Source organism: Microcaecilia unicolor, chromosome 10 (genome assembly GCF_901765095.1).
Source record: "Microcaecilia unicolor chromosome 10, aMicUni1.1, whole genome shotgun sequence".
Lineage (NCBI taxonomy): Eukaryota > Metazoa > Chordata > Amphibia > Gymnophiona > Siphonopidae > Microcaecilia > Microcaecilia unicolor.
In genome coordinates this window covers 190240082-190312170 of record NC_044040.1, presented here as the reverse complement: position 1 = coordinate 190312170, position 72089 = coordinate 190240082, and the positions used below count along the sequence as shown (strand labels likewise).

General features: G+C 44.2%; 1 protein-coding gene across 1 annotated transcript; it reads right to left on the bottom strand.

Annotated features, from left to right (window-relative positions):
* Positions 1–24928: 24928 nt before the first annotated feature.
* On the bottom strand, positions 24929–70399 carry OTOL1 (otolin 1). The gene is made up of 5 exons (XM_030215671.1): positions 70033–70399; positions 52436–52801; positions 36323–36412; positions 31705–31776; positions 24929–25827 (listed from the first exon to the last, which is right to left on the bottom strand). The coding sequence occupies exons 1-5, from the start codon at positions 70397–70399 to the stop codon at positions 24929–24931; spliced, it is 1794 nt and encodes a 597-aa protein (XP_030071531.1).
* Positions 70400–72089: the final 1690 nt, after the last annotated feature.

Below are 72089 nucleotides of genomic sequence, written 5' to 3'. Positions count from 1 at the left end.
GGGAGCCAGTGAAGGGTCTTGAGGAGAGGGGTAGTATGAGTAAAGCGACCCTGGCGGAAGATGAGACGGGCAGCAGAGTTTTGAACCGACTTAGTAATTGAGGAAAAAGGAAATTTACGTTATTATTGGGCTCATTTTCGAATGAGAAGGACGCCATCTTTCGACATAAAATGGAAGATGGACGTCCTTCTCCCAGAGACGTCCAAATCGGTATAATCGAAACCCGATTTTGGAAGTCTCCAACTGCAGTCCGTCGCAAGGACGTCCAAAGTTCAAGGGGGCATGTCGGAGGCCTAGTGAAGGCGGGACTTGGGCGTGCCTGACACATGGACGTCTTTGACCCATAATTGAAAAAAAACAAGGATGTCCCTGATGAACACTTGGACGTTTTCACCTGGGCATGTTTTTTTAACGAATAATGCACAAAAAGGTACCGGAAATGACCAGATGACCACTGGCGAGAATCGGGGATGACATCTCATTACTTCCCCAGTAGTCACTAACCCCATCCCACACTCAAAAAACATCTTTAAAAATGTTGTGCCAGCCACTATGCCAGCCTCAGATGTCATACTCAGGTCCATGACAGCGCATGAAGGTCCCAGGAGCAGTTTTAGTGGGTCATGCAGTGCACTTCAGACAGGCGGACCCAGGCCCATACCCCCCTACCTTTTACATTTGTGGAGGAAATTTGAGCTCTCCAAAACTCACCACAAACTCACTGTACCCATATATAGGTGCCCCCCTTCACCCATAAGGGCTATGGTAGTGGTGTACAGTTGGGGGTAGTGGGTTTTGGGGGGGGGGGTTGGGGGGCTCAGCACACAAGGTAAGGGAGCTATGTTCCTGGGAGCATTTTATGAACTGCACTGCAGTGCCCCCTAGGGTGCCCGGTTGGTGTCCTGGCATGTCAGGGGGACCAGTGCACTACAAATGCTGGCTCCTCCCACGCCCACATGGCTTTCATTTGACATTTTTGACATGGACGTCTTTGGTTTCGAAAATCACCGAAAGTCAGAAACGTCCATGTCTAGGGACGTCTAAATTTAAGGATTTGGACATCTCTGACGGTATTTTCGACATGAAAGATGGACGTCCATCTTGTTTCGAAAATACGGGTTTCCCCACCCCTGGATTTCACAGTTTTGCAAGGACGTCCAAATCGCAACTTGGACGTTTCTTTCAAAAATGCCCCTCCACGTCTCTTTAAAATTCTGTGTTTATTTATATAATCAATTTAGGAATAGGTTAGCTGCAAGAACATTTTAGTATTTATTAAAGACAATTCCAGCATAGCTTAGATGCAAAAACTTTCTGTTCGTGCTTAATTCTCACTCTCATATCACAGCTCCCATCCAGTCCAGGTTCAATCTTTGATTATAGGCTGTTAAGCCAATTAAGAGGATAGGAAGGACATTTTTCACCTCGAGATGTTAATTGGGCATCTTCATCAGTGAGTTATTAGTCCTTAAGAACAGATTAGTTCTAGATCCTTGCAAGTTCATTTTGAAATAAAAATACTGTAATAAGCTTAAGGAACAACTTGAAATAACTAAGCAATACTAACACGCGGACAGATCTACCTTTTTTCTTACACAGTAATATGTTAAATTAGAACAACCCTCTTACTCTGTTCATAATTATACCTTTTGCAATATAATGCAAGCCACATTGAGCCTACAAATAGGTGGGAAAATGTGGGGTACAAATACAGCAAATAAATAAATAAATTCTGGCAGCTATCCAGTCTTTGTCAAAAAAAACAAAAATCCACAGGCGTGGAGTCATGAATAAAAGGTTTACTTCTCATCTTTGGTGTTCCTCCTCGGTCTGCTTTTGAAATGTCCGGATCTGTCTCCCAGTCCTGTTCTTCTTTCCAGCTATCCGGTCTTTTGCAGTGAGCATCACGTTTATGATTGTCTCCCAAAGAGATACAAAAAGCTCCTAGCTCTTAGGAATTGAGTCCAGTCTCCAGAGATTAGAATATCAGACTCGGAGGACCTAAGGCAGATTGAGAGGTAAATAGAAGAGATTTTCATTGACGTAGTAGAGAAGACCCATCTCTGGTCTGGTAGACTTTGTGCTGCCATAGAAGAGAATGATTAACATAGTAACAACATAGTAACATAGTAGATGATGGCAGAAAAAGACCTGCACGGTCCCTTTAGTCTGCCCAACAAGATAAACACAGCTCCCATCCAGTCCAGGTTCAATCTTTGATTATAGGCACCCATCTTCACACTTTTTACATTTGTTACATTTGTATCCCACATTTTCCCACCTATTTGCAGGCTCAATGTGGCTTACATAGTACTGTATCGGCGTTCGCCAATTCCGGTATGAACAAATGCAAGGCGATATTGTGGTAGAATAAGGTTCATGTGTGATAGACACATTGGGGGATCTTAGAGAGGAAGAGTTCAGTTATGTCCATTACAAACTTTGGTTTCGTTGTGTTGCAGGTATTCAGGCTTTTATGTTGGGTCGCTGGGGTATGCCTTTTTGAACACGGTTGTTTTTAGTATTGGACTCAGGATTAGGTATTTATGACCTGGATTGGCCACTGCTGGAAACAGGACGCTGGGCCTGATGGACCAATGTTATATACTACATTTGAAGATGAGCATGTGAAGGATTCTTTTATGCTGAATGTTTTTCCTTTGTGAATGACTGTGGGATCCTGTGAACTGTGTTGGCACAGTTTGAAGCTAGATACATTATAGATGCTAGTTGTAAACTGTGTCATCACAGTTCACAGGATTCTACAGGGAGTAAGTGGCCTTAGACCAAATTATTTATATGATCATTTTCTCTTTTACAATTCCTCCAAAGTTTGTAGGAATAAGAATTTAAATTTTTTTTACCTCTTGCCATCTGTAAAGGGTAAAAAAAAGATTGAGATTAGTGTATAGTTCAATTGCTTTTCAATTTTCTATGTTAGGGAAGGAAATTTTGAATATTTTGGCAATGTCCCCAGATTTTAAAACATTTAGGAAGAACATTAAAACATTTCTTTTTCAGAAATTTGTACTGCATATTAAATTGTCAGCTTTATGTAGAAAACCATTGTTTTGCAGAATTTTGTAATTCTGGGTTATATCCAGTCCCCTTTAAATTGCAATCTGCTTAGATCTGTAAGGTAATAGTGGACTATAAATTCTAATTATGATGATTATTATTATTATATGTACTGTAAAGAATGAAATGGTGTTTAGGATCATTTTTGAGTGAAAATGATAGCGATGTGCATAGAAAAATTTTTTTGATTATTGTTTTTTTTAATTCAGGGGCTTTTCATTAAATTTTGTATAATATTGTGACAAGGCAAGCCCCAGAGACTCCCCAGTGAAGCAGTTGAGCCCAGAACTACGGGTCCCAGAAGTCCTTGCAAGGATGAGTGAGGAGAGTAGTCCAAAAAAGATGGAATGGATTCCCAGTCCCAGCAGGGGGAGCAATGGCTTGAGGCAGGGTGAGCCTGTTACTCCCTTCCCCACTAGAGGGCGAGGGAAGGATAAAGCTCAGTTTCCCTGGCTTCACCATCAGTATATAATTCCCCCCAGCTGTGAGAAGGGAAGAGCAGATTTCCCGGAGGCTCTCAGTCACCAGGAGAGAGGGGAGACGAATGGAGAGATTCCATGGAGTATGTGGAGGAAGGAAGTAGCCTGACACTAGAGCTGCCTAAGGGAGAGGAGCCAGCTACCATGGAGTGGGAGAATTCAAAGGTTGCCCTGCCCAGCACTTGAAGGCAGTGGAGGAGGCCACACCGGGCGTGGTACTGAGAGGTGGGAGAAACTGCCAACCCTGCTCCTTGCAGGGTTCCCTCTGTGCTGTGAAAAGGAAGGTGATTTGTGGTATTGGTTTGATGTGCAAACCCTTCTGAAGGCGGGGGAAGGGAAAGCTAATGCCCTAATAGAGGTCTTGAGGAGCTGAGCGTTTGCTGAGGGATTTTGGGACCTGGACTGTACCTTTTTTTCTTTTGCAAATTATCTTATGAGGACTGTACCTTTTCCTTTTGAAGACTATATTGAGAGGGCTGTATCTTTTTGTTTTGAAGAATATCCAGCTTATAATCGAAAGTGATCGCCAGCCATCTTCCAACACAAATCGGGAGATGGCCAGCGATTTCTTAAAAGCGGCGAAATCGGTATAATCGAAAGCGGCATTTTTGACTGCATCGCCGCTTTCCCGTCACTTTGCCGGCAAAAGTTCAAGGGGGCGTGTCGGTAGATTAGCGAAGGCGGGACATGGGCGGGCATGGGCGTGGCTACCAGATGGCCGGCTTTCGCCGATAATGAAAAAAAAAAGCGGCGTTAAGCAGTATTTCGCCGGCTTTACTTGGTCCTTTTATTTTCACGACCAAGCCTCAAAAAGATTCCCCAACTGACCAGATGACCACTGGAGGGAATGGGGGATGACCTCCCCATACTCCCCCAGTGGTCACCAACCCCCTTCCATACTAAAAAAATAAAACTTTTTTGCCAGCCTGTATGCCAGCCTCAAATGCCGTACCCACCTCCATGACAGCAGAATGTGTTGTATCCTCCGACAGCCTTTCCCTGGTTGCGATGTGGCTCTTGGGTGAGTGTGACACCTTTTCTGTTAGGTGCCCTGCAGAGTCACATCAGCAAGGCATTGTGGTGGGTGTAGGGTACTGGGCTCTACTCCCATGGTGCTTTTCCCCCCTGCTAACTGGGTCAGAGTGTGCCCTGTTTTGGTTCCTGTTGTAGTCCATGCGGTAGTGGCCATTTTTGTAAGCCAGTTTTAGTTCCCTTTCCTGTGTTACCCACGTTAGAGGACGTAGTTCTTACCTTGAATGGTGCTGAAAGAGGGCATTGTACACCATTTTGCCAGCTCTGACCTACTACTAATCTTAGTACTAGGGGACTCTTTGCCAGTGGGGCACAACCTCTGATCTGCAGTTAACTGTGAGTAAACGTGGTTATTTCAAGAAAAGACTTTTTCAGAGAGATTAGTCTTCAGGTGTGAACTGGTGTGCCAAAGTTATACAGCAGCAATAAGTCCTAGAGGCTGTATGCAGGTCCCTGGAGCAATTTTAGTGGGTGCAGTACATTTGTGGGTAGTGGGGTTGGGGGGGGGTTGGGGGGCTCAGCTCCCAAAGTAAGGGAGCTATGCACGTGGGAGCTTTTCTGAAGTCCACTGCAGTGACCCCTAGGGTGGCTGGTTGGTGTCCTGGCATGTCAGGGGGACCAGTGCACTAAAAATGCTGGCTCCTCCCACGGCCAAATGCCTTGACTTTGGCCAGGGTTTGAGATGGCCGACATAACTTTCCATTATCACTGAAAAACAAACCCAGCCATCTCAAACCCGGCGAACTCCACCTAATTTGGCCAGGCTAAACCTTATTATAAAAAAAAAAGATGGTCGGCCATCTTTTTCGATAATACGGTTCGGCCAGCTGTAGCGCTGCCGCCAACATAGATCGCCGGTGATCTACTTGGCCGGTGACATTCGATTATGCCCCTCTATATTATGATTTTTGGTATGAAATTGCCTTGATAATAAAATACTTTGGCCCTGAGTCCCAGTGTCCACAGCATTCTGTCCTGGAACCCTGGGAGCCCCGCAGGCTTGCTGGCTCCACCCAAGAGGAGGAAGCGGACCCCCCCCCCCCCCCTTACAATATATATGATACAATACAAAAATGAAACAATGGAGAAGAATACAGCGGCTTAGAAAAAGACCCTCTCAGTGACGGATGTATTCAATAGTAAACAACATGCTGTAAGCAAGAACACAGTCAGTAGGGTAATACACTGAAGTCAAGAAGAGGTGCCCAGATTTTTTTTTTTTAATTGGGCAAAGCTCCACGTGTTTCAGCTGAAATCCGCTCAAACTTGACAGTTCCATCACACATTATAATCCAGGGAGGAAATGACTTTCCAGTTATGAAGGATTGATTTGACTGTAATGACTGGCAGAATCTTCAATTAAATAGATTCATGTAGATAGGCATGTAGTTAGGCCTACGTGACCCAAAATCACAATGCGGTAGGTTAGCTTATCTTTGATGTGCAAGAGAGAATTAATGGAGGTCCAGACCGATGACCAAAATTTAGCTAGTAGTGGACATTGAAATAAGAAGTGTGATAGTGTGCCTACTTCTTGATGGCAAGACCAGCATTTATCAGTTTTCTCATTGGTGAATTTGGAGAGTTTATAAGGTGTCCATGTGGCCCTGTGATTGAGGAAAAGTAGAGACTGCACAGTAGCCGCTGAGCGCAGTGTATTAAATATGTTCCCTTTGTGCATCAGATACATTAACAGATCATTCTCCCAGACTCCTTCAGTACATGTTGGTCATGAAAATTTGTGTTTTTGAAGAATCTTGTACCACTTTGAAGTAGCGCTTTTGGAGGTCGAAATTAATGAGAAAAAAATGACAATGCCGGGTTCCATCAGCTGGAACCATTTAAAATGCTGGTTCAAGGGAAAGTTGTATTGTTTTTGTAGATCGCAAAACAGTGTCCAAGAGTCTCTGGTTCTTAAACAATCTACCATCCAAATACCAGCATCTTGCCAGGACTTCCAATTAATAGGTTTGTCATGAATTCTAAAGTTTGGGTTATACCATATATTTATTTATTTATTTATTTATTTGTTGCATTTGTATCCCACATTTTCCCACCTATTTGCAGGCTCAATGTGGCTTACATAATACCGTGATGGCGTACACCAATTCAGGAATGAGATAAACAGAGTGATAATTACATTAAGGATAATAAGTGATAGAGTACATTGCATTAATTACATTAAGGACCATAGGTGATAGAGTACATTGGGTAGTCATGGAGGAAGGGTTAAGTATTGTCTAGTTCTTGTATGAGTTTCGTAATGTTGTGTGGTTCCGGTGTTTAGGTTGGGTCGTTATGGTATGCCTTTTCAAACAAGCTGGTTTTTAATAATTTCCAAAAGATTGTTAGGTCGTGCATTGTTTTCGTGACGTTTGGTAGTGCGTTCCATAGTTGTGTGCTTATGTAGGAGAAGCTGGATGCAAATGCTAATAATAATAATAATAATATGTTGGTTTATTTTTAGTCCTTTGCAACTTGGGTAGTGAAGATTAAGGAATGTGCGTGATGATATAGGAGCATGACCTGATCTATTTAAGCTTCATTGAAGATTCTGCTTCTTTCACGGCTGCCTCGGCACTAGTAGCTATTATATCTTTATTTTTGAGATCCGTAATTGAAAAAGAAGAGGAAGAAGACATAGGGGCCCTTTCACTAAGCCACGTAGGCGCCTACACGCGTTAATTTTGAGCTACCACCTGGCTACCGCATGGCCCGGGTGGTAATTTCATTTTTGACACGCGTCCGCTGCACGTGCTGGAAAATATTTTTTATTTTCTGGCGTAGGGCGCTAACCGAGCAGTAATTGGCACTGCACACTCACTAATGATTACCGACTGGTTAACACGTGAGACCTTACCGCTAAGTCAATGGGTGGCAGTAAGTTTCTCAGGCGCAAAATGGACGCGCACTAATATTCAAATGCCGCACGTCCATGTTCAGTTTTAAAAAAAAGGCCTTTTTTGCAGGTGCGCTGAAAAATGGACCTGCGCACGTCCAATACATGCGTCTACAGCAGTGCAGGCCATTTCTCAGCGCACCTTAGTAAAAGGACCCCCTAGAGGATAACCAGTCTACTTTATCATTGGTTTATTTTAAACTTTTTTCCAATTTTCATTTTATTTTTTATTTTCACACTTTTTTGCTAATAACAAATGTATAATGTGTTAGAACATTTTAAAGCGTAGAAATCAACTGTATGCATGCTAATTCTTGATTTAATGGACATAAATTGATTTTGTGCTTGCTCTTTTAAAGGATCCTAAACAATGAACCAGACTACATCTCCCGCCAAAATTCCCTGTGTTTATCCCGTATCCCATCTCCTTTCTCTCTCATTATTCTAATATACTTCACGTATATTTTCTCTAGCAACACTCTGTTACCCCTATTACTATGTAAGCCGCATTGAACCTGCTTTGAGTGGGAAAGCGAGGGGTACAAATGTAATAAATAAATAAATAAACAGACCAAATATGTGCCAATGAGGGCACAGCCATAGAAAAAGACATTCAGCACGAAACTCGAAGTGCGCATGGTGTGAGATTATAGATGCTCATTCCAACCAAATCAAAGACTTTTCATGTGTGATGAACACATCATATAATCTTTCCCAGCATGACATCTGGAGATTGGTTGCATCCCTTTGTTTCCATAATGTTTTATCTATATCATCCCTAGGTGCCAGAATCAACAGGGATTTTTATTCTTTTCTCTTTCATTGTAGCCCAGAATCATAGCTATGTACACTCTACTCTGACAGCCGGTGGACTAAATAAAAACAGGTTGTCTTGTTTCAACAATTTATGTTTTTTTACTGTCTATTTCATGGCTTTCAGTTGCCAAGCAGCAACTGAGCTTGGAAGAATAACGATCAACCAAAAAACAGTCCTTTAGAATCCCACAAGGTGTCAGAAATGTACGTAGAAAGTGTCATCATAGTTACTCCTGAATTAGGTTTCTAAAGGGGTTGAAACTAACGTTAGCTTTTGTGAGAAAGTGCCTAGGCAAACCTTAGTTCCCTTTAAGGCCCATCCTTCCCAGGCCACCTGAATAGGCCCAATACCTGAGAAAAGGGCATAGCCCAGAGAAGGGAGAATAAAAAAACCTTTTGAGCATGGAAGAGTCAGCGAAACCCTGGGGGGAGTTGAGGGAAGACTCCCATGCCCTACCAAAGGTGGCTGGAGGTAGCCTCCATTCTCCGTCATCAATTGTTGAGGGACGTCTCCAAACCTGGTGAGCCATGGCTGAGGGATTACGGAGAATGTTGAGTACAACAGCCTGCAAGGTAGGACAGGCCTTTATATACAAGGTATATATCTCTGGTCTTAAGGAAAGTGAAGGCTTAAATATCATGAAAACCTCCAGTCATATAATATAATTCTAAAGAACTTGTAGTATTCAAAATACACTCATAATCGTGATAATTCATATGAATATTTCTTCATCTTTTTTTTAGTATGGTGGAACATTATATAAAGGGCAGTAAGTCATGCCCAAGAAATGCAGCAATTTCACTTAGGGATCCTTTTACCAAGCTATGGTAAAAATGGCCCTACGGTAGCGGCGGGGTTCCTTTTTTCGGGGCCCTGAGGTCCTTTTTACCACAACAGGTAAAAAGGCCAAAAGATGGCATGGCCACGTAGTAAGATTTCACTTCCCACGTGGCCATGCGGAGGGGAGCTCTTAACGCCACCTATTGAGGTGGCATCAAGGGCTCCCTTGCTAACCCAGTGGTAACCGGGTAGCTGCCCGATTACCACCGGGTTAGTGCCGCACTGGAAAAGGTCTAGCTATTTCCTGATGCACGGCAAAATTGCAGATGTCAGGGCTGGAACTACCTCCAGTACCCGCGTTTGGCTGGCAGTAGTTCTAGATTAGCGAGCGGTAATCCCGTGTTGGGTTTACCACTGCTCTGTAAAAGGGCCCCTCGGTCCTGAACACAGCGCTCTCAAGTACTACTTTAATCTTGTTTGGTAAACATAGGTCACAATTTTTTTTAATTAAATGCATATTTAAAACAGTCTTCAGTCATTTATTCACCAATATTATTTTGTGCAAACGATCTTTCTCAAGAACGATGTATAAATAGGACTTACCTGGCAATCGCTGTTCCTTCAAAATAGGGTACAACGCATACAATTCCACAGAAAAGCTGACGTGATTGCGTTTCATATGAATTATCATCGTCATGAGTCTTTGAATAGCATGAGTTCTTTATTTACAAGGGGCAGAGACTGTTAGAACCCGATTTTGTGTTTGACTGTCCGGCCTATTGGAGACCAGGCCTTTGTGGTGGTTACATTGAAAGATTACTTACGTTAAACTGGTTTTCCTGCCTGAGAGAGAAGATAGACTGGTTGTATGTAGTGAACCCAACTGTATGAATAAAAGCATAATAAAGACCTTTCTTTTTGACTTAAACTATCTGCTGCCTGTATATTTAAGGCGCCTATGCTGTACCCACACTAGTACAGCTGTCATAGTAATAGTTCAGGGGCGTGGCCATGGGAGGAGCATGACAGGACTTCCATTTACAGACTCTAGTCCTAGGTGTATATGTCTAACAAACAGAAGATGGAAAAAAATGAAGCAGATCGCAAAAATAAAACAGTAATTTATTATTAAAACCTGAAGTTATATATACATAAATAGCCCGACACAGGCCGTGTTTCGCCCGACAGGGCTGCTTCAGGGGCTATACAACAATCCTTTACTCACAAGTTTAATTGATAATATTGGATATGTGCTGAGATGAACTGAAATTTCATACATAGGAGATCACTTTAGAAAAACAGCTCTATCAGAGATGCCAAAAGTGTATTGACACAACGTCAAACGATCAGTCTCTTATTTCTGAAATCATTTCCCACTGCCTAATTAGGGATATTCAGCAGCATTTAACTGGAGAAAGCCACTGAATATCCCCTCAGACTGCCCAACTAAAGAGTAAGCAAGTCAGGGGTGGCGCCGGGAGCAGCACTGGGGAGGAACCTGGGATTATTCAGTTCCAGCACCCGCATAGGTAAGCACCTTAATTTTGGACAGCTCAAAATCTATCGATGGCACTACTGCCCCCAACAACTACTGCTGGACCACCAGGTATACAGGTAGGCCTGGGGGGGGCCTACCTGGGGGGGTTGGGGGCCTTTGTTCTGTGGGCTTGGGGAAGGGGTGGGGAGGGAAGGAGCAGCCTTGTCAGGGGGATTGAGAGGGTGGGAGGGGGCTTGCGGAAATGTAAACAAAAAAAAGAATTTTTGAACAGTGTTTGCGAGTCCCACTTGGAGTGGTCTAATGGTTAGTGTAGCGGCTTGTGGACCTGGGGAACTGGGTTCAATTTCCACGCTGCCTGATGGTCAGCAGTGGGTTGAGATCCTGGAGAACCATGTTCAATTCCTTCTGCAGCTCCGTGTGACCCTGGGCAAGTCACCCTCCATTGTCCCAGGTAGTACAATGTACCACTTAGACCGTGAGCCCACCAGGGACAGATCCAGCACCCATAAAATGAAACTGTAAACCACTTAGATCTAAGTGATATATAAATACTGAAATAAATGAATACATAGTAACATAGTAACATAGTAGATGACGGCAGAAAAAGACCTGCACGGTCCATCTAGTCTGCCCACGATAAACTCATATGTGTATACCTTACCTTGATTTGTACCTGTCTTTTTCAGGGCACAGAACGTATAAGTCTGTCCAGCAGTATTTCCCGCCTCCCAACCACCAGTCCCGCCTCCCATCACCGGCTCTGGCACAGACCCCGTATAAGTCTGCCCTCCCCTATCCTAGCCTCTCAACCACCAACCCCTCTTCCCCCTGCCACCCAATTTCAGCTAAGCTTCTGTGGATAACTCTTATGCAGCCCCAGCTAAATATCGGCCAGACCTGCATAAGCTCCGGGTGAGCCAGGCCACTCAAAATTATCCCCAATGTACTTTAAAAAAACCACTGACTGCCACTGGCTGAATATTGGGGAGGGGGATATATGTTATGGTGTATGTATAGGATACCATGCTATATATACAGCTTGTTGAGAAGGTTCTACAATATATAATTGCAGTAAAATCACTTTACCATCCTTTTACAAAAGCAGTGACAGAATTTGAGAGAGCATAGGGTGAGTACAGTGGATTCTAAGATGCAAAGAAATAAAAAGCATAGATCATCTGAGGTCTATTGTGTCGTGTGCCAACAGGTAAAATGGCTTTCATGATCCTTTTCTAATTTCAACTTCTTTTTTTCTTGGTTTCTATAGATTGCAAAATTATCCACTACCACATTTCATCAGAAAGCAATGCAAATCTGTTATGTGACTAAACTGTGCTTTTTAGATTCCTGTGTGAAATTAAAATAGCTTGTATCTCACATGAGTCATACTCGATACATTGTAAAGCCCTTTTCCGCTCATGTAAATCGACTTTCATTTGGCTGCTGGTGACCTTTTCAAACTGCACAGCTACTTATTAGCAAGGACCAGTTGCACTGAGATGCTCTGAAACAGGCTGAAGAATAATATTATTTCACGTCATAGTAATTAAGGGTGCTAAGGAATTAATTTACAGTTCTAGTGAAGACTCCTGCTAAAAGCGCTGCAGGGTCTATGCAGGTCCCTGCAATCTGGCTCCACAGTGCCTTGGTCTGTACAGTCAGTAGTTACCTGGTGAGAATTTTTTGTGTACCATTTAATACTCTTTCTGAGCACAACTAATTCTGATTTTTTTTTTTTAAATCTACAGTGAAGGTCCAAACTCACTCTGTAATGTGTCAGTTCATAGCTACTTATAATACGTCAGAAATTAGTAGGGATAAGCAGAGAGAAAATTTTCAATTCATGTGGCTTCCCGTGGCATTTATGGGAATTTTCATTTTATTTGTTTTCATATAGCCATTTTGCAATTTGGGTTTTTTTTTTGTACTAAGCTGCTGTAAGCACTAACTCATGCTTACTACAGCTTAAAATGCCTTACTGTGGGGCACACACAGGCATCCTGTTGGGATCAGTGCACGCTTCCCATGCACTAAAAAAAACAGATGTTATTTTTTAGCACTGGGGGCAGGTTAGGGGGTGGTGATCAGGTGTGTTCTGCACTAATCAGTTACTGTGGCTACTTTGCTATGCACTAACCACATAGCACGCGGTTAGTGCATGAGCCCTTACCACCTACAAAATAGCTGGCAGTAGAGGCTCATGTGCTAATGGGAAAATTAGCAAGTCATTTATAGAAAAATTCAGCTATTTTTACCCACGTGGAAAGAATGGCCTTAGTGTGCAGGAATGAGCCATGTAAGCACAGGCTAAGGCCACTTTTTACTGCAATTTGGTAAAAGGGCCCCTTTGTCAGGCATGATAGTACTGCGTGTTCTTTAAAAATAGTATGCACTATTTCAAAAAGGGGACACACTCTTTTCCTGACAGGGCATCCAATATTATGCCTTGTACATGCACAATAGTTAGCTCCTTGTACCCTTTCCCAAATATTAGCATGTACCAGCCAGCCATAATTTGGGAGGATAAAAGAAACCAAGGCTGCGTGCATATGAGAAAGTCAATTTTATTTACTTACCAAATACAGGTACAATTATAGTTTCTCATGAGAGATCAGTACAGTTACATAAAAAGCTGTTCACTGTGACTGGTTCTCTGAAATACTGTTCTGATTCAGCAGCTTATATCGTTTGTTTCAGACAATGATTTACATGACTTTTTCTGCAAATCATCCTTCTCATCGATTATTATCTGGTTCTCACCATCTGCTTTCCTAAGCATGTTTAAACCACATTCACTCTTCTGTTTACACTAGTTTCTTTCCCAAGCCTGCTTGCCCATAAGGGTATCTTAATAGACCACAAATTCCAGAGATCATAAATTCCAGAGTCATGCAGACTCATCAATCTCTGATAGACTCCAGAGTCACACAGACTTATCAATCTCTGGCCTTTTGACCCATTCCATAGTGCATGACTGTGCTCATAATTCTGCACTGCATGTGTGCTGGTTCCACTACTGGAAAAGAATGTGCCAGCTTTCCAAAATATTGCACCAGCTTTCCACGTAGTGCACCCTATTTGCAAAGAGTGTGCACTATTATTGGCGACTGACAAAACACAAAGGGCCCGCTATTCAGACCGAAGAAAGGAGCCCGGCTAACTCCCACAGTCGGCAGCCAGCCCAGATATTCAATGCCGGGCCGTTCCTGGTGGCTGGCATTGAATATCCAGGTGGTTTTTGGCTGGTTTAAATTTAACCAGCCGAGCTGATATTCAGCGCTGGCCAGTTAAGTTTAAACCGATCAAAGATATTCCTGCTATTTCAGTGGCCTAATTTGGCCGCCAAACTTAGGGTCCCTTTTACTAAGACATGGTAGACTGTACGCGCATGTAGCGTGCGCCAATATGAGACTACTGCCAGGCCAGTGTGCCCTCCTTGTGGTAATTTCAGATTTTGGCGCGTGCCCATAACGCCTGGGTGGATTATTTATTTATTTCCTCCTAACCGCGCCGGTTCCAGCGGTAATCGGAACTCGGCGTGCGCCAACCGGTCACCACACATGTAGCGCATGAGTCTTTACCACTAGATCAGTGGGTGGTGTTAAGGGCTCAGGCCAGTTTTGGGCAGGCCCTTTTCCTGTCCCGTTAAAAAAAACAAACAAACATTTTTTGTAGATGTGGTAAAAACTGGCCCGGCGCACACCCTATACACGTGCCTACAGTACTGCAGGCCTCCTTTTACCGTGTCTTAGTAAAAGGACCCCTTAGCTGGCAATGCACTGGGTATTAATGCATAGCCGGTTATATTGTACGATATAACTGTTATCCACTAAGCGCTAACCAGCAATATTCAGCAGGAGATAACCAACGATCTCCTGCTCAATATTGCCATATAGCTGGTTAAGTGCTATTTAACCGACTGGTTAAGTGGTTTTAAATATCAGAAGAGGGGATGTGTATGGGGGGGTTGTTTGTTTGTTTTGCTTGTTTTTGTTTGGTAACAACATACAATGATATTTCTTATGTCATTGCAAAGTACAGGCCATCCCCAGCGAGTGTAATAACGCTACTGCCATTTGAGGTGCCTTAGTAATGAAATAATTGTCTTTCAATGATTGGCTATAAAAATGGACCTTTGATTCCCATGTGAGAGGTCACATACAGTAGAACTTGACAGCAGTGTCATGGTTCGCTATAACTAATGACATGAAGTGATGAGATGAAGCATCACTCTGGCCTTCGCTCTAAGGTGAATACTGTTGAAAATTGTAATTTAGTCGTGCCAAACATCATTAGAGGAAGTCACAGTAAAATATGCTTTTCAGTAACCTCATTATTCTTTTTTGTCTACCTCCTTTTCAGCAGGATTTCCATCTCCAGAATAAACAAGGTATTCCACAAAGGCAGAGCTGCAGAATCATTTGTCATCACACCAAAGGCTGTCTTGAGCGGTCAGGTAATTAACATCTGTGGGTGGGCATCGATAAAGCCAACAGGAGAACAATTAATGGCACTCATTGCAAATAGCATTTAATGAGCTTTCCGCAGAAGCCTTGTAATTCACTTTTTGTTGGAAGGCGATATGCAGCGTTCCACCTCTGACAGTCTAAAATCTTAGTCAGGGGGATGAAAAGAAAACCGCATTCATTAGCTTTTAGATATTTGGTACATTTTCAATTAAAAATTCTTCTTTTTCTGATACAATTTCAAAAATATAGTATTCTGTTGAAACTGGCAGAAAATAATCTTGATGTTCTGATGGTGTCGGTACTGAAAATGTTTCTAGTGTCATGGAAACCCTAGAGAGATCATTTGTGAAGCAACAAGGTAGTGTAAACAGCAAATGCACATTTAGATCACAATAGTGATTTTTGAAAGCCACTATTCTAACGTGTGAACTCCCCAAGATATAGTGATTTAAAGAACATGTGGTGGGGCCATAGCTTGAGCATGATATGGACTTGCCTAGAAAATAGATATGTACTTCCCATTTTCCAATCTACATTAAAAAAAAATATCCACATCAACTTTTCACCTGCCAAAATGTCAGGTTCCACTTTACACCTTTGGTCTACATCAAGGGGCAAGTGTAGAATTCAACAGCACATCTTCCCTCAGGTTACTTCCTGTTCCGGGGCAGAGAGAGCAGGGAACCAACGGAGCCAACGCAGCTCCCAGCGACGCAGGGCCGGTCCTAGGGTTTCTGACCCCCTCCTGCAGCCTATTAGTCGGCACCCCTACCCATCCAGGGGCGGGATCACTATGGCTTCGCCCCTACAGTAGTCACACCCCTTTTAGTAGCCATGGCATCATTGAAAATATTACACCTGTCTTCCCTTCCCTCCCCGCCATCTATGTCCAACAATTCTCTCCCTGCCCTCCCCTCCATCCACCCATATCCAGCAACTCCCCTGCCCTCCATCCATCCATCCATCCATATCCAGCAATTCTCCTCTTTCTCCCCTGCCCTCCCCTCCATGTCCAGCAATTTCTCCTCTCTCCCTGAGCCCTGCCCTCCCATCCATGTCCATCTTTGTCCATCGATGCTCCTCTCTCCCCTTCCCTCCCCTCCATCTATGTCCAAGAATTCTCTCCCTGCCCTCCCCTCCATCCACCCATATCCAGCAACTCCCCTGCCCTCCATCCATTTATCCATCCATATCCAGCAATTCTCCTCTCCCTGGATGCCCCCTCCATCCATCCATCCATCCATATCCAGCAATTCTCCTCTTTCTCCCCTGCCCTCCCCTCCATGTCCAGCAATTTCTCCTCTCTCCCTGGGCCCTGCCCTCCCATCCATGTCCATCTTTGTCCATCGATGCTCCTCTCTCCCCTTCCCTCCCCTCCATCCATCCATATCCAGCAATTCTCCTCCCTCCCCTCCCCGCCATGTCCAGCAATTTCTCCTGTCTCCCTGGGCCCTGCCCTCCCATCCATGTCCATCGATCAATGCTCCTCTCTCCCCTGCCCTCCTACTCCCATGTCCACCTGCCCGCCCTCTTCTCAGGTTTAAATCTTGTGTTTAAATTCACCTCCGACGTCGCAGCAGCTGCGCAGCGTCAGTGAAAGTGCTGCTGCCGACGTCTCCCAGCCTTCCCTTTGCTCGTTCGTTCCCTCAGTGTCCCGCCTTCTTCTGACTTCATTTCCTTGCGAGGGCGGGACACTGAGAAGGGAATGAATGAGCGAAGGGAAAGCTAGAGACGTTAGGCAGCAGCGCTTTCACTGATGCTGTGCAGCTGCTGTGATGTCAGAGGTAAATTTAAATACAAGATTTAAATGCCCTAGGGCGGCGCGGGTACCGGAGCAGGAAACCGAAGGCAAGGCTGCTGTCGGGGTCCGGGAGCTAAGGTAAGCGGCGAGGGTCAACATGGCACAGCGGCGTCCTCCAGAGGTCGCGCCCTCCTGCCATGCTTACCTCACTTACTGGGTTGGACTGGCCCTGCAGCGACGTGCACTCGGGGCGGAGCTGCCCTCCCACCCGTCCCCTTTTGTACGCCAGTGGTAAGAATGCGCTCCGGGGGGTGCGCGCGCAGAGGGGGGTGTGCACACCGAGGGGGGTGCGCCGTGCTGCACCCGGGGAGGGGATGCGCACTAGCGACCTGCCCCGGGTGTCAGCCGCCCTCGCTACAGCACTGCTGACCACCATGAGCTGAATATTGACCAGATGTTTTAATGTCCCATCATCTCCTCCTACCCCCCCCCCCCCCTCGAATATTGCTTAAGGTATCTGCACTGAATGACAGCACACATACCTTTAACGATGCTGAAAATAGCATCTCTGTGGGCAAGGCTGCAGCAGGTACAGAAATAGGGATTCATTGTGAAATCTCAGTGCATACTTTACACCTGCTAGAACTTGAGTTTTGAAAGGGAAATGCCAAGCTTTGAAAAATTAGTTTCTAGGCCTGCACGGTCCCCACGGAGTTTCATTACTGCCCTCCCTATGATTAATCAAATTACACTAATCCACAGAGATCCATTACAGCCCCTGTATTAGCTTCATACAAATGAAGTACTTTAAAAATGGAAACATAACAAGTGCAAGATGAATTTGCAACTGTGTAGTAAACAATGAAAAATCCTATGCTATCACAAGACAATGGTGCAATGAGGGATCTTGCATATTCTCAATCTATACAGGTCATAATAATTATAACCCAGTTTGCCATTTACACTGTTGGTATTGGTCTTTGTGGTATAGATTGAGAATATCAACAATACTCACACAGGAATCTAACAATCAAGATTTCCTCAATATTAAATCTAAACAATCTTCAGGAAAGTTCTTGCATTAATCATACCATTATATTATCATACAAATGTGTTTATTTATTTCAAAAATCATTTTGCATCCAAAGTAAGGTGTTGGAAGTGGTGCTTTTATTTATGTATTTAGATTTTGCTCACACCTTTTTCAGTAGTAGCTCAAGGTGAGTTACATTCAGGTACACTGGATATTTCTCTGTCCCAGGAGGGCTCACAATCTAAGCTTGTACCTGAGGCATGGAGGGTTAAGTGACTTGCCCAAGATCACAAGGAGCAGCAGTGGGATTTGAACCGGCCACCTCTGGTGCTCTAACCACTAGGCCACTCCACCACTCCTTTGTAAGATGCGTACCCTTATAGAACAGCTCTTAGCTCAGATTTTTTTTCAGCACCCATTTCTGAGCGCTGTTTATAGAATTCCCCTTTGTACCACTTGCAGGCACCCTTACAAAATAGTGGTTAAGTGTTTTGCTGTCATTTACACTTGTAAGTGTACACTTACCCACGAAAGTGCCAGTATTTCTGTACATTTCTATGCTCAAGCAGGGGCGTAGCTACGGGTGGGCCTGGGTGGGCCCAGGCCCACCCAATTTCAGCTCTGGCCCACCCACCCACTTTTCCTTCAGGCCCGCCAGCCCCAGCTCCAGGGGCAGTGACGTAAGAGGAGCCTGCAGAGCCAGCAGCCAATGCTTCGAGGCTGCTTGCGGTGCCACGTTTTTTTTAAAACATTTTTTCTCGGCGGGTTAGCGTTGGCGCTCAGCTCAGTCAGCTGAGCGCTTCTTTTTTTTGTAGCACCGGCCCTGCTGCTCATCAGGAAAAGCAGCAGTGGCCGGCAATGAGAGCTGGGGCTGGTGGGCCTGAATCGGGAGAGGGAAAATGGATGGCAGGATGGGGAGAAAGAGGGAAAATGGAAGGATGGGGAGAGAAAGAGGGAAAACAGATGGGAGGATGGCAGAAAAAGAGGGAAAACAGATGGGAGGATGGCAGAGAAAGAGGGAAAACAGATGGGAGGATGGGGAGAGAAAGAGGGAAAACAGATGGAAGGATGGCAGAGAAAGAGGGAAAACAGATGGATGGGGAGAGAGACACTGGATGGAAGGATGAGGAGAGAAAGAGGGGAGATGGATGAAAGGATGCAGAGAAAAAGGAGAGAGACTGGAAGGATGTGGAGAGAGAAGGGACACTGAACAAAAAAGGGTAGAGAGATAGACACTGGTTAGAAGGAGCGAGAGAGACATTAGATGGAAGGATCAGGAGAGAGGGTAGATGGGTGGAAGGATGGGGAGAGAAAGAGGGAAGACTTGCTGGATGGAAGGGTAGGGAGAAAGTGGTGACACGATGGAAGGATGCAGAAAGAAAGAGGGGAGACTATTGGAAGGATGGGGAGAGAAAGGGGAGACACTGGAAGGATGGGGAGAGAAAGAGGAGAGCTGCTGCATGGAAAGGGGGAGTAGTGAAAGATTGGAGAATAAGAGGAAGGGGCATGGGGAGAACAAGGGTGAGAAAAAGATGAAAAGCCATAAGTAGATGAAGGAAATTAAAGAATGGATAGTAAGAATGAATTAAATCTGGACACAGAGAGAGGCAGAAAAATATTGAAGAAAGCAAAGAAAAAGGAGAGAAAAATGACAAATGGCCAGGAAACCCTGGCAGAAGAGTTAAGCGAAAATGAAGGAAAGCAGAATCTAGAGACTGGGAGCAACACAATGAGAAAAAGTAAATGGCCATACAACAAAGGTAAAGAAAATAATTTTATTTTTAATTTAGGATAAAGTAATATGGTGTTAATAAAGTTTCAGAGACCAATACTTCCTTCCTTAGGTCAGGAGAGGATACCGTAACAGCATTATACTGACCTGAGGCAGGAGGTTTTGGCCTCTGAAAGCTCAATGAAAAGGATTAGGCTATTAAATACATTGTCTGAAATCGGATGCACTGAAAAGCAGCACTTTACCCTGTGTGACAAATGCATCTGAGTGTGACTAAATTTTGCTGGGGGGGGGGGGGTAGAGAGAGAATTTTGTGCCCACCCACTTTGGGTTCAGGCCCACCCAAAATTGGCAGTCTGGCTACGCCACTGTGCTCAAGTGGCATGTAAACATGGGTGCCCTTTAATAGAATTGTTCTTAATGTGAGAGACATAAGAAAGCTATGTGAAAATACTTTACAGGAGCAGCTTGACCTAGGAAGTTTTGGCTGCCATTTTGAAGTCAGGGGTCACCAGACCTGAAGCAACTGGGGAATGCTTTGGTCTCCACCCTCCCCCACCCCCAGTACTCTGCATGGAGACCCCTAGTAGGTGCTAGGGGACGGCAGTTCTTCAAGAAAGGGAACAAGGGGTGGGGGATCATTTTTACAGCTCTAGCCCCTTTAAGTTGCTCCCCAGGAGCATCAAGCTGTGTGTTAATGCCCCAGTGTTTCCAAGAAGGAAAGATCACGCCACCTCAGAGGTGGAGTTATCTTTCCATGAATAATTCAACTTGTGAAATTTCATGCACATTGTATTATTCATTGTGCATAACAATGAGATGCTTTGCATGCAGGTGCATGATTTGCGTCTCATTATTAATATACTTGTGGTAAAAAAAAAAAAAAGCATGCATTAATTTTATTTATTTATTTATTTATTGCATTTGTATCCCACATTTTCCCACCTCTTTGCAGGCTCAATGTGGCTTACAATACATGAATGGTGGAAATATATTAGAAATTAAACATTTAGTGTTACAGAAGGATCTTGGTCAACATGATAATGACAAAACATGATAGTAGTGTTACAAGCAGATATTGTAAGACAGTCCTGAATATCTGTGGAGGAGTTGTGTGTATTCACATTGGTTGATCTTTGTGGTATGCCTTGTTAAAGAGATGGGTCTTCAGTAGTTTGCGGAAGCTCGTTAGTTCGTGGATCGTTTTTAAGTTGGCGTGGCAATGCGTTCCATAACTGTGTGCTCAAGTAGGTAAAGTTTGATGGGAAAATAATGCATGCTTTTATTTATTTATTAGGATTTATTTTGACAATGCATGTTATTTGGCAAAAATAATGTATGTTATTTCCACAATGCACCTTAATAACTTTCCCCTTTTAGCCAAGAAACAGCTTTGCAAGTTGCCCTCCATGTTATTAAGAAGTGCTGCATTTTCAAAATTCTTATATTCAAACCAGAGAATGGCAGACCTTTCAAATACCCTTGAGGATATTGACTGTTTCAGGACTTGTCCACTTCTTGGGGAAGGAAATGGAACTGCCTAATTTTTTCAGACACCTAACTGCAAGGTGGAGGGTGTACGCACAGGCAGAGTACAGGTGGGCCATGGGCGTGTCTCCCAGTTATGCACATAGTTTATAGGTGTCAATCAAGAGAGGGTAAAAAAAAGACAATGCAAGAAAAGAAGCACACGTCGACCTCCAGAAACAAGACAATGTGTTGAAAAGACCTGACACAGGCCGTGTTTCGGCAACCAAGCACCTGCATCAGGGGTCACTGAAATTGAAGACTTAAATAATAAAAGAAATCTTCTATGTGTTCCACTGAGTGACCCACAATAAACGTAGTCCCGCTTCTAGTCGGGAAAATAAAAAATATACAGTAAATGCTGTCCCACTTCCAGTCGGGAAGATAAAAAGTACGTATAGTCCTTCATATCACTGATGCCGCTGTCAGCAAAAAAACCACCAAAACAATTAAAACCGGTTATGTGCATAGTTTATAGACTACCATAAATTATGCATTTGACACTCCTAGGTATACCAACTTACTCCTGCCATTGACATGGCATACAAGGATGTGCCTATATATGGGTGTGAAAATGCCAATCAGTGAAAATCCTCGGCGTTACAATGGACCGCAACTTAACACTAGAGAATCAAGTGACATCCACAACAAAGAAAATGTTTTACTCAATGTGGAAACTCAAACGCGTGACACAATTCTTCCCGAGGGAAACATTTTGCAACCTGATACAATCAATGGTACTAGGCCATGTAGACTACTGCAATGGAATTTATGCGGGATGCAAAGAACAAACCTTAAAGAAACTTCAGACCGCTCAAAACACGACAGCAAGGCTCATTTTCGGAAAAATGCGATTTGAAAGCGCAAGACTCCTCCGCAAAAAACTACATTGGCTCCCAATCAAAGAACGCATTACTTTCAAAATCTGCACTGTGGTTCACAAAATTATCTACGGTGAAGCCCTGGGATACATGACAGACTTGATCGACCTACCAACTAGAAACATATCCGAATCAACATGAACGTACCTAAACCTGCACTACCCAAGCTGCAAAGGACTCAAATACAAATCAACTTACGCATCCAGTCTCTCCTACATAAGCACACAACTGTGGAACGCATTATCAAAAGCCTTGAAAACTACATACAACCACCTACACTTCCGGAGAACACTAAAAACTTATCTGTTTAAAAAGGCATACTCTACCAACCCAACTTAAATACCTGATCTCTGCAACACAACAAAACTAAAATACGGAATGGACATAACACAATTTTTCTGTTGTACAATGCCCTTATGTGGCTGTATCACATGAACTTTATCTTATTTATTTATTTTTAATTTAGGTACACTTGTACCCCGTGCTTTCCCACTCATGGCAGGCTCAATGTGGCTTACATATACAGGTACTTATATTTGTACCTGGGGCAATGGAGGGTTAAGTGACTTGCCCAGAGTCACAAGGAGCTGTGCCTGAAGTAGGAATCAAACTCAGTTCCTCAGTTTCCCAGGACCAGAGTCCATCACCCTAACCACTAGGCCACTCCTCCACTCCACTTATCTCAACATCACTCTGTATTTGTTTACACCGGAGTCTACAAATGCATCTCTGGTACTATGTAAGCCACATTGAGCCTCAGTGAAGGAAATTTATTAGAGAAAGCTAAGGAGACGGGGGACACCGGAGAAGGAAAGCTGTGGGGTTGCTGGTGTACCACAAGGATCACCATTGTCACCAACACACTTCAACATGATGATGATCCCACTAGCAAAGCCCCTATTCAACTGAGGCCTTAACCCATTCATCTATGCAGACGACGTCACAATCTACATTCCCTTCAGGCATGACCTGTCAGAAATAACCAAAGAAATGAATAGCGGCCTGAACATCATGGACTCCTGGGCAAACTCATTCCAACTAAAGCTGAACACTGAAAAAACACATTGCCTCATCCTCTCATCTCAACATAACAAGTACAAACCCACAGCCATAAACACCCCCGAACATACCATTCCCACCTCAGACAGCCTAAAAATACTCGGCGTCATAATCGACCGCAACCTTACCCTTGAGACCCAAGTAAATTCCGTAATAAAGAAAATGTTCTACTCATTGTGGAAACTTAAACAAATGAAACCTTTCTTCCCAAGGGAAACTTTCCGAAACCTAATACAATCAATGGTCCTAAGCCACGCAGACTACTGTAACGGAATCTATGCAGGATGTAAAGAACAACTCGCAAAAAAACTCCATTCCACCCAAAACACAGCTGCTAGGCTGATATTTGGCAAAACACGCTTCGAAAGTGCCAAACCCCTCCGTGAAAAACCACACTGGCTCCCAATCAAAGAATGGATCATGTTCAAAATCTGCACCTTGGTCCACAAAATCATCTACGGTGTAGTCTCAGGATACATGACAAACCTCATAGATCTACCAACCAGGAACAGAATCAGATCATCACGATCTTACCTAAACCTACATTACCCAAACTGCAAAGGACTCAAATACAAAACAACCCATGCATCCAGCTTCTCCTACATAAGTGCACAACTATAGAATGGACTCCCAAAAGTCATGAAAACAATCCATGACCATCTAAACGTCAGGAAATCACTAAAAACCACCCTCTTCAAAAAGGCTTACCCCACCGATCCAACGTAAATCCCTACACCCAGCAACACAACATAACCAATGATCGTACTGGACAATACCCTTCGACTCACATGATGCCTGATACACAACTACCTCATTCAACCACAATAGAACCTTGTATTTGTTATCAACCGACTGGCGAACACCTTTACGGTACTATGTAAGTCAGATTGAGCCTGCAAATAGGTGGGAAAATGTGGGGTACAAATGTCACAAATAAATAAATAAATAAAATAGGTGGGAAAATGTGGGATACAAATGTAACAAATAAAAAATAATGTTATTATTCTATTACGGAATCTTGGTGCCAAGATGTCATTATAGAATTGGTGTGTAGCACACAACATTGGGCTGCCTAGACCGAGGTGCCAACTTATATTCATTTGTGGATATCCTAAGAAGCAGACTGGCCGGGTGGTCCTCGAGGAACAGATGGAGTCTCTGTTTTACTGCATTTTGCTTACCTAAAGTACACTGCTGTAGATGCAAAGAATGCGTGACCGCTCTGCTGAAATCAAAAAGAAATGTTAGCTCTGTACATCGTGTCTCTGAGTTTAACTTCTGGAATTTTCCATTTTATTCTGTGCAAGGAATGTGCAGTCACATTCCTGCTTCTCAGCCTTTGGCCTTGTCTGATGCAGTCACCTTTGCTTTGCTCATGGTAGATCGTTAGGTGCTTTAACAAGAAATACAGTAGTGGTCAAACATAAAAGGATTAAATGTAAATATACTTTTATTGTCAAATGTTTCAAAGATACTCAACGTTCGTACAGTTCAAGAAATACAATCTGCTGTATTATTCTCAAACACCCCAATAAATCGTGTGTTTTATATTTCAGTAAATATTATTTTTGCATCCCTGGTTTCAATCACAAATTGTTTATATTTTTCAACATATGCAAGTTCATTTTAAGAAGACTACAGAAATGTTTGTGCTAACATTTTCAGATGAAATGATTATTTTCCATCTGAATTCATCACACTGAACAATATTAAATCAATGAACTTATGTGTGATTAAATCTTACTCATGCATTACAAATATTTAAATATATTTTTTAATGTACAATATATTTTATTTGGGTGACATAGTTTTCAATTATTTTTCCTTAAAGCTAGAGAAATATAGAATGCTTTTTAATGTACCTCCATAGCATGGGGTTTTTTTTAAGTCTTACTGTACACTTTTACAGAAATGTTTCTGTGTCCTCATCTGGATACAACAGGTAACCTGTAAATACACTGTCATCTTCACCACTAACGTAGACCCCATTCCAGTCCCTGGCCACCTCTAACCAAACCTGATCACCAGCAGCTAGTTTCAGAATAACCATAGACGATGCCTGGTCTATCTCTTGGCCATAGAGTGTTTCACGGCTCTTAATCTGCTTTTTGTTTTGTACGACAAGGCTTATTCGAGCAGGCCGACCTCTCACTGTCACATGGAAGGCAAAGACATAAGCTCCCGGAACAGTGCAGTTAAATTTCCCCGATAAAGGACTGTAATCTTCTTGCTCGTTGTAAAAAATCCTGTCAAATTTGATTGGCGCATTCGGTGGTGGGAATGGCTTGGACAAGCCAACACTAAAAGCAGATCTTGCAGCCTTCGAGCTGTCACCTTTGGAACCTTTTGGACCTCTGGCACCTTTTTTTCCAGGTGGTCCCCGAGCCCCTTTGCTCCCAGGGTTGCCCTTTGGTCCGGGAGGTCCCGAGAAACTAGCTGGCCCAGGATCTCCTTTTTCCCCTTTCATGCCCACATCACCCTTGACGCCAGGTACTCCATCTGTGCCATTCACACCATTTTCCCCCGCGTCTCCTTTGCATCCTTTTTCACCCTTTAGTCCCCTATCGCCATTATCTCCTATTTCTCCTTTGCCCCCTATCTCTCCACACTTCCCCTTTTCACCTGACTCCCCCTTGTCACCTTTGTCCCCTTTCTCACCATCGAACCCTGTAAAGCCCTGGCCTCCATTATCACCTTTATCTCCTTTAGTACCATTCTCACAGGTGTCACCTTTCCCTCCTTTTTGTCCCTTTAACCCTGGAAGGCCAAGGGTCCCTTTGTCCCCTTTAGAACCAATCTCACCTGAAAGAAATAAAGATACAGTGATATTATTAATTCATTATGCACTATAAAGACAATTCAAGGGTGCACACATAAATGCTCGATAAAATTAATATATAAATGTAGAAACACCATAAGCACTATTCTGTAAGAGTGTGCGTAAGGGGCATAGGGCCATATTCTGTAAATGGGGTCCAAAAAATAGACGCGTCCAAAAATAGCGCTAAGCGCTATTCTATAAAACGTGCCTACGGGGAAGTGGGGAGGCGTTGGGGGAAGGGAGCATTTGGGCAGGAATTTGTCATGGGGACTATCTCAAGGGGGCCTGGGGAGGCATCTGGGGGAATTTGTTACTGGGGGCAATCTGGGGGGGGACCCTGAGTTCAGAGTGGCATCTGGGGGTATCTGTCATGAAGGGCCATCTGAGGGGATTGTAGCAAAAAGGGGATTCAGAGGGAAAATACTTCATTCTGGCCCCTTTAAGAAGTGGCCCCGGAACATCAGACTGCAGGTTTGTGACCCAATGCTCTCTTGGGATGGAAAAATAATGTTGTTTGTGAGACTGATTGTAAGTAGCATTATTCTTGTATCGTAGGAGTACCGAGATGCTACAGATTATTACTCCCACGGAAAAGGTGTGGTTTATAAAATAGCGCATAGGGCCGGGGGAACGAACCTACATTTTGGCATGGCCATTTACGCCACTGAAAACCTGGTGTAAATACCTACACCTAGGTGCGTTCCCCCAGATTCTTTAACCACGAGCGTAAATTTGAGGAATGCCCCGACATGCCCACATTCCTCCCATGGCCATGCCCCCTTTTAAGCTACATGCATTAGAATTTACATGGGGTCTCTTTTTAGAATACGCCTAGAAAGATGCGCGTGTAAATTCCAATTATTGCCAATTAGTACTAATAATTGGTTGTTATCAGCCAATTATCACTTATTGGCTCATTACTCAATGTGCATGAGTAACTTGGGTCTGCGCCCAGTTTTAACGCATGCAACTTGCCGCACCTTATACAGAATCCAAGGGATAGTATGCAAATGCAAGGGGATGTACATGTGGACGCAGCATGGGGAGGAGCCGGGCATGCCTCCAGTTATGCACGTAACTTACTGAATACTGTAAGTTACATATGGCCTTATTTAGGCACACCAAGTTACACCAGGCCTATGGCTGGTTTAACTATGCAAATCTAAATGTAAGCAAAGCTGTGGAGTCGGTACACCAAACCTTTCACTCCAGCTCTGACTCTGACTCCTATTGATATTAGGCTTTAAGGGGTCCTTTTACTAAGGCGTGCCGAAAAATGGCCTGTGCTAGTCTAGGTGCATGTTTTGATGCGCGCAAGTCCATTTTCTGGCACACCTGTAAAAAAAGGACTGGGGGGGGGGGCTGAAAATGGACGTGTGACAAAATAAAAATTGTTGCACGTCCATTTTGAGCCTGAGACCTTACCGCCACCCATTGACTTGGTGGTAAGTATCAATGTGCGTACACTGCCGACTACCGCCTGGTTAGGGCCGCGCGGCAGAAAATAAAAAATATTTTCTGATCGCGTAAAAAATGGAATTACCACTCAGGGCACGCGGTAGCCAGGCGGTAGTTCCAAATTGACGCACCTTTGTAAAAGGGCCCCTAAATTTTTTTGTTCTGGATCTAAAGTACTGGTAAACATAACTTTTACTAACTGTAACTTTGATTCCAACTCTGACTCAATCCAAAATTGCTTCCAATTCCAATTCCTCTATTTTTCTAATGTCCACCTCCAGCTCCGACTCCAACGCCTACTGATAATAAGCTTTAAGGGGTCCTTTTACAAAAATGGCTTGCGGTAGTGTAGGCGTGGGTTTTGGGCGCGAGCCAATCCATTTTTTAGTGCGCCTGTAAAAAGGTCTTTTGGGGGGGGGGCGAAAATAGACTTGAGGCAAAATTAAAATTGCCGCGCATCCATTTTGGGTGTGAGATCTTTCCGCCAGCCATTGACCTAGCGGTACAGACTCACGCGGTAACCGGGCAGTAATGGTCTACACATGCCACATGGCGTGCGTCCTTTACGCGTGCCCAAATATAAAAAATATTTTTCAGGCACACGTATCGGACATGCACCAAAAATGAAATTACCGCAAGAGCCATGCAGTAACTCCATTTTGGCGCATGTTGGTCGCGCATAGGCACCTACGCAGCTTAGTAAAAGGGCCCCTAAATGTTTGGTTCTGGATCTAAAGTACTGGTTAATATAACTTTAGATCCAGGACAAAAGCATGTATATATAAGTATAAAATTATAAATTTACCATATATTATAATGTTTTGTTTATTTTGAAGCTGGAGTCAGAGTTGGTACATTTTTACCGACTTTGACTCCACGACTATGACTTCATGACTCCGACTCTTGACTGCACAGCCCTGAATGTAAGGCCGGATTATACTTGTCTTCTATAATTGAATCCTGGCGCCCGGATGCTGTTACAGAAAGGAGGTGCTCACTTACAAAACTGCCCTGGGTATGTGTGTGTGGGAGTCGGTATATGGGGCTGTATTTGCCTGATCATTTTAGTGTGTTTTTTCTTGACTTAGAGTCTCATTTACTAATGTATGTTAACTAGTTAACAAATATTAATTCAATTTAATTCAAATTAAAAATATCGCAAACCCCAATATTCTCAGCTGGGTCTATTTACTAACCATGCACTCAAATTAATGTGTGTTAATGTATATCAACATGTGTTAACTGGTTAACACACATTAATGTGCATTAACATGCTTTCCTATGTAGAGTTTGCTTTGCAGGTCTGTGAGCTTTGTAAATTAACTCCTTAAGCAGTAATGCATATGACAATATAATTGGGAAATAATTACTCAGTTGCCCATGCAGATAATTAGGTGGCCTGAGCAGATGGCAAGGATAAGTAAAGATAATTTAAGGGCAATTGATGAGACTCAGTGCCAAGGGCACTATCAATATTAGAACCTGGAATGAGAAAAATGTTGTATAGAAATGTTAATTTGAATGTTTTTTAATGTTACTATATTTTATTACAGTATTGCATCAGTGGCTCAGCTGGCTTTTGCTATCTCAATGTCTGGCAAATTTTATCACTGATAAAAGGTATAGCGTGCCACGCTCCAAACACTATTAAAGGCCAGGGAATTAATTGAGCACCATTTTCCAGAGAAACATTAATATTTGTGATCCTGGAATTCACCAAACCTTCCAACCCTAGATTATAGTATCAAGCCAGCTAGAATATAAATGCAAAGGGGGAAAACCCCTTTCCAGCACAAAACACATTTACCTATATGTCTCTCAGGTGTGAAAATCTGATGCAGTGGGGGTGTGAGAATTTAAGGGGAGTAGTTAATTAAGGTGTGTTATGGTCCATTTGACTGTTAACGTACGTTAAAGGACAATAAATGTATGTTATATTACCATAATGCACATTCAGATTAGGCACCATGGGATAAATAGTAATGAGATGCAAAGCATACAAATGCATGCAGAACAGCTCACGTGGCTTGTGGTGAACTTCCCAAGCTGCATTATTCCTGAAAAAATTTCATCAGCAAAAATCTACCAGTATTTTTCCATCCCAGAAGAATCAAGTCACAAAGTCACAGCCTGTTGCACCCAGGCAACTCCTACTGAAGTATTACCCCCTCCCTGAAGCTCCTCCCCTTTTGCTAAATATCCCTCCTTATGACTCCCCAACTTAGCCCCTCAAATACCCCCCCCCCCATGATCGATTCTCCCTCCAAAACGTCCTCTTCCATCAACTCCCTCCAGCCTTCCTCCTACGCTCCTCCACCCCCCATCCCTCGGGCCTACCTTGTAAAATCTCTTAAATCCCTGTGATATCTAGTAGGGTTGGGCCAGAAATGATCCTCAGTCACCCCTGCTACTGCTGGCACTGGGTTCAAAATGGGGCTGGTGACCCCTAGTGGTGACCTTTTACCCTTCTACAACAGTTTTAACTCTAAGGTTAGTAGCTCACTGGCCCCATTTTGAACCTAGTGCCAGCAGGGACTGAAGCAACTGGGGATTTTTCTTGTCCTGACCCTACTAGACCCTCATGGACTTACCAGGTAGGCCTGGAGGAATCTACGGGGAGGTGGGGGGGCATTGGTGGAAGGGAGCATTGGGGCAGGACTCTGTCTGAAGGGGGCCTGAGTTGGGGGGGCATCTGGAGGAATATGTCACTGGGGGCAATCTGGGGGAAACCCTGAGTTCAGAGTAGGCATCTGGGGGTATCTTAGGGGCCATCTGAGGGGACTGTAGCAATAAGGGGATTCAGGGGGAAAATACTTCAACCTGTCCACGTTAAAAAAAAAACGGCCTCAGAACATCAGACTGCACGTTTGTGACCCAGTGCTCTTGGGATGGAAAAACAATGTTGTTTGTGAGATTGATTGATTGCAAGTAGCATTATTCTTGTATCATGGGAGTGACTAACCCGCAGTACTGAGACTCTACAGATTATTACTCCCATGGAAAATGAAGGTGCAGTGACAGCCCAGCCTTTACTGTACCTTAATAATTACCTCCCTAAGGGGCCCTTTACAAAGTTGTGAAAAAACGTGGCCTGCGGTAGTGTGGGCGCATGTATTAGATGCGCACAGGACCATTTCTCTACTGCGTCTGGGGAAAAAAAGGGGGTTATTTGGGCTGGGAAATGATGTGCAGCAAAATGAAAACCAGCACATATCTATTTACGGCCTAAGCCCTTAAGCCACCCATTGATTTATTTATTATTTCTTTATTTATTACATTTGTACCCCGCGCTTTCCCGCTCATCGCAGGCTCAATGCCGCTTACATAGTAAGAAGAGAATACAATCAATAGTAACAGAATCAACAAAGGGGGTATGTGATAGGACAAAGGAACAAGAAGTAAATGGGATAGAAGAGGTATGAGAAAAAGGATAGGGATAGGTAAGGCGGTGGAGCGATTAAGGAGAAGATGGGAAGAGCATGGAGGGTAAGAAGGTTGGTAGGAGATATTTCTGAGTCATTGTAGATAGTGGTTATTTGAACCGGTAGATAGATGATTTGCTTATGTTTGTTTATGATAGGTCAAGTCACTTGGGTAAACCTGTTTGAATAGATGGGTTTTCAATAGTTTCCTAAAGGGAAGATATTCACTAATTGACCAAATGTATCTGGGTAGAGCATTCCACAGTTGGGATCCCAAGTAGGGGAAGTTAGGTGCATGGTAGGTTTTGTACTTTAGTCCTTTGCAATTAGGAAGGTGCAGGTTAAGGTACGATCGTGAAGATGTTGACGTGTTTCTGGTCGGAAGGTTAGCAGTAAGGGCTCACGCATTACCCGTGCAGTAGCTGGCCAGCGTGCGCCAACTGCCGATTACCGCCGGGAATGCCCCTGTGGTAGAAAATAAAAAATAATCTTCTACTGAGGGTTTTCGGCACACGCCAAACTCAGAATTACCGCCAGGAGCATGCACTAGCCGGGCGATAATGCCAATCTGATGCACGCTGCACTCATGTAGGCCCTTACGAGCCTTTGTTAAAGGGCCCCTAAATCTCAGAAGTGTGATCTTTATGTTGCTGGATGTTAAAGTTGTATTACTTATTGTTTCTATTGATGCTTGCTTCAAAAGCGTCATTAAATAGATTCTTCGTCTATGATTTGTCTTGCTCAGTGCTGGAGTTCTGGTATGACTGGAAAGTGCAAGTTAAATTATTGTAGTTCCTTTTAGCTTGTCTGTTTTTTTTCCAAATTACATTTATCTCTTCAATTCAGATGAATATTATTGGTAAAATTGAAAAATTAAAAAAAGTATATATTAAGTGGGTCTAATTTTATTTACTTCATTTTAGTGAGGAGAGAAAAAATGAGAAGTTGTTTTGGCGCTGTAAGATGTATTTTACATACCTTGTTCACCAGGCTTCCCTGGAAAACCAGGAATCCCATTGACTCCTTGTTCACCAGGTTCCCCTTTTTCACCTACAGGAAGACAAGATAAGAACATAAGAATAGCCATACTGGGTCAGACCAATGGTCCATCTAGCCCAGTATCCTACTTCCAACAGTGGCCAAGTACCCGATCAAAACCCAGATAGTCGCAACATTTCATGCTACCAATCCCAGGGTAAGCAGTGGTTTCCCCCACGTCTATCTCAATAACAGACTGTGGACTTTTCCTCCAGGAACTTGTCCACACCTTTTTTAAAGCCAGATACGCTAACCGCTATTACCACATCCTCTGGCAATGAGCTCCAGAGCTTAACTATTCTTTGAGTGAAAAAATATTTTCTCCTATTTGCTTTAAAAGTATTTCCATGTAATTTCATTGAGTGTCCCCTGGTCTTTGTACTTCTACCCCTTTGTACACCACTCAGGAGTTTGTAGACCTCAATCATATCGCCCCATAGCTGTCTCTTTTCCTAGTTGAAGAATCCTAACCTCATATGAGAGGAGTTCCATCCCCTTAATCATTTTGGTGCCTCTTTTTTGAAACTTTTCCAATTTAGCTATATCTTTTTTTGAGATACGGCAACCAGAATTCAGCACAATACTCAAGGTGAGGTTGCACCATGAAGGAATACAGAGACATTATAATATTCTTGGTCTTATTTTGCATCCCTTTTCTAATACTTCCTAACGTTCTGTTTGCTTTTTTTGGCTGTGACTGCACACTGAGCAGAAGATTTCGGCGTATTGTCTACAAAGACACCTAGATCTTTTTCTTGGCTGCTCCTAAGGTGGAACCTAGCATTAGATAACTATGATTTGGATTATTCTTCCCAATGTGATAGTTTGGGGTGCCACAGGCTTGATCAAGAAAAATTTCCAAACACACCTGGATAGGTTGCCTATGCTTACTACATCTTACGAACTCCAGAGGGAAACTCTCTTTGGCAAGATGAAAGTTTCACAGCGAGCATGAGCAGTAGATTTGAGAGATTGAGATCATACTCCACACGCCCTGACTTCAGTTTCAGTTTCGGATTCAGCACCGAAAACAGCTGGAAATCCAAATTCAGCCTTGTTTTGGTTTCGGCTGAAAATGCCAGTTCATTTTCAGCTGAAACTGTGCAGTATGATGCAGTGAATTTTGTGCGCTTCCACACGCTCTCCCCTCACAAACAGAAGTGGGCTTGACCCCTCCCTTTCTCTCTTCCACCTCCCCTCCCCCCCCCCCCTCCGAACAGGAGCAGGCTTGAGCTTACCCTGGACCCACATCAGTGGCGTAGCTAGGTGGGGCGCAAGGGGAGCGGCTGCTCCCCCAATCAGATTTCAAATGAAAACGGCACCTACCTCACCTGCTGCTGAGCCGCCACACAGCAGCATGGATTTTATTTTAAACTTTGCCTCCCCAAACAACTGAGTCACTGACCACACATATATGCCTATGAGGATTTTAACCTTTCCTCTCTCCCGGCCCTTCAGCCTCGCACTGGTGCCTATTTTACAGAAGTCTGCTCCCCCTGATGTCAAAACCTGGCTATGCCTCTGACCCACATGCAGACCTCCCTGGCCTATCTTAGAGTCCCTGGTGGTTGAGTGGCTAGTTGGGTTAACAGTGATCCTCAGTCACTCCTGCCCATGCTGCCTCAGCCATCAAATTGGCTGCCGTGAACCCCAGCAGCAATCTCGCAAGGCTGCTGTTTTCGCAGCAGCTAGTTTGATACTGGAGCCAGCATGGGCAGGAGCGAACCCTAGGTGCTCCTCTTGTCCATTCTGGCTCAATTCTCAAAATGGCTGCTGTGACCTTGATTGGCAGACTTAAGAGTCTGCCACTGGAGTTTGTGGCAGCCATTTTGACAGTGGAGATGGCACATACAGGAGGGACTGAGGATCATTCCTACCTCGACTAGCAACTAGACACCAGGGACTCTAAGGTAGGCCCAGGAGACATAATGGTGGGTTCAGGGGGGGGGGGGGAGAGGGAGTGGAGATTATCTTTGGGGAGAGAGAGAGAGTGAGGGGGTGGAGTTTGTGACCGGTTTCGGGGAACAGCCAGTTTTGGTTTCGGCTTTGATTTTGGCCGAAATCGAGCAGCGAATTTTGGCTGCAGATTTGGTTTCGGTCACCCTCTAGTGTGAGGTTCATTCCTGTTCATACACAAAACTAACCCATTTGGAGGAATTGTCCTTGAGGCAACAGCAAAGCAATTGCAAATCCTGAAAGCATCCATTCCCAGTGGCGTACCAAGGAGGGGGCGGTGGGGGCGGTCCACCCCGGGTGCACGCCGCTGGGGGGTGCCGCGGCGCGCGCCTGCTGCGAGAGTTCGCTAACTTCTCTCGTTCGCTGCAGCTCCCTCTGCCCCGGAACAGGTTACTTCCTGTTCCGCGGCAGAGGGAGCTGCAGCGAACGAGCAAAGTTAGTAAACTCGCAGAAGGTGCGCGCTGCGGCACCCCCCCCCCAGTGGCATGCACCCGGTGGTGGCTCTTTCGCGGGGGGGTGTCTTTTGCCGGGGGGGGTCTGCGCTGCATCGGGGGGGGGGTGCTGCACCCGGGGGGCGAGGCGCTGCCCCGGGTGTCCGCCCCCCCTAGGAACGCCACCTGCCATTTCTTTATAACAGGTACAGCCCAATTTTCTCAGATATATCCTTAGTTTCTGAGCTACTACAGCTTTTTCACCACACACACAGAATAGGAGAAGAGCCAAAGGGGGGAAGCTATCAAAGTGGGCTACTGTTTAGACATGTTATTTTACTGTTAGCCTGGATTATTAGTAACTAGATCTCATTGCATAAAATGGGACCTGTGCTAAAATAACACGAGCTAGTAGTAAAATAACCCATAATGGCAGGGGCATAGGTACGTGGGGCCACGGGGGCATGGGCCCCCCAGATTTGGCCCTGCCCCCCCTGCCGCTGACTCTTTTGACACCCCCTTCCCCCCACCACCAACCCTCCCCCGCTGCCATCATTGACCTGTGCTGGCGGGGGTCCCCAACCCCTGCCAGCCGAAGTCCTTTTCAGCACCGGTCTCCAAGCCGGCGCGTTGCTGTAGCTGATCTGGAAGGATTCTGTTCTGAGTGAGTCATCCGGTACGTCCAGCACAGGTACCTGATGGCGGTGGGGAAGGGTTGGCGGCGGCAGCGGGAAGGGGGGTCGAAAGGGGAGGGTCGGTGGCACCGGGGGGAGGGTCAAAAGTGGTGGCGGCGGCAGCAAAAGTGGTGGGGGGGTCGGCGGCACCAGGGGGGGGGGGCTAAAATGTCTGGCTATGCCCCTGTGTAATGGTAGTCCATGTTGATAACTATGGCCCTGATATTGACTCAGCGGGAGTTAGACCGGCTTATTCCCACTGGCACCGTCGAACCCAAAAATTCAATGCCGGGGCTGTATCCTGCCACCAGCATTGAATTTCCAGGGGTTTTTTGTTGGCGCTGCAAATATAGCTGGTTAAGCTGATATTCATCGGCTGATCGGCTAGGTTCTAGCAGCCAAAGATAGAACTGCCATTTACGTGGGTCTATCTGGTCGCTAAACTTAACCGGTCAGCCGCTGAAAATCAGTGGGAACTGGCTATGTTACGTTACGTAGCCGGTGACCAGGCTAGCCACTGACCGGGATATTCAGCAGGACATAGCTGGTTATCGGCAGATAGCCAGCTTGAGGGTATTTAACCGGCAAGGTGCCATTCCTGGCCGCTTAAATACTTTTGAATATTGGGCGATATATCCTTTAGGGAATCAAGCAATTATGAGCAAAATACTGCCATGCCGCTGTCACTGACATGAGAGGCAAAATAGTTTCCAGTCTAAAGAGATGAAGACATTGCAATCAGACTAGTGAGCTTAGGAACTAAACGTTTTTAAAGCCCCTTCGGTGTGCCTGTTTTTTAACACATTTATACAACTGCTGGGCAAAAGTAGTATATCAAATTTTATATGGGATTTCAATAGAAATCAAACAAAATAAAACATGGAAAAGAAAATAAGATGATACCTTTTTTATTGGACATAATACATTTCTTGATTAGCTTTCGAAGGTTGCCCTTCTTCGTCAGATCGGAAATAAGCAAATGTGCTAGCTGACAGTGTATATAAGTGAAAACATTCAAGCATTACTAAGTTATGTCCAATAAAAAAGGTATCATCTTATTTTCTTTTCCATGTTTTATTTTGTTTGATTTCTATTGATAACCTTAAGAGTGGACTAACGCGGCTACCACACTCCTCTACTTAATATGGGATTTCAAAATCGCAAAAACAGTTCAGCCTGTACTCAATGATCAGAAACCCCTGGCAAGGCTGCTGCTGAATCCTATGTATCTCCAAGAACATCTATCCAAAAAAAACATGCTATACCCCCGCATGATCTTAGAAACAGTTCCTGCCAAGATTTCCAAGTCCTCTCGTATTTTACAATTCCTTTCAACTGTTAACCTTAAAAATGATCATACTACTACTAATCATTTCTATAGCGTAATTAGACGTACACAGCGCTGTATACATTATATGCAGGTGCTTTCTCTGTCCCTAGAGGGCTCACGATCATTTATCATATAAAATCTGTAGAAATCAAAACGTAAATGCATACCCTTATCTCCTCTCATGCCCTTCAGACCCTGTGGCCCGGTAGCACCCACTAAACCTGGGAGGCCCATATCCCCAGCTTCTCCTTTTGGACCTGCAAAATATAAAATAAAAACAGATCGGACATTGCACCATTATTCAGGAAACGACTGGAGAAAGAACATTATTTTACGGTCCATAAATATGAATTTGAAAGGAAAAAGAATCCATGCAGGTTATTGGGCAATGTGACAGACTGATCATTACACACAACCTTATACTGAAGCGTATTTATCTATTTAGATTTTGCTCACACCTTTTTCAGTAGTAGCTCAAGGTGAGTTACATTCAGGTACTCTTGGATATTTCTCTGTCCCAGGAGGGCTCATAATCTAAATTTGTACCTGAGGCAATGGAGGGTTAAGTGACTTGCCCAAGATCACAAGGAGCAGCAGCAGGATTTGAACTGGCCACCGCTGGATTGCAAGACTGGTGCTCTAACCACTAGGCTACTCCTGTACTAGCAACATTCCATGTAGAAGCCTGCCCTTGCAGATCAGCAACGCAGCTGCGCAGGCTTCTGTTTCTGTGAGTCTGACATCAGACTCACAGAAACAGAAGCCTGCGCGGCCGCGTTGCTGATCTGCAAGGGCAGGCTTCTACATGGAATGTTGCTAGTGGAATAGCAACATTAACATTCCATGTAGAATCTCCAATAGTAGCAACATTCCATTTAGAATCTCAAATATTTATTTAGATATTGCTCACCACTTTTTCAGTAGTAGCTCAAGGTGAGTTACATTCAGATACACTGGATATTTCTCTGTCCCAGGAGGGCTCACAATCTAAGTTTGTACCTGAGGCAATGGACAGTTAAGTGACTTGTCCAAGATCACAAGGAGCAGCAGTGGGATTTGAACCAGCCACCTCTGGATTGTAAGACCAGTGCTCTAACCACTAGGCCACTCCTCATGGTAGAATGAAGGTGCTTTGACTAAGCTGTGGTAAAATTTCAGTTACCGTGGCTTAATGTGGGACTTTAGGGGCCCTTTTACTAAGATGTGGTAAGAAGTGGCCTGCGCCAGTTTTGGCATACAAAATTGATAGGCGCTGGGCCACTTTTTAACCACAGTGGGAAAAAGGCCTTTTTTAAAAATGGGTCAGTAAACAACCATGCACTAATATTAAAATTAGCGCATGGCTATTTACTACCTGAACTCTTACCACCACCTATTTAGAACGCAGTAAGGGCTCACGCGCTAACCCCGCGGTAATCAGGCAGCTTGCAGCAATGTGACCTCGCTGCCAATTACCGCCAGGAACATCACGTGGTAGAAAACAGAAAATTATCTTCTACCGTGGGAACCTGTGCGTGCCAACTATGGAACTACCACCGGGCTCCCACACTACCCCGGCAGTAGGGCCGATTTGACGTGCGCTACCTGCGCAGTCACCCTACCACTCATTTGCAAAAGGGCCCCCTTAGTGCACAGTAGCCACAACTGTTATGTGGTATCTTTTGTGGGCATTTCCAATATTGTAGGTTATGTGCTAACACTCACGTTAATGCCTGGGACCTGATCCCAGTTAATGCGGAAGCGCTTATCGCCTTCCATTTAGGAGGCATTAAGTAGTCTCGCATTACATAAGTACATAAGTATTGCCATACTGGGAAAGACCAAAGGTTCATCAAGCCCAGCATCCTGTTTCCAACAGTGGCCAATCCAGGTCACAAATAACTGGCAAGATCCCAAAAAAGTACAAAACATTTTATACTGTTTATCCCAGAAATAGTGGATTTTCCCCAAGTCCATTTAATAAACCCTTTTTAAACGCTGCTAAGCTAACCGCCTTTACCACATTCTCTGGCAACGAATTCCAGAGTTTAATTACACGTTGAGTCAAGAAACATTTTCTCCTCATTAGTCGCTTAGTGGTGGTAAGTGCAGCACATCAACTACCTTCCATGCCCACTCTTCATCCGTGAGATGTCCCTGAAATAGAAACCACTAAGGGGCCATTTTACTAAGCTGCGTTAAAAAAGTGGCTGGCGCTGTTGTTAACATGTGGGTTTCCCATGTGCTGCAGCCACTTTTAGCATGGCTAAAAAAAGGCTGCATTTTCATTTTGTTCTCAATAGAAATCAAACAAAATAAAACATGGAAAAGAAAATAAGATGATACCTTTTTTATTGGACATAACTTAATACATTTCTTGATTAGCTTTCGAAGGTTGCCCTTCTTGCTCAGATCGGAAATAAGCAAATGTGCTAGCTGACAGTGTATATAAGTGAAAACATTCAAGCATTACTATGACAGTCTGACAGGGTGGGAGGATGGGGGTGGGTCGGAGGTATGCATGGGGACATCAAAGCATATCATTGATATTCTAACAGGATGGGTGTGGATAGGTGAGGGGTGGGGTGATCAACAGAGACATACAGCTTTATGGTTTATAATGGGCTAGGAACACCAGATCCTTGTTAAGTCCTTTCTGTTGGGTGTTAAAATATTCAATCATTCTGACTTCAAAGGTCTTACGTTTTTGTATGGTTTTAAAGTTACCTTTCAGGATTCTCACTGTGAAGTCACTGGTACAGTGTCCTGGTCCTGTAAAATGTTGACCAACAGGCGTGGGAACCCTACTGGCACCAGTATTGTTCATATGATGTCTAGGTAAATTGAATCTTGTCTTAAGCATCTTATTTTCTTTTCCATGTTTTATTTTGTTTGATTTCTATTGATAACCTTAAGAGTGGACTAACACGGCTACCACACTCCTCATTTTGTTCTGTAATGGCCACGTGCTAATTTCTTAATTAGCACGTGGCCATTATCGCGTGAGCCCTTATGGCCACCTATGTTGTAGGCGCTAAGGGATCCAGGCTAACCCCGCACTAATTGAGCAGCACACGCCAATATGCCTACCAGGGGCATAGCCTGGGCCCCTGCAAATTTCATCCGGGCCCCTGGTTTGGCTGGCAGGGTCCGCAACCCCCACCAGCCGAAGCCTCTCTTCTTTCTTCTTGCTCCTCCTGTCCTGTGCACGCTGACGCTCCTCAGTTTCACGTAAAGGAGCGTCAGCTTGCACAGGACAGGAGGAGCAAGAAGAAAGAAGAGCAGGGCAGGAACGTGGCTGCGCCGGAGACTGGCGCTGAAGAAGGCTTCAGCTGGCAGGGGTTGGGGACCCCTGCCAGGAAAGGTATTTGTTTGCGAGGTGAGGGGGGTGCGAGGAGGCGCGAGGCGGTGGGGGGAGGTGAGGCGAAGCAAGGCGAGGTGTGGCAGGGTGGGGGGCGGGCGGCACTCAAAATGTGCCCCCAACCTCAGGCTCTGGCCCCCTCCCACCATAAGGTCTGACTATGCCCCTGGTGCCCACTCTACCTGATTAGCACAGGGTACACCTACTCTCCACCCATAGACACACTTCCTGTGCTAAAAACATTTTAGCGCAGGATTAGCACTCGCAACTCGCCGCACTACCATGGGATTCCTCAGTACATCACGCAGCAGTGCTTTTGGCATGCGGTATGCACGCACTAGTGCTTACTCTGGCTTAGAAAAAGGGCTCCTTTCCCCCAGATTCTATATATGGTGCCTAGAGTCCACACGGAGATACATGCGTAACTTAATTGAACAAGGTAGTCAGCATTTTTAACAGCACTTCACAAGCAATAACGAGCACTAATTGGCAATAATTACAATATATGCTTGGAAATCGCTAAGCGTATTCTATAAAGAACTGCACCTAGATTGCAAAGCACGCAGTTCAAAATAAACACGCGTAGCTTAAAAGGGGCGTTTTTATGGGCATTCCAAAATTTCCACATGTCATTACAGTATATAAGACATAAGCATCGCCACACTGAGACAGACCAAAGGTCCATCTAGCCCAGCACCCTGTCTCCGACAGTGGCCAGTCCAGGTCACAATCACCAGACAAGATCCACAGAGCAAAGCATTTTGTACTGCTTGTCCCAGGAATAGTGGATTTTTCCCTATGTTCCTTTAATAAGATTCTATGGCCTTTTCCTTCAGGAAGCCGTCCAAACCTTTCTTAAACTCTGCTGAGCTAACCGCCTTAACCACATTCTCTGGCAATGAATTCCAGAGTCGAATTACGCGTTGAGTAAAGAAAACTTTTCTCTTATTAGTTTTAAACTTACTGCACTCCAGCTTCATCGCATGCCCCCTTGTCCTAGTATTATTGGAAAGCATAAACAGACACTCCATATCTATCTTTTCCTACTCCACTCATTATTTTATAGACCTCTATCATATCACCCCTCAGCCGCCTTTTCTCCAAGCTGAAGAGCCCCAGCCGCTTTAGCCTTTCCTCATAGGAAAGTCGTCCCATCCCCTTAATCATCTTTGTCGCCCTTCTCTGCACCTTTTCCAATTCCACTATATCTTTTTTGAGGTGCGGCACATATGGGTCAGTGCACATAAATTTACGGGTATGGATTTATACAGGTTTTTATTGGCGTAAATGGAATGCTCGTAGATTTAGGCACTACAGTATCGACTACATGTATTCTATACACTGTGCCTAAATTTTTTAGAATACGTTTAGTTCCGCATGGATTTTTTTAGGCACCATATATTTATTTTATTTATTGTTTGCATTTGTATCCCACATTTTCCCACCTCTTTGCGGGCTCAGTGTGGCTTACAATAAGATATGAATACAGAGAATACAGTTGATACAAATTGGTTATGGGTTACATTGTACAAGTTATGATAATCAAATTATCATTAGGAATATCACAATGGGACATCAACAGGGAGACTTTGGGAGGAGATAATAGGAAGTTTAAGGGTAGTGTTAAGACATTTAGGCACATGGTTTACCTATTCCTGTAAGTATATGTATGAGTAATGTGGAATTGGGGGGAATGAGAGATCTTGAGTGGATGTGTGATGCATTGATGTAAGTGAGTGTAGACTCTTATGTGTTTTGGTATAGAATCTAGCCCTTAATGTGTAGTTTACTGTGCGATAATTGCTAAGGGGGGGGGGGGGGAGAGAAGTTGTCAAAGTAAGCTACTGTCAAGAAAGGTTATTTTAGCTCAAGTCAAGCTACTTTAGCACAGGGTCCCATATTATGCAATGAGACTGTGTGCTAAGATAGCCTTTTGGTAAAATAACCCATCTGAATGGTAGCCCATGTTGATTACTTCCTTCCTAAATTACCACAAAGTCCCTTAATGTGGCCCTGCGCTAATAGTTACATGGTAAAACCATGTGTTAAATGCTTAATGTGCTTTAGTAAAGGGACCTCATAGTTTATTAATCATTACCTGAGATTTTGTACCTTATTTTCATAGCAAGGCAAAAATTCATGTAAGCTGGCATTCTGGTGCATTCTAAAATTATCCCCCCTGTTTACCAAGCTGCACGCTAATGCCGACACAGCCCATTCACTTTGAATGGACTGTGTCGGCATTGCCACACAGCTTAGTAAATGGGGGTGAGGAGGGTATATTTTGTTTATATTTTTTTTGTTTTGCTGTATTGTATTGTTTTTGAATTTTTATTGTAACATGCCCTGAGTGATATCTATTTAGATGTGAAATCAAGTTGAAATAATCCTATATAATAAAACGCACCTCCAACATTCTGAAGCTGACTGCATGGCTGAGGCATTCCTGCTCTCTGTATCCATCTCCTGAATTGACATCACGTACTTCCGGGTTCGTCACAAGCAGAAGTGACCAACCACACAAGGTTTCTCGGCTTCAGAATGTTGGAGGTGCATTCTATTAAATAGGATTGGTCAGTTCCTTGAAGCACAGCCAGAGCTCAGCGTCCTGCACAGTAACGCTCAGACACCAGAGAGAGGGGGGGTCTGACACCAGAGAGAGGGAGGGAGGGGGGGCTGACACCAAAGGGGGGGAGGTATCTCTGTCACACACACACTCTCTTACACACTCATGCACTCAGTCTCACAGAGAGTCTGTGTCTCACACACACACTCTCTCTTGCACACACTGTATCTGTGTGAAACACACACTCTCTCTCTCTTAACCTGTCTCACATACGCACTTGCACACACTCTCATTCTCACACACACACTCTATCTCTCACAGACACACTCGCACCCAGACTCACTCTCTCTCTCTCTCACACACACACTCGCACATTCACTCTCTCTCTCTCACACACAGTCACTCTCACATACACTCTCTCAAACATACACACTCCGAGGAAAACCTTGCTAGCGCCTGTTTCATTTGTGTCAGAAACGGGCCTTTTTTACTAGTAATAATAATAACAACATGGAAAAAAACATCTCTATACCACTGAACCTGTGCCAAGAGATATTTTCTTTTTTGTATTTGTACTTAAAATGACCCTTTGGAGATATTTTTTTTTTTTTAATTTTAATGAATGCAGTGTTTATGACTTTTGCTTCATTAGAATTTTCTGTTCCCTCATAACTGCATGCAGCCAATGAAAGAAAAATAAAAGTCTATTGTCTAGTTTTTCTTCAGCGTGCACACTTTTGAAATAGCTCTATATTTTTGACACAATTATATCACAACGCTCACTGATAAAACATAATCCACCTGATGCATCGCTTCCTATCAGAAGATAAAAAAGATACGATGAACAGATATCAGCCAGGTCTCTGGCTCATATTCCTGCTCCCTGCTGGAAAACTAGACATCGTAAAAGGCTAGCACAGCTTCAATAGTATGGATTTATTTATTGATTGATTGATTGCATTTGTATCCCACATTTTCCCACCTCTTTGCAGGCTCAATGTGGCTTACAGTACATCATGGATAGTGGAAATAAGAAGAGAAAAGACATTTGGTATTACAGAAGGATTTTGGGTTACATGACAATGAAAGAAACATGATTGTAATATAACAGAAAAACATTATAAGACAGTTCAGGATACATGTGGGGAATTCACATGTGTTGATCTTTGTGATATGTCTTGTTAAAGATTGTCTTGCTGCAGCCAGGAACATTGTGCATTCCCAGCCACAACAACGACAGTAGGCCTCACCTAACCACCTATAATTCTTAGTGTCAGAGGTTAAATTAAAAAAAGTCCCTCCCCCTGCTTCCCCCATCTCCATGGGATACTGATGAGGGGCATTTCCCCCATATCTGAACCCCTATAAGGTAAGAAAAGAGTGACTTCAAATGGAAAATCCAAGTCCCGCCCCTTCTAAAATAAATTACAGCTCCTCACCAATTCCTATCACCTATACCTGAGGGTTCTAACGGGCAGGGCTGCCGAGAGGGGGGGACAGGGGGGACAAAAGTCCTGGGGCCCGGGCCTCCAGGGGGGCCCGGCGCCGCCTGGCCTGCCCTCTGTCACTGCCTGGCCCGCCCTCCGTCACTCCCAGAACTAACCTTAAGCCTCCTTTCACTTTGCAGCAAGCAGCAGCAGGTCAGGCCACTCCTTCCTTCCATGTCCTGCCCTCGCCTGACATAACGTCCGCGAGGGCGGGGCATGGAAGGAAGGAGGAGAGGTCTGCCCTGCCGCTGCTTGCTGCGAAGTGAAAGGAGACTTAAGGTTAGTTCCGAGGGCCCGGCCCGATAGCGGGTGGGGGGGGGGCCGGCAACCTCGGGTGGGTGGGCGGCAGGGGGGCCCGGTGATCTTGGGTGGGCGGCGACCTCAGGTGGGCGGGGCCCGGCGATCTCGGGTGAGCGGCGACCTCGGGTGGGGGGGAGGCCCGGGGGCGGCCTTGTCCCGGGCCCGGCTCCGGCTCTAGGCGGCCCTGCTAACGGGGGCAGAAGTGAACCCAGTTACTCTGACCCCAGTAGCTCCATTTTCAAAAAATGGCACCACTTGAGGCTCCGGAGGGACACCGCAAAAGCGGAGGAACGTGTTCTACTACGTCAACAAATACAAGCGAAAGGAGTAGTGTGCGTCACACACTAACCCTCCTTCTTGGATCACAACTTTATCAAGTCTGTTTTCCAGTGACTACCATTGTTTAGACTCTTCATTGATCTTATGTACAGACCCCTGACGTAGGCTTTATGCCGAAACACAGTGCTGTGTTGGGTCCTGAAGAATAAAGGTTTTATTTACTACTAGTAAAAAAGCCCCATTTCTGATGCAAATGAAACGGGGGGGGCTAGCAATGTTTTCTTCTGTGTGCATGTGGGAGTGTGTGTGTCCCTGCCCTCTGGCCTCTCTCCCCTCCCCCCTCTGAGTCCTTCACTGTTACAGAGCCAGTGATTTGATTTCGTGCTCTGCTGTTTTCCTTCACTGACTGTGTTACAGAGAGGGCGGGGCAGACACTCATAGGGAAACCGGATATCTCGCCCCCTTCACACTTCCGGCTGGAGGCTTCATAGAACGTTGGTGTTGCTTTTTATATAGAGAGATATGCCTTGTCCTGGTGTTTCTTAACAGGAGAGCCCCTGCTGGTCACACTACTCCTTTCGCTGGACCATTTGAGGCCCTGCCAGTGAGCAAGCCTAGGAGTAGCACTGCAAAACTACCCCTAGGGGTTCAGGCAGTGACATTTTTGAAAAGTAGCCTCAGGGCAGTAGTGACCGATGATCATTCCAGAGTTAATAGTGGGTGGGTGCAAGATAGGGACTCTGTAGTTTTTAAAACAAAGGACGGGGCTTGGGTTTTATTTTTTTTTTTATTTATACTTTTCCTTACCTTGTGAGTGTGAAATGAAGCCAGACATGAAGCCAACCACCAATTTTGGCTGGGAAAGAGGAGGCAGTCTCTTTAGTGCAACAGGCAGGCCCTGTAAGTTGCTCCTCTGAAGGTGTTGTATTTCCAGATTTCCATTAATAACTCAGCTTGTTTAGTTAAACGCAAGCTGCATTATTCAATTTGCATAGTAATGAACTAATTTCAGTGTACTGCATATGACTCATCGTCATTTTTTAACATGCCTTCAGCCAGGTTTTCATGTGTCATGACCAAATAACTTCAGTGAGGCACAATTGACATGCTTTATAGAATTTTTACATGTTAATTATACTTTGTCTTGTTATTGTCATAATTTGGCTTAGTAAAGAGTCCTCTTAGGTCAAGGGGCTCCCATAGCTGGTCCTGGAGGAAACCAGCCAATCGGGTTTTCAGGATATCCACAATTAAAATGCATGAGAGAGATTTGCATACCAATTCAATCTCATGAATATTCATTGTGGATGTCCTGAAAACCTGACTGGCTGCAGGTTTGGGAATCACTGTCTTAGACTGTACGAGGGTAATTCTCTATAGATCACCGAAAGTTAGGTGCCAGGATGATACACATAGCTGCTGTTATAGAATACCAGCATAAGACCACATTTATTTACCTAACTTTAGGCTAACTCAGGCCCAGATGCACAAAACCTATCAAGCCAGCAACATGCTTTTTTTTAACTGGTCCTAACTGGTTTTACGATTACGGAGTTCAGCAAGACATGCACAAAGGGGTTCTGCGGGATCTTTTCCTGTCGTGGTATCAGCCGATGAGAATTGTATGCGAAGTTATTTTAATTTATTTTAATGAGCTAATTAATTAGGATGTGGTAACAGCTGTTAGTGTATCTGGTTTTAAAAAAGGTTTGGACAAATTCCTGGAGGAAAAGTCCATAGAGGGGTATAATTGAACGAAAATGTCTATCTCCATGAGCATTTATCTCCGAGAACGGGTCCGTGAAGGGGCGGACCGAACCGTATTTTCGAAAAAAATAGACGTCCATGTTTTATTCGACAATTTGTGAACTGGGCATTTTTGTTTTTCAGTGATAATGGAAAATGAAAGCGCCCAGCTCAAAAACAAATAAATCCAAGGCATTTGTTCGTGGGAGGGGCCAGGAGTCGTAGTGCACTGGTCCCCCTCACATGCCAGGACACCAACCGGGCACCCTAGGGGGCACTTTTACAAAAACAAAAAAAAAAGGTAAAAGAGCTCCCAGGTGCATAGCACCCTTCCCTTGTGTGTTGAGCCCCCCAAATCCCCCTCAAAACCCACTGCCCACAAGTCTACACCATTACTATAGACCTAAGGGGTGAAGGGGGGCACCTACATGTGGGTACAGTGGGTTTGGGGGGGTTGGACGACTAAGCATTAAGCAGCACAATTGTAACAGGTAGGGGGGGATGGGCCTGGGTCCACCTGCCTGAAGTCCACTGCACCCCCTAACAACTGCTCCAGGGACCTGTATACTGCTGCCAGGGAGGTGGGTATGACATTTGAGGGTCAAAAATAAAAAGTTGTGAAACATCATTTTTTGTGGTGGGAGGGGGTTAGTGACCACTGGGGGAGTCAGGGGAGGTCATCCCTGATTCCCTTTGGTGGTAATCTGGTCATTTAGGGCACTTTTTGGGGCCTTATTCATGAAAAAACAGGGTCCAGGAAAAGTGCCCTAAATTCTAGCTACAAACGCATACTTTTTTTCCATTATCGGCGAAAGGCGCCCATCTCTGTTTGGGTGATAACCACGCCCCTGTCCCGCCTTCACCACGCCTCCGACACGCCCCCGTCAACTTTGTACGCTTCCGCGATGGAGTGCAGTTGAAAACGTCCAAGTTCAGCTTTTGATTATACCGCGTTATTCGTTTTTGGGAGATAAACGCCTATCTCCCGATTTAGGTCGCAATATAGGCGTTTTTGTCTTTCGATTATAAGCTGGATAGTCTGCTATTGAGACAGACATGGGAAGCACCTGCTTGCCCTGGGATTTCTAGTATGGAGTGTTGCCACGATATGGGTTTCTGCCAGGTACTTGTGACCTGGCTTGGAAAACAGTATACTGGGCTAGATGGACCATTCTGTACTATTCAAAATGTGCATTCTGAGTGATGCACAGAAAGGACTGCCCATCTGCTGGGCAGGGGGAGAGCACATCTCCCCAGAAATCAGGCTCGCGGTTATCGTTGCTTTGTATAGCTTTCTGTGAAAAGCACTTGTGCCGTTGATAATTGTGAAAAAAAAGCTACACACGGCTTTCATGCACGCAGTTTGCATGTGTGTATGAAAGTCAACATAGTAGCATATGCAGAGCTGCCACGCTTAGCGATAGGCTGTTCTGCGCATGCTCAGCTGACTGATTGGCTTCCCGCCTACTGAGCTGGTCGCTATTTTTACGAGCAGCTCATTTACATCTGTTTTTTGGGGGCATCACTCGCTATTTCCACCTCAGTCATTTTTACCGAAGTGGAAATAGCAATCAGTGCTTTACCGGGACTTTGGTGCATTTTCCTCTCAATGGTTGGTGTAAATGCATCTTACTGTAGGCAGTTAGGCGTCTAAATGATAGTATTCTATAACCCATGTTCATATCTTCCTGACATGCCCTCGACCCCCTCGTGCCTCACCCGGGGCTAAGCCCCCCTTAAAGTTGTGTGCTTTGGAATTTGACGGGCCAATGCTCAGAACTCTGGCGCTGTAGGGAACAGCGCAGGGAAATACCAAGGCAACTGTGAAGAAAAAAAACTTCCCAATTCTCTGCACTAATAGCATGCAAATTATATGCACGCTGTTAGCGTTGAGCATTGGGAAATTAAGGGGGAGGAACATGCCTGGTGCATGCACACAAGCTGTGGGGTAAGCCCAGTCAAACTGGGGAGCAGAGAGCCCGTGCTATATGTTTACAGGGTAAATGAGGACTTTGAACTGTACAGTACAAGAGACAGGATTCATGAAAGGGTTTCCATTTTCATTCTGTGCCTGTGCTCCTCTCCCTCCAATGACCCTGGATTGATCGCCCCATTCTAAGCGCTCGCCACTGATGCCAGTCCGAGAAGCTCCTCCGCCACCTGCTGTAATGAGCCGATTCTCAGAACGTATAAAGAGGAAAGGGAACCCGGTACAGTCAGGGTGCTTACGATGGCCCATCCCTCCCCCTGATTCTCACAGAGCCGCAAGGCCAGCACCAGGACCTTTTATTTACACCCTCTTCAGACACCCTAACACCAGCTCCGAGCTGGCATTAGGTTTTCAACGGTAAGGGCAGGGTTCGGTTTGTGCACTGTTTTTGAGCATTGGGAGGGAATAGCTAAGGACCTCATTTACATAGGATTGACTACATTTTAATGCTACTTGCAACCATCTTTGGCATGCACGTTGTCCCCAGCATTAGTGCCCTCTGAACCTTCTGCGTACTCTAATGCTGGCGCTATTCAAGTGCTAATCTCCTCTAATGCCGGAATAGGTTCTGAGCATCAGCCCATGAGTGCGCACCTTCTAGAATACTGACTAAGGGCAGTTTCCTGCATAACGGCTAATTGGTGCCAATTAGCACAAATTAAGGCCAATTATAGCCTATTATTGCTCTTTAATTTAATGATGAGTTGATAATTGGTATTAAGATACACATGCAACTGACCTTATTCTATAACTGTGCATGCAAATTGGAGAACTAGTTGCAAATATAAGCGTGCAACTTTCTAGAATTGGTGGTAGGTTCTTTGGGTTCAGGGAAGTACCTACCATACTTAAATGCAGTTCACCTTAAGCTGCCAATGAAAAGGCCTGAGCTAAAATACGAAAGTGCAAAAACCCTAAGAGAGAAACTTCACTGGCTCCCACTCAAGGAACGCATTGCGTTCAAGATCTGCACGATTGTACACAAAATCGTTCACGCAGACGCCCCAATCTACATGCTAAACCTCGTGGACTTGCCTCCCAGGAACGCCATAAGATTGTCCCGCATATTTCTCAATCTGCGCTTCCCCAGCTGTAAAGGACTAAAACACAAGATGATACACGCCACCACCTTCTCTTACATGAGCACGCAGCTGTGGAATGCATTGCCTACAGCCCTGAAAGCTATTGACGAAATAACTAACTTCCGCAAATCTTTGAAGACATATCTCTTCAATAAAGCCTACAAAGAGAACCCATAGCCTCACAAAACTACCTCACCAATCCTTCCAATCTCTAAAGCCCACCTTCCATACTATCCTGCCTAACACCTTTCTTCTCTCTTCCCTTACTTAATCTCTATACAATACTAAGTGTATGTGATATCATGGAATGACAATGTCATAACAAACTCTGTAAGCCACATTGAGCCTGCAAATAGGTGGGAAAATGTGGGATACAAATGCAATAAATAATAATAATAATAAAAATCCAAATAAAATAAAATATCAACGTCTCAAAGGTTTTAACAAATCCGTTGCCTCTAGGGTTAAAAAGCCTACTGTGTTTTGGGTAGATGTTTACATTCTTATCACAGAAAATTCATAAGGCGTTCTAGATTATTTCCAGGACAGTCTCAGTTATCTGTGTGAACTCTTGCCTAAACCTGTGTTAGTCAAAGGCATGATGAGATGAGACAGGATGAGATTGAATTACATCAGACCTGACATTCTTTAGTCCCTGAATAAACAGCACAATTTGTTCTACTGATTGTAGCTCCCTTTCTTTGCCTTAATTAAAGTGCTCAGCTGCCTTTTTCCCCAAGATGTTTTCCTACTTGTAGTTTTGGAAGCCTCATTTTCGCTCCTATTTCATTCCTTACGGCAGATGTTAGGGGTTTTTGGGGGGGACATGCACTGGGCTTTGCTGTAAGACCCACACATACTTTGTACCCATGGACCTACAACAGAATTTTCAAAGGCAAAATGTTTCTTTGACAAAATTCAGGCCATTAGGAGAAAATGGGTAATTTATACGCACATATATCGTACCTGCTACAAAACATGGAGATTAGAAAATACACTTTCATTCACCCTAAAGAAGGGTTTCTGAAGGCAGATCTCAGGACATAGCCAGCCAGTCTGGTTTTGCAAGATATTTACAATAAATATCTCCATTGTATGCAAATCCATTTCATACATATTCATTGTGGGTAACCTGAAAACCTGACCAGGGCCGCAGAGAGACTAAGCCGGGCCCCCCCCCCCCCCCCGCCCGCAGCCCTCGCCCCCCGCCACTGACGCCCTCGCCGCCTTCCCCACCGCTGCTGCAGTCTCTGGTCTCACCTGCCTGCCCTCGGCTCCGTCCGCCACTGGGCCCCCTGCATTAAAATCGGCAGCTCTTCAGCTGAGCTCCGTTTGGAAAGGCAGATCGCCCCCCTTTGGGCCTTCCTTCACTGTGTCCCACCCTCGTCTGATGTAACTTGCGGTTTCCGTGAGGGTGGGACACAGGGAGGGTCCGAAGGGAAGGGAGGCGATCTGCCTTTCCAAACGGAGCTCAGCTGAGGCGCTGCCGATTTTAATGCAGGGGGCCCAGTGGCAGACGGAGCAGAGGGCAGGCAGGTGAGACCGGGGACTGCAGCACCGGCGGCCTCAGCCCGGCACCGGGCCCCCCTTGGAGGCCCGGGGAACCTTGTCCCCCCTGTCCCCCCCCTCTCGGCAACCCTGAACCTGACAAGCTGAGTGTGTCCTGAGGATTGAGTTGAGAACCACTGCTCTAATTTAATGCCACCACCCCCCCCTTTTTTTTTGCTAACGGTGAAAATGTATTTATTTATTTTATAGTATGTGGTATACTGCCTTGCAATAATCAAAGTGGTTTTACAATGAGTGGGCAGGGTAGAATGAGGGTGGGGTATTGAGGGGCAATTAGAATGGGGGGTTTGATCAGGGGAAAGGTTGGAATGGGGATCTGATTGGGGAGGTAGGACTAGGGTTGGTCTTTGCTGGGGTTGGAATGGGGGAGGGGAGGGAAGTTCGAGGGGCTGTTCCTTGGATAATTTCGTCCAGCACTGCATTATATGCCCCCATCCTTTCTCCCAATGCATATTGGGCTAGATTCTCTATACCATGCCTAAAAAAAAATCAGTGCTGAAAAAAAAAATACATCTAGGCGTATTCTATAAACTGTGCCGAAATTTAGGTGCAGTTTATAGAATATGCCCAGCGCCTATTTTCTGTGACTATAGATCGTCGCAGCCATTTACGCCAATGAAAGCCTGTCAATGCTTAAATTACGCTCAGAACAAGCATATTCTATAACAGTGCACATAAATGTTAGGAATGCCGACGACCCGCCCATGACCTGCAAACAGCCACACCCTCTATTCAGATCCGCGTCTTATCATTTAAATTCATCATTTTATAGACTATGCTTAGACATTTGTGCATGCAAATCCTAATTAATGCAAGTTAGTGTCAATAATTGCTCGTTAAGTTCAATTATCTGCACTGATTGGCTTGTTAAACCAATTAAGTTGCCCTACATAGAATCTGGGGCTAACGTGGTGCATGTGAGGTAAATGCCTGCCCTGTGCACTTAATACGCTAAAAGATCATCCCGAACACACCTAAACCTCCACTTCCCCACTTGCAAAGGCCTGAAATACAAGACGCTGCACACGTCAACCTTTTCCCACAAGAGCACACAAGCTTGGAATACACTACCGCGCAACCTGAGAATGATTGACGATCAAGCTTCCTTCCGTAAACTACTAAAGACTCACCTGTTTGAACAAACTTACGGAAAGAGCCAACTCACATAGAGTCCATACTCACTGTTCATCAATGCAATATACATCCACTTTGATCCCTCATCCCGCAATCCAGTCTATCATACACTTATCCACGGAACTATGTACACCATATGTCTTTGTCTAACACTACCCTTTAGCTTCCCATTGTCCCCTTCCAATTATTTCTATGTTGATGTCCCATTGTCATATTCCTAATTTGATATTTGAATGTCTCGTATATCTTTGCACAATGTAATCCATAACCAAATTGTAACAAATGTATTTCTATTATTCATATCCTATTGTAAGCCACACTGAGCCCACAAAAAGGTGGGAAAATGTGGGATACAAATGCAATAAATAAATAAAATAAAAATACAGGGCAGATGCTGAGCACCACCCAATGTATTCACCACACAGGCTTTGCACTTTACTTTTTGCAGTTAAGATGAAGTAAGTGCAACTTACCACACATTAGTAAAAGAGCCCTAAGAATTGGCATATCTTTAACTACATGCTGCCTTATTGAATCCTAAAAATCTGCAAAAACGGTTATGTAAGTTGCATTCCTTTTTTGCAAGATGTAAGATTTTGTGCGCATTTCTGGAAAAGGAGAAACCCCGGTCTCTTACATGCATAGGTTTCACTGGGTTTCTTGCGTCAATGGCTAGAACTATTGAGGCAGACTTTCAGTTTTACCTTTTGAACTGCCAGCGCATCTTTGCATATTGCAAAGCAGGAGAAAGAAGCTTCATCAATGTGAAAAAAATGGTTGGAACTACCTGGCAGTCCATTCTCCCCTTGCTCTCCTTTCTGCCCTGATCCTGAGGTGCAGCAGTCACAGCAGTTGAAGAAGAAATCGCTTGTTTCCAGGGTAAAATTTTCAAATGGAAAGAGCGTTGAAGCAGTCTTGGAAGCCTGATTAATAGTGGATAGGTCAGTGGTCGAGTCACTTGTTTCTAACATGTCAGTGAAGCTGGTTTCATCGGTGGGAGGGACAATGGACGTCTCCAAATCATTTGGGAGCTCATAATCTAGAGACTTCTTAGTGTACTTTGCTGGCTGAGTAGTTTTCCCCTCCATAGGTACAATGGCAAAAGTACAAATAAAGGTGACAGCGGGCCAAGAGAATATCCCCATATTTATATCTGTAAAAGATATGCACAACAACGATATTAAAGCTATATGGAACGTTCCATGTTAGTTGCAAGCAATCTGATTGGTTGGAATCTAAAGTATTATTTTTTTTATTTTTTAAAACTCCATTTATTTGCATAAACTATATGCATTTCTGCTTTTAAAAAGAAACAAAAATAAGAACAGATTATAAAAGAAACTTAGCACACTGTGGGGTCCTTTTACTAAGCTATGGGAAGCACTAATGCCATGCATACTGCTTCTTAAAAGGGCTTACTGTGGCGCACGCCTATTTTTAGCGTGCGCTAAAAACGTGAGTGTGCCTTAGTAAAAGACCCCCTAACTGATTTGTGCTTGAGACCGTACCACCTATAAAATAGGTGGTGGTAAGGGCTCATTTGCTAAATTTTTATTAATGGCTGTGCGCTAGTGACATTAGCACATGGCCATTATATTAAATCCTAAAAAGTCCGCTGGAAGTCTCGGCGGCCATTTTGAAGAGCGATCCGGCAACAGGGGAGGGTCAGCACCGGCAGTGGGCAGGCAAGACTGGGGATCTTTCCTGCCTGCCCCGAAGAATTCGCTGGACAACCTGGGTGGCTGGAGGGGGGACAGGGGAGAGAGGTGAGTCGCTGGACATGGGTGGCTGGAGGGGGGGGCAGGGGGAGAGGAGGGTCGCTGGACATGGGTGGCTGGAGGGGGACAGGGGAGAGAGGAGAGTCGCTGGATATGGATGGCTGGAGGGGGGGCAGGGGAGAGAGGAGAGTCGCTGGACATGGGTGGCTGGAGGGGGGCAGGGGGAGAGGAGGGTCGCTGGACATGGGTGGCTGGAGGGGATTTCAATGCAGGGGGCCCGGCCGGGTGGCGGATGGAGGGGGGGAGTGGAGGTGACCTCAGGGGGGATGGAGGGAGGGAATGGTAGCGACCCTGGGGGGGTGGAGGGGGAGCGGTGGCGGCCTCGGGGGTTGGAGGGGTGAGTGGCAACGACCTTGGGGGGCGTGGCGGCGAGGGTGGCAGGGGCATGGCCTTGTGCTGCTATTGTGCGGTTGGTCATTGCTGCGTGTGACATCTGCCTGATCTATGGAGCCTAGCAGACCAACTCCAAAGAAAGCCACGGACACAGGCAGCAAGACGCATAGAACGTTGGAGGTGAGAATTATTATATAGGATAATGGAAAAATCGGCCATTTTCCAGCTCCAGCAGAAATGGCCTTAGCGCATGGGAAAGACCCACTTAAGGACGCTCTAAGGCCACTTTCTACCACAGTTTTGTAAAAGGACCCCTGTGACTCTTACCTCTGGTTGATAGGACAGTAACAAACAAATCCCCTGGCCATCTGGAAATTCATAATAAAGGAATATTAATAAAATAGTCACCATTGCCTATTCTATACAGTTCAAAACTTGAAAACATCACAAGCATCTATACAGTTGTGTGTAATGACAAAAAGCCAAGCTGCGATTATTTACTCATGTCAGATCTACATCTCCATAGGCAAGAGGAATAAGAAATGTAAGTGTATATTATTGTTTTTGTTTTTGTTTTTGTAATAGCTGTTGCCCATTTGAAGTTGGGTAAAATGAAGCATGAGGTGATAAAATAGCCCATCTCAAGGTCAAACAGAGTGTCAGGGAGGATTTCAAATCAGAACAAATGGGCACTTCATGTGTTCCAAGTACTGGGTCCTATCTTTTTTTTTTTCCCCCTTGACTCTGAAAGAGAGATTCATGGTTTTGTCCTTCTGTACTACGATGAGGACTGGTTCTTCAGGATAATCAATCTATTCAAATCAGCTCGAAGCCATATGTGTGCAGATATATCTGCTGAATATCCATTGTAAAAATTCGGAAAAGCAGAGCTGTCTAAGAATCCCTGACTCTTAAATTTGAGGTTCCCAACTCTGTTCTTAGTTTTCAGGATACCCATATTGAATATGCATGACACAAATTTTATAATACTAAGGTGGTTATTTTAGAAGCTGTACTCATGGTTTGGATGTCTGAAAACTGGCATTTAGATATCCATATTGCACTGGTGTCTAAATCCCAATTTTATAAAGCCAGGATATGGACATCTAAAACTGCAGTATGTCTATATCACAGGGCATGGTCTGGCACATGCAGCCAATACTCAGTGCTATATCCTACACTGACTACATAGTTTGTTACCTTTAGATTGTAAGCTCTCTTGAGCAGGGACTGTCCTTCCCCATGTTTAAACTTGTACAGCGCTGCGTAACCCTGGCAGCGCTATAGAAATGCTAAGTAGTAGTAGTAGTAGTAGTAGCTATATCCATATAGCTAACCAGGCAAAGTTAGGAAAGCTATTGATGCAGTCCAATATGCCTGGCTAGCTATGTAGGTAATGGCATTGAATATCATTGGTGCCCATATAACTCATGGTTCCACCCCAGGCTGCCCTGGCACTAACGAGAGAGTCCAGAGGTTAAAATAAAATAAAATGTAGATCAGATTAGTCCAAAGTAGTCCTGGAAGAAAAGCCCTTAGTCTATTATTGAGATGGACATGGGGGAAGCCACAGCTGGCCCCGGGATAGGTAGTATGGAATGTTGCTACTATTTGAGATTTTGACTGGAATGTTGCTACTATTTGAGATTCTGAATGGAATGTTGCTACTCTTTGGGGTTCTACATGGAATGTTGCTACTCTTTGGGGTTCTACATGGAATGTTGCTACTCTTTAGGGTTCTACATAGAATGTTACTACTATTTGAGATTCTGAATGGAATGTTGCTACTCTTTGGGGTTCTACATGGAATGTTGCTACTATTTGAGATTCTGAATGGAATGTTGCTACTCTTTGGGGTTCTATATAGAATGTTGCTACTCTTTGGGGTTCTGCCAGGTGCATGTGACCTGGATTGGCCACTGTTGGAAGCAGGATACTGGGCTAGATGGACCAATGGTCTGACCCAGTATGACTATTCTTATGTTCTTAGAGTTTATTTATAACACAGCAGAACTTGTTATTTATTTATAATACAAGTTCTGTTGTGTTGTAAATAAATTCTACTTTGGACTAATCTGGTCTACATTTTGTTTTTCACCTGTGGTTGCTCTAGATTTTGTATACCAATTGCCTTCTTGCTTCTTAGGACTAATGAGAAAGTGCCACAGCAGTCAGAGTGAATATCCAGCAGCACCATCCAGGTATGTGCTGCTGGGTATCTGCTCTTGAGTCAAAACAAAAGGAGTGGGAACTGGATCAGGCTTTTCAAAAACAGACTCAGGGTGCTTGATACGTGCTGATGTTCACATTTGTCACTGGTGACACGGCTTGTGAAATGGACTTAAGCTGATCTTTAAAAAACCGTTGCTAAATGAAAAGGTTGTATAGTAGCAAGTTAAATTCCACTTTTAAAGACCAGCTTAAGTCCATTTCACAAGCCTTGTCACCAAGCACAATTGTGAACATCAGCATACGTATCAAGCGTCCTGAGTCTGTTTTTGAAGAGCCTGATCCAGTTCTCACTTCTTGTGTTTTGACTCTACTCACCTCCTGGGATCTCTCTGTTCCTTCCACTGCCGTGGTTCCTTTGCATCTGTTTGAACCGGGTATCTGCTCTCAACATGATTTAACAAGGCAGTTAATGTGCCCTGAATATCAACCGCCAGTATATATATATAAGAAAAAAACAAGTGACTTAACCAACTACCACCCAGTAGCATCTATCCCTCTGGTAACCAAACTAATGGAAAGTATGGTAACCAAGCAGCTTACCGACTACTTAAACAAATTCTCAATTCTACACGAATCTCAATCAGGATTTTGATTCAACCACAGCGCCGAAACAGTACTAATCACTCTTCTAACTAAATTTAAACAAGCAATTGCAACTGGTAACAGTATACTTCTCCTACAATTTGACATGTCCAGCGCATTTGACATGGTAAGCCATAAAATATTATTAAACATCCTAGAATACTTCGGAGTTGGAGGAAACATTCTTAGCTGGTTCAGAGGCTTCCTAACCACAAGAACATACCAAGTGAAATCTAATTCGAATACATCAGCTCCATGGAAACCTGAATGCGGAGTTCCCCAAGGATCACCACTCTCGCCAACTCTCTTCAACCTAATGATGACACCTCTGGTCAAATCGCTATCCAACCAAGGCCTCAATCCATACATACACGCAGATGACGTCACGATCTACATCCCGTTCTAACATGATCTAAAAGAAATCACTAACGAAATTAACCACAGCCTCCAAATCATGAAGTCATGGGCGGATGCATTTCAATTAAAACTTAATGCAGAAAAAACACAATGTCTTATCCTCTCATCACAACATAACACGAGTAAATCTACCACTATAATCACACCAAACTATACCCTTCCCGTCTCAGACAGCCTGAAAATTCTTGGAGTTACAATTGACCGAAATCTCACACTTGAAAGCCATGTGAAGAATGCAACAAAGAAAATGTTCCAATCAATGTGGAAACTCAAAAGCATAAAACCTTTCTTCCCTAGGGAAATATTTTGCAGCCTGGTACAATCAATGGTGCTAAGTCACCTAGACTACTGCAATGCGCTCTATGCTGGATGTAAAGAACAAATCATCAAGAAGCTTCAAACAGCCCAAAACACTGCAGCCAGACTCATATTTGGTAAAACAAAATACGAAAGTGCCAAACCCCTAAGAGAAAACTACACTGGCTTCCACTCAAAGAACGTAGTACATTCAAAGTCTGCACCCTGGTCCATAATTTCATTTACGGAGAGGCCCCGGTCTACATGTCAGACCTCATAGACTTACCACCCGGGAACTCTAAAAAATCAGCACGCACATTCCTGAATCTCCATTTCCCCAGCTGCAAAGGACTAAAATACAAATTAACACATGCACCCAGCTTTTCCTACTTAAACACGCAGCTATGGAATGCACTACCACTTGACGTGAAAAAAATGCGTGACTTAACCAACTTTCGGAAATCACTGAAGACCTGCCTCTTCAACAAGGCATACCGCAACGAACCATCATATGAACTTTAACGCAATACTACTTTCTCTTATCCCGAATTGTGATCTCTTTATACTTGATTGATCTACTATCCCTCATTTTCAAAGCACTTAGCCTCCCAAAGTTCCATAGAAACCTATGGAACTTAGCCTCCCAAAGTGCTTTGAAAATATGCCTCAATGTCACTCATGATCTTTATGTAATACCGCTTGTATCTCTCACTCTGGAATGGCGATTGCCATGACGGAACAATGTAAGCCACATTGAGCCTGCAAATAGGTGGGAAAATGTGGGATGCAAATGCAGCAAATAAATAAATAAATATACAGATATAGATATAAAAAATATCTATATATCTACAGGATATATGCATGGATATAGATATATAGATCATCAATCCTTGAAAAACCATGTCTTTTCACTGGTTATGAAGCACCTAAGGGACCCTTTTAATAAGCATGCCTAATGCTGCTTAGAATGGCATACCATGGGACATACTCAGATATCCTGCATTAACTGCCAGAGGTGAGCATACTAACCCCCTAATTCTATAAAAGCCACCAAAAATTGTGCACACAAATTTAGGCACACACCCAATTTGTGAATGCAATTAAAGAGGATGGCAGGTGGAGATTAACATAAAAAGTTGGCAGTGAGCGTTTTCCCCTGAGGAAGCCTATTTGGTGAAACGGGTCCCCATCGGGACCGCTCCTGCTATGAAGTTAAGTGACTTTTTGATATACACAGTATATATTTCTGCTTAGATGTAAGAAGCATATATTTATGTTCGCTTAGAAGATCTAAGAAGATTTCACGTTTAATAAAAAATGTTTTTGGAATTTTTTTAAAACCAATGATAGAGAACTGTGAGCTGTTTACATATCATAATTGTCTGCAGGTTTACCCGCTGCTTTAGTTAGGTAAGACAGCCACAGCCAACTGAGGATTTTTTTCCTCCTTTTTTTGGAAACACAAAGAAAAATTATTTAAAAAGAAATAAATGTAACGGTACTAAGCAAAAGGATTCTTAAGAAATGCCATGATCTGTCTGTTTATATTACACTAGCCGTTGAGCCCGTAAAAACAGGCTAGTAAAGGAAGGGGGGGGTTGAAAGCCCCCCCCCCCCCGGATAGGTCGCCGCCGCCGCCCCTCCCCCCTCCTCCCTCCAGAGTCCCCTCCGCCATCCCTCCACCCGGGTCGGGTACCTGGCTTCACTATTCAAACCCCCGGAACGCAGCACATAGCTCATCTGAGCTGCCGTCGGCCTTCCTTCTTCTCTGCTTGTGTTCCGCCCTCGTGTGACGTAACGTCGGCGAAGGCGGGACACAGGCAGGTAAGGAAGGCCAACGGCAGCTCAGATGAGCTGTGTGTTGCATTCCGGGGGTTTGAATAGTGAAGCCAGGTACCCGGGCCGGGTGGAGGGTGGGTGGCAGCGGCGGCGACTCCGGGTGGGTGGGGGGAGCAGTAGCGGCAATCCTGGGACGGCGGTTCCCTCACTCGCAGGTGTGCAGGTGCCCTCTCTGTCATGCCCCCGTCATCACGTATTGACGCGGGGGTGGGACAGAGAGGGTCTCTACTGCGCATTTGCGAGTGAGTACGCCTCTTGCCATTTATATGTTTGATGTTTCACAATCTGGAGTACATTTGTAATGTGATTTATCCACTATTTATATATTTTTGGGTGTTCTCACTTTTATAGTGATTCTCCTTTTTGATTTGTTTACTTTGATGTATAGATGGAAAATATAAAATGATTAAAAATTTTGTGTCAAGCATGTCTTCAGCTGTGTATGGTAAACTGTAATGTCTTCCATATTTCAGATTGCCTTGTTACTCTGCAAGACAGCAATAGAAGGGAGGTATAGCCTAGTGGTTAGTGCAGCGGACTTTGATCCAGGAGAACTGGGTTCAGTTTCCCCTGAAGCTCCTTGTGACAAAAGGTGTAGCTAGGTGAGGCACAAGGGGATCGGCTGCTCCCCTCAAATGGACTTCCAATGAAAACAGTGCCTATGTGGTTTTATAAACCTACTCAAGCCTATTATACTGTCTGCTCCCGCATTGCTGCTTCTGCTTGTGACTCTGGGCAAGTCACTTAACCCTCCATTGCCCCAGGTACAAAATAAGTACCTGTATATAATATGTAAACTGCTTTGATTGTAGTCACAGTAAGGCAGTAAATCAAGTCCCATCACCTTAATAGCACCAAAAACGTGTTCCTTTAAACAATTTTTAGTCTGTTAAAAGTGCCTATAGATACGTAGCTTAAAAAATAGGGTCATCATTTCCTCTGAAAGGAAATGAAGCCAAACAAAGTGAAAGTTGTCTTTCTAGGGCATCTCTCTTTTATGAACTACCATGGGTCAGAAAACCCCTGAAAATAAATCTACCTGAAAAACAGCAGAGCCTGTCTGAGCCAGGAGCAGGACAGAAGGCTTTCTGTTCCTGGAAACCTACCACCATGTTCATGCAATATGTTAAAGACTGGACACTCATCACCCCCCCCCCCCTTTCAGATTAGCTTTGCTATTTAACAGTGTTCACTATGACCGAGAACAGTCCCTTGCATTGTCAAAGTACTGTAACTCAAGCAATTACTAAGGTAATGGACTGTAGGCTTCACTGATGCAGAACATCAACTAAGCTGTTGGTCAGAAGTTTGACAAAACTCTATATTCTCAATACAAGCTAGTAGCCCAGAAGAAATATTGCAAAGAGATTATTTCTATGGTTTATTGTAGACATATCAAATATAACTAGGAGCAGATTAACTTAATGCAGTCAAGCCCTCTTTTTCAATCGCATCAAAAAGAAATCCTGCCACGATGAGCAGATGAAAGTAGCTTGCCTACGCTTTTAACGCAATGTAATGATTGTTTAAACTGGATTTAACATAACAGCGACTAAGCTGATATAATGCCACCACACTTCTGTAATATTAAATTGTTGTGGCTTTGTTATGCTTTCATTAAGTTGAAGGACTTGATACATTTGCTTAACAGTTGAAGTTATCACTCACCCCCTCTCCATATGAAAGTTGAAGAGGCAGAAGTCTGCCCTCAAAAACTGTAAAGCAATGCCATTTTTCACAGAAATATATTACATCCTAATTATTTTGCTGTACCGTGCCAAAATGTTAATGTTCGCTACTGATCCTGTGGAAGATAAACTGAAGAAAGAAAGTTTGTTCTCGCCTACCTTAATGACAGTTCTCTCTCTCTCATCAATACGCTCTGTAGATGACGCATGGGAAAAGTCAATGTACCCTCAACCAGGCATTCATTTATTTTATTGCTCTAATTATTTCACCCTTAGCCAATGAGCAACGCTGAAGGAGCCACAAATAAAGGGATTGGCTCGTGCTTCCTAAGGAAATAGAAGGGATACTGAAGTCTGAAACCATGCAAATAGTTTGGCTTGATTTCCACTATCTTGTTGTTCCTCTGCTGGCTTTAATCCATCACAGAAATAATGATCCACGCGATGATTTTGTGGTTTTTCAGGGCAAACTGTTTGAAAAGGAACATAATAGATCCTCGGAGTTTTTCCAAATATCAGTATCAAACCACTGTAGCTTTTTGAGAGGAAATAGGAAAAATTACAATGAAAAGTCCAAAATTTTATTTATTTATTTACTAGACATTTTGGCTTTCAAAACCATTAAACCAAAGGGGGTCTTTTACTAAGCTGCAGTAGCGTTTTTAGCTCCGGGTAGAAATCAGCTGGCAGTAAACGCGAAGACGCATTTCCACGTTTACCCCCAGCTGATTGCTACCATGAACTAAAAACGCTTCTGTGGCTTAGTAAAGACCCTCAAAGTACATAAGCAGACCAAGCTTGTTCAAACACAAAAGACAAAATATACAGGGTAATTCTGTAAAACTCACCTGCATTTGTTTTTCACACATAAATGCAGAAGTATGAGCCACGTTTGTGAATACGTGCCCTAAGCGCTATAGTGTAAACACATGCATAAGTGACATAGGGATGAATTCTATATATGGTGCCAAAAAAGCGCTATTCTATAAGCCACGCTTAAAGTTAGGCATGGTTTATAGAATAGCACTTACGCCATGGTATTGCACCTAACTTTAGGCACACCATTTCCACCAACTGAAACATGGTGCAAATGTATGCGCTTACATTAAGCGCATATCCCTGTTATTCTATGACAATGTGCGTTAATTTTAGGAATGCCCCTGTTACACCTATGACCCTCCCATTTCTGTGCCCCCTTTTTCAGATCGTGCATAAATCTTTTTCAGATCGTGGCTAAATTTACATTGCCTAAATGCCAATTAGATCTACTTAGTGCCAATAATTGCTTGTTAAAAAGTCGATTATCGGTGCTAATTAGCCTGTTATTCAATTAACTTGTATTCACAAACTGGGCATGCTTCCAAATTTGCACACGCAATTTTTTTGTGACTTTTATAAAATTAGGGGTGTACATGAAGGAAAGCATTGGCAAGATGTGGGTGTGTCAAGAATCAATGCGCATATCTTATTGAATACTATTTATTTGTTACATTTGTATCCCACATTTTCCCACTTATTTGCAGGCTCAATGTGGCGTTCGCCAAGACCGGTATAGAAACAATTACAAGGTCGAATAAAGGTGCGTTTGTTTCAGTCACAGTGGGGGTCGAAGAGAGGGAAGGTTATAAAGAGGGGAATAATCGAATGGCGACGGTGAAATAGATTGCCAGCGATCTATTTTGGCGGCGCCGCAAACAGCTGGCTGAACCGTATTATTGAAAAAGATGGCCGGCCATCTTTTCTTTCGATAATACAGTTTGGCCTGGCCAAATGCCAGAGTTCGCCGGGTTTGAGATTGCCGGTTTGTTTTTTAGCGATAATGGAAAAAAATGCTGGCGATCTCAAATCCGGCGAAATCCAAGGCATTTAGTCGTGGGAGGAGCCAGCATTTGTAGTGCACTGGTCCCCCTGACATGCCAGGACACCAACTTGGCACCCTAGGGGGCACTTCTAAAAATTAAAAATAATATATACAAATACCTCCCAGGTGCATAGCTCCCTTACCTTGGGTGCTGAGCTCCCCAAATCCCCCCCCCCCAAAACCCACTCCCAACTCTGCACCACTACCATAGTCCTTATGGGTGAAGGGGGCACCTACATGTGGGTACAGTGGGTTTTGGGGGTGGGGGTTGGAGGGCTCAACACTTACCACCACAAGTGTAACAGGTAGGGGGGGATGGGCCTGGGTCCGCCTGCCTGAAGTCCACTGCAACCAACAAAAACTGTTCCAGGGACCTGCATACTGCTGTCAGGGAGCTGGGTATGACATTTGAGGCTGGCAAAAAAAGGTTTTTATTTTTATTTTTTTAGTGTGGGAGGGGGTTGGTGACCACTGGGGGAGTGCGGGGAGGTCATCCCCCATTCTCTCCGGTGGTCATCTGGTGAGTTGGGGCACCTTTTTGAGGCTTGGTCATGAAAATAAAAGGACCAAGTAAAACCGGCGAAATACTGATTAATGCCGCTTTTTTTCCATTATGCACTGAAGCCGGCCATCTGGTAGCCACGCCCATGCCCACCCATGTCTCGCCTTCGCTACGCCATCGACACGCACCCTTGAACTTTCGCCAGCTCGGCAACGGGAAAGCAGCGATGGTGTCAAAAAAGCAGCTTTCGATTATACCGATTTCGCCGCTTTTGAGAGATCGCCAGCCATCTCCCGATTTATGTCGGAAGATGGCTGGCGATCACTTTCGAAAATAAGCCCGATAGTGTCCAGTACGATCGTTGGATTTGCTGTGTTGCAGAGTGTAGGCATCTATGTTGGGTCAGTAGGGTATGCCCTTTTGAACAGGTAGGTTTTTAGTGATTTCCTGAAGTTTAGATGGTCGTATAAGATATGAGCATTGAGTGGCGCATTTCGGTGTGCACACTTACACCTGCCATTGATCATGCTAATGCAGGATTTGTTCTATATTCTATAATGACATCAGAGTGCCCTGATGCTATTATAGGGTTGGCGCTCCCTATGATGCATTGGGACACCAAAAAGGAGGTGCCTTTTTACATAATTACCCTACATAAGATTTTTTTAAATATTGCTTAATTTATTACAGTACTTAAGAACCATTAAACTTCAGCACAAATGATGTTCTGTAAAAGTCCCTTTCTGATGAGTCATTCTTGAAACCCCTCTGTACCCCTTCGTAACAAGGACAACAGAAAAATATTACAAGATAGACCATCACTGAGAAGTTATAACGGTAAACAAAAGTTCTTGCTTACTTTAAAATGATCACATTTCACTGAACAAGTCTGATTATCTTTTCTATTTCCATCACATTTTGGTGATTTCAAATTACTTTCTAAGGTTAAATAAACAGGTACATTGGGAAAAATGCAAAACACTAAGTTCTGTGGCCAAGAATTGTCTTTATTTAGAAGAATTTGTTTACTTAGAAGTTTTTGGACCAAATTTATTTTATTAAAAGATTTGCTTTATACATCAGCAGAAAATTGAAAATCCTTTAAAAACTCAGATACACGTGGAGGGGCATAATCGAAAGGGACACCCAAGTTTTGCTGAGGATGTTCTCGTAAAATGTCCCAATGGAAGTGCAGGGAAACCCGTATTATCGAAACAGGATGGACGTCCATCTTTTGTTTCGATAATACAGTCGGAGACCCCCAAATCTTGAAATTTTGGTCGTCCTTAGAGATGGTTGTCCCTAGACTTGGTCATTTCTGATTTTCAGCGATAATGGAAACCAAGGACGCCCATCTCAGAAACGACCAAATGCAAGCCCTTTGGTCATGGGAGGAGCCAGCATTTGTAGGACACATGCCAGGACACCAACCGGGCACCCTAGGGGGCACTGCAGTGGACTTCACAAATTGCTCCCAGGTACATAGCTCCCTTACCTTGTGTGCTGAGCCCCCCACCCCCCCAAAACCCACTACCCACAACTGTACACCACTACCATAGCCCTTACGGGTGAAGGGGGACACCTAGATGTGGGTACAGTGGGTTTATGGTGGGTTTTGGAGGGCTCACATTTACCACCACAAGTGTAACAGGTAGGGGGGGTGGGCCTGGGTCCGCCTGCCTGAAGTGCACTGCACCCACTAAAACTGCTCCAGGGACCTGCATACTGCTGTGATGGACCTGAGTATGACATTTGAGGCTGGCACAAAATATTTTTAAAGATGTTTTTTTGAGGGTGGGAGGGGGTTAGTGACCATGGGGGGGAGTAAAGGGAGGTCATCCCCGATTCTCTCCGGTGGTCATCTGGTCAGTTCAGGCACCTTTTTGTGCCTTGGTCGTAAGAAAAACAGGACCAGGTAAAGTTGTCCAAGTGCTCATCAGGGACGCCCTTTTTTGCCATTATGGGTCAAGGACATCCATGTGTTAGGCACGCCCAAGTCCCACCTTCGCTATGCCTCTGACATGCCTCAGTGAACTTTGGTCATCCCCTGCGACAGAAAGCAGTTGGGGATGGCCAAAATCAGCTTTTGATTATACTGATTTGGGCGACCCTGTGAGAAGGACGCCCATCTTCCGATTTGTATCGAAAGATAGGCATCCTTCTCTTTCAAAAATGAGCCTGATAATATGCAAAGTGCACGGAACTTATTAAATTTTATTTTCCCCTTACAGATGCATCAATTTTCTCTTCATATCCCTCATAAATAAACAGGTCATTAAGAAAAGGAAAACAGAGTTTAGTATAATGCAATGTTTCCCTCTAAGCTCTGTAGGAGTCCTCCAACCACACGGCTGCCAATGGGAGGGAGTGCTTCAATATTGTGTTTTCAATCGCTAGGGACAGCCAGGTCCTCTGGGGTCCTGCAAAATTTGCCTGCCCCTCGCTATTGATCGTATGATATTGGAATAGCACCTCCACTGGTAGGAACGTAGCTGGAGGACTCCCACAGAGCTTTGAGGGAACATTGGTATAATGGCATATACCCCACTTCCCCATTGCCAGTTGTACCTTGCAGTACAAAGTGCCCTACGAAGAGAAATCAAGTCAAAACAATTTACGTGATTAATTTCAGAGTTAGCCACATAAATCATTTTTTGTTAAATTTGGTGCTGGCACATGCATTATCATTTGGGAGGAAATCTCAATGCCCAGCCAAAGGATATCGGATAGCAAGAAGCATCCCAGGAGGCATTATGTGAAAAAAAAATAGATAGAGGATAATACTGTAACAGGTCACCTATGTATGAAGGTCAAGTAGGTGCCTAGTTCAAGCCTATTTTGCAAAGACACATAAGTGCCTAAAATAGTAAGGCCAAAGCAGCAGCAATCATGCCTAGATGGAAACCACAGACATTTACATCTGGTTATTGTTGATTGTCTCTTGTTTGTGATTGGATGAATGTGTCAGCTGGCTGTTAAAAAAACACTAATGCCATCCTAGTTCCTTTGTAGCAGCAAAATGGGACCATAGCGTAAGAGAGAGAGAAAAACGGAGACCTTGAAGCAGGCCTCTATAGCCCATACTCTTCGGTCTGTGACTGATAACAGGCTTGTTACCCCCACCCCCTTCCAAAGCTAGATGGGAATCTATTGCTTTCTACTTTCTCACACCAGCATTATGGAATTCACTCCCACAGCCAGTGGCGTAGCAAGGGGGGGCGGGGGCGGTCCGCCCCGGGTGTCAGCTCGGGGAGGGGTGCTCCCTGCCAGCTCCTCCCCCCCTCGGCGCATCGACACCCCTCCCCCAGTGCCCACCCTCCTCCATCCAACCAGCTCCCTATCTTTAAAAAAATATCGAATCCGAAGCGAGGCGCAGCGCCTCGCGCCTGCACGTAAAAGAAATGTGCACCGTCTCATCGGGCCTTCCCTCGCTCTGTCTGTCCCGCCCTTGCGGAAATAGGAAGTTGCGTCAGCGGAGGGCGGGACAGACAGAGCGAGGGAAGGCCCGATGAGACGGTGCCCATTTCTTTTACGTGCAGGCGCGAGGCGCTGCGCCTCGCTTCGGATTCCGATATTTTTTTAAAGGTAGGGAGCTGGTTGGACGGAAGAGGGTGGGCACTGGGTCAGGGGGTGTCGATGCGCCGAGGGGGGTATGTCATCGTGCTGCACCCAGGGGGGGGTGAAACGGCAAACCGCCCTGCCCCGGGTGGCAGCCTGCCTCGCTACGCCACTGCCCACAGCATCTGCATCTCGAGAAGTCCTATACTCTTTTTAGAGCCTCTTTGAAGACTTATTTTTTCAATCATCTTTTGAACCTTAATACCTGGCCATGAGCCCTGTGGCGGTCGGTTTGACCTTTGAATGACTGCTAGATGTGAATAATTGGATATTCTTTTTTTATAGGCAGTCCTTATTGAATGTTCTTTTCTATCAAATTAAGAAGTTCTTTCCTACTAATGTATTTTTAATTGTAAACCATTTTGATTTGTCTCAATTAGAAATGGTACAACAAACCTAATAAATAATAAATGATAAACAAATATATTGCATTAGATTATGCAGCCGTGCTAAGATTGATTATGTAGTCACATGGAACCTTCAGATAACTGTGCGTACAGAGGCAGTACGTGCTACGGTGAAGTTACTTCACCAGAGCAAACTTCGGCTTTACTAAATATTTCAGATTCGTTCTTCAGGAATCAACTGAACATCAACACACAGGGACTCCTGAGGCAGGCCAGAGCGGCTGAAACACGACTCGTGTCGAGTCCAGTCTTTATCAATAAACTCTTGCTGTGAACTTTTTCTGAGTCCACTACTAGTTTCATTGACATCATCCATCGTGTCACCTTCACTGTGCCTTTCCCCCAGACACTCCTGACCGCATGACCATGCGACAGGGAGCCCTTACTGCCACCCACTGAGGTGGCGATAAGGGCTCCCGCACTAACCCTGCAGTAACCGGGCAGCACTATGCCAGGTTACCATTGGGCTACTGCCACGCAAGCCATTTCTGGGGGGGGGGGCGGTTCTTCGTCCCTTGGAAATGGCACACGCTCAAGGCGGGACTAGCCGGCGGTAGTCCCGAAAGAGCGAACGGTAAGTCCGCGCTGGGCTTACCACTGCTCTGTAAAAGAGACCCTTAACTTTCAGGTCCCTTCTGCAGATGCCCTTTGGCACACCCCCTTCCCCTCAAAAGCTTCTGCCCTAGACTAGTGCCTAGTCCTGCATGACGGTTGAGCTGGTTCTGCCTACCCGTGATATTTCCACATACATACTTTTTTACATAGATACGTTAGCCACGCAAGTTTTTAAAAGGTGTTTTCTATATGTAAAACAGGCTTCTCACATGGAACTGTGATAGAACTATCCCCTATATTACTGCAGAAGTGTTTCACTGTTTTGCCTGAAATTATGCAATATCCAGTACCTTTTCTGAACAGCAGTAATTTAGAAGAGGAATTATCATAGAAGGTCGTGAGTAATGGTGCATGCTTTTAAAAATCAGCCCTCCCTTCCTTCCTTGTATCTTTCAGCCCAAGGCTTCCAGTTGGTTCTAACAGAAGCATGATAGCTGGAATTGGGTTGCTGATGTCACTGCGGGAATGCAGCTTCCTAGATGGAACTGCAGGAACAGTGCAGCGATTTCACGGCTGCAGTTAACATTAAAAGTCAAATTCCCTCTGTCACATTCAAGCCGTAAAATATTAGAATTGCTTTTTAAACCAGATGGCATTTCCAAAATCACAGTCTTATATGGTGATTGCAGGGCTCATTTACAGCAGTAGCATTTAAAAATTCCCTACCAGTCCTTCGTCAATAATGCTATTATTTAATGGGCTATATGGGATGAGTGCACATTAAGCAATGGCAAACATGAATGTTATTATTTACATATTAATGTGCTAAGTCCCTTAAATAAAAGTTAAACAGTGATATATAATCAAAGTAAGTGAACAGTAGATAATCAGCATTGTAGAAAAACAGCAAAATAGGAAAACTACATAAAAAAGCTTTTGGGGGAGAAAACTGTTAATGTGAATATAAACCAGGAGGGGTTATATTCAAGGGTACAGTAGTTTCCCCCCACCCCCCCCCCCCCAAATGATGAGCATTTCTTTCTCCCAATCCCCCCCCCCCCCTCCCTGTGGTTTGCCAGTATTTTATTTCATTGGCTGTGAAAGAGATACTTGCAATACGCTTCGCCTATTTCATACCAGAGTCACACTCATAGAGTCTTTTCTAAGTGGCCATGAGCTGGCAGCGTGGTGGCTTTTTGTTACACCAGAAGTACTGATCCTTGAGGGTATGTTCTGGCAAATACCAGCATTTCTTCCTCCTCACCCCTTGCCTTGCCTTGGGATTGCTGGATATGTGTTAATGTTTCAGGCAGTTAGGTGGGGTAAAGAAATTACAGTTGACTGCTAATGGATATTTAGACTTTAGGTGCGGATGAAGACTTACCTGTTCCAGAAATTTGTGTAGTGAACTGATTATGGTAGAGGGTGTAGATTTTATATGTACGTTATAATTGTATTTCTGATTGTGGCCTTCTAGTTTGTATTGTGATCTATATCGAACTGTAAGGTTTTTTATAAAATATAAGAATAAACTATTATGTCGTGTTATGTCATTTGTTCCTCCACGCCAGCCCCCACCCCACCCACTCCTCACAGTTGCTGGCATTTATTCCTCCACCAGCCAGCACACAGTTTCTCTGTCAGCATCTGCTGGAGCTAGGAACCGCTGCAATACCGGTAACCACCTGAATATAAACTGAGATAAATCTCGGTTACATACAAATCATAGGAGTATATCTCTCTTTATAGATAAATAGATGAGAAGGAATGTACAGTAGGAATGCAAGTACATTTACTCCATAATATATGCAATGAAATAACATATTAGATAGGCACAAAAATTGAAACATTTTATTCAGAAAATCCCATTTTACATAAAATTGCACGGACTTATTCAAAGCAACTAACACTGGCATTGTACATATTTAAGCTGTTTATGAGAATACTCCAATTCTTTGTACCACTTTTTAATGTCTACAAATTGACTAATCAGGGATGGATCCTATGAGAAAACCAGAAAACACGGAGTCAGTGCTTTCATTTGCAATCAATCCATTTTCAGAAGCATTCAATATCTGAAGCCAAACTTCATCATCCTCGTTAAGATGAAGGAGTACAGATCCAGACACTTGACATGCCTGATGTTCACTTGGCCTAGTCAAGGTCTGTAGAATTATTTTTCTGTTATGGAAAAGTGCAACTTTGAGTGGTTTACTAGAGACACTCAGATGGTAACTAAAAAAGTAGATGCCTGCGATGTTAGCTGTAAATATACCTGATTTGCTGTTGTAGACCTGGTTGCCATTTAAAAAACTTTTTTCAAATCTCACTGGTGATCCTGGTGGTGGATAGCTTCTTTGTCTTAGCAGACCAACAGAGAAGGCCGAGTCCTCATGTTCTGTGCAGTCACACGTCTGTCCCCTCTCACCTTTTTGTCCAGGAATTCCAGGAGCCCCAGGATGCCCATTCCTTCCCGGAAACCCAGAATCACCTTTAGGACCCCTTGGTCCATAAGGACCAGGAGGTCCTGCAGACCCCTTTGGCCCTCTCTCCCCTAATTTGCCCATTTCACCTTCATGACCTTTAGATCCTTTCTGTCCAGGGTTCCCTTTTAGACCAGTATCACCCTTTGGACCTGACATCACACTCGCTCCTTTGTCTCCCTTAAATCCTGGAAGACTTAAGGAGCCCATGTTTCCAATCTCACCCTTATCTCCTCTTTCACCATTCACACAGAATGGACATAACGTTCCTGGTTCTCCCTTCTGGCCAGGAAGCCCTGGATCGCCTATATCACCTTTGAATCCCTGATCACCCTTTTCTCCTTTACTTCCAAGTTCTCCTTTTGGTCCGTCAGTTCCTTGAATTACTCTCTTCCCAACCAACCCAGGTTCACCTGTGTAAGAACAAGAGAATGTACTTTAAACGTATCAAATTCAGAGTAGAAAATTAAATACAAGATGAAATATTCTTTTTCAAAGCCCTGTCTACTCAATTTACATTTAAAAAGACAACTTTCAAACAATGTGCATACCTGTAAAGTCAGCAGGTACTTTTCACAAGGGGACTTTAAATCAATTTTCAAAGGGAAAATGGGGCGGGCAGTTTGCAGAGAACACATTTCTGGGCATAAGGTCCTATTTTATGATCGGAAATGGCTTTGAAAATTGTCCTGTTAACATTTAGGTCTATAACTCTAAACCACCACCACTTTTTGGGTGTTTTTCTGTTTCAAAAATGAACCCTATAATATACTTTATTCATGTTAATTCTTTTAACACAAGTACATTAGCCTGGGTGAATTTTAATGCAATCAATTACTGAAATGCATAATTATACAAAGCAACCCATTGTCTATTAGTCCAAAGAGAAATAAGATGTGTTAAAACTCGCCCCAAAAAATATCTGCTTTAAATTGCCAACTTTAACCTTAACACTCATAAATTAATGTAAAACTTGCACAACATTAACAAGGGACAATAATGTGGTTACTTAACAGGCATTCATATCCAACATTAATTTACTTTAGTGCATCATCAGCACCTAAAAGTCAGACAGTTTGACTAATTTGCAAAGGTTTAGATTAATGTGTATATTTAAACCTAACATTGCTGAAAATTATTTTAAAATCCATAAAAGCCTTATCCCCCGGATTCTACGTAACGCACCTGAAGTTGCACATACAAATCCAGTCATATTCTGGATTTGTGGGTGCAATTTAATTAATTAAGAAGCAACTCAGCGCTGATAATTGCCATTTAAAAAGCAATTGACACTAATTGGCATTAATTAGAATTTATGCGCACAGCTTGCTAAGCATATTCTGTACAGTGGTGCGCGTAAATTCTAATATATGCTGCCAAAAATGGGGCGTGGCCATGGGCATGGAATGGGAGGGCCGTGAGTGTTCTGAAAATCTATACGCAGGGTTACAGAATACACCTGCTCTGCGCCTAATTTAGGCATCGGTATTTACACCAGGCTTTACTTGGCGTAAATGGACGCACCTAGAGTTAGGTGCAGGCAGGGCCACTAGGCGTATTCTATAAACCATGCCTAGATTTAGGTGCGGTTTACAGAATATGCCTAGGTGGAAATATTTTTGGTGCCAATTGTTTTTAGGTGCCATATATAGAATCTAATCCTATATAAAAATCATTCAAATAATGCCGTTGTATCGCTTCATGGTGCGGCCGCACCTTGAGTATTGTGTTCAATTCTGGTCGCCGCATCTCAAGAAAGATATAGTAGAATTGGAAAAGGTCCAGAGAAGGGCGACGAAAATGATAGCGGGGACAACTTCCCTATGAAAAAAGACTAAGGAGGCTAGGG

What these genes read in the sequence shown, in the direction of transcription:
- OTOL1 (XM_030215671.1), bottom strand. Translation starts at nt 70,399, where the DNA reads ATGTCAGGTCCAAAGGGTGATACTGGTCTAAAAGGGAACCCTGGACAG. An exon ending in GGGCATGAGAGGAGATAAGG is followed by an intron (nt 31,777 to 36,322) that starts GTATGCATTTAC and finishes GTCTTCCTGTAG; the next exon opens with GTGAAAAAGGGGAACCTGGT. An exon ending in AGGGAAGCCTGGTGAACAAG is followed by an intron (nt 25,828 to 31,704) that starts GTATGTAAAATA and finishes TATTTCTTTCAG; the next exon opens with GTGAGATTGGTTCTAAAGGG.